At 42.8% G+C, this 72,089-nt stretch overlaps 1 protein-coding gene across 5 annotated transcripts; it reads left to right on the top strand.

Annotated features, from left to right (window-relative positions):
- The first annotated feature begins 19,778 nt into the window (after positions 1-19,778).
- Positions 19,779-51,357, top strand: GATA2 (GATA binding protein 2). 5 transcript variants are annotated; one of them, XR_015747505.1, is made up of 6 exons: positions 19,779-19,886; positions 34,986-35,475; positions 36,674-37,307; positions 40,408-40,553; positions 46,425-46,550; positions 47,645-51,348. XR_015747505.1 is itself a non-coding variant. In XM_026678004.2 (4 exons), exons 2-4 carry the CDS (start codon positions 40,509-40,511, stop codon positions 47,942-47,944), a joined length of 471 nt encoding a protein of 156 aa, XP_026533789.2. In that variant the 5' UTR covers positions 37,113-37,307; positions 40,375-40,508; the 3' UTR covers positions 47,945-51,357. The 5 variants fall into 5 exon arrangements, 3 of the variants coding, with proteins under 3 accessions (XP_087810830.1, XP_026533789.2, XP_087810831.1); XR_015747504.1 differs by lacking the exon at positions 19,779-19,886 and adding an exon at positions 34,248-34,535 and having other exon boundaries at positions 47,645-51,352; XM_026678004.2 differs by lacking the exons at positions 19,779-19,886; positions 34,986-35,475 and having other exon boundaries at positions 37,113-37,307; positions 40,375-40,553; positions 47,645-51,357.
- The last annotated feature ends 20,732 nt before the right edge of the window (positions 51,358-72,089 follow it).

Below are 72,089 nucleotides of genomic sequence, written 5' to 3'. Positions count from 1 at the left end.
AGATGGCACACTAGGACACACCATATACCAGAAGAAAACCCACACCAACCGCTACCTCAACGCCCAATCCCACCACCACCCAGCACAGATAAACTCCGTGGCTAAAACACTAATTACCAGAACCAAACGCCTGGCAGACAAGACACACATTAAGACTGAACTATGCACCCTGACTAAAGTACTGACAGCCAACGGCTTCCACAAAAGCAAAATCACCAGCTTGATCCACAAAAACACACTGAAACATAATAGAGACCCAGAAGATGAACAGACCTATGGAACAGCTGTCCTGCCCTACATAAGAGGTACTACAGACAAAATTAGTAAGGTACTACACAGACATCACATCAGGACTGCCTTCAAAACAGACAGAAAAATAGCAGCCATCCTTAGCAACCCCAAAGATAAAATTGACCTGGAAAACCAAGGCATATACGAAGTCCCCTGTGCATCATGCCCGGCCACATACATTGGACAGACCAATAGAAGAATAAGCACCCGCCTGGATGAACACAAAAATGCAGTCAAAAATCTGGAACACACTTCCTCACTAGTCCAACACATGGAAGCCACAGGTCATAGCATCAACTTCAATGGCACCAAAACCCTGGCCACTATAGAAAACCCTAATCACAGAATCATCAGAGAAGCCATAGAGATTGAAAAAGACCAGAAAGCATGAACAGAAGAGATGATTCCACCAGGCTGTCAATCATTTGGAAGCCTGCACTCACAAACAAAAAATCTCCACACCACAAGCCAGGCAAACACCTGGACACAAACAGATCCCCTGATACCTCCAGCTCAAACACACCCCAACCAGGCACCCAGATGAAACCCAGCTTCCTAACTAATGATAGCCGTCCATTTACCCGAAGCCAAGCTGCACTAAAGGCCTCCATTAAAGCAACACAATGCTGCCAGCCAATCAAGATACAAAAAGAGCCAAAAACAGACAGAAGATATTAGAGACACCAATCAAGCAGAACACAGCAAACTCCGAGACCAATAAACACAGACCAAGACCCCAACCAATCAGGATGAAGAAAAACCATTCTGGCACAGCAATAGGCTGCCCCAAATTCAAATCTGAAACTACTGTAAAAGTCTGACTCACAGACGGACACAATACAGAAGCCTGATGATGGCAGATGAGATTCTGCTGAAACGTTGCTACAACTTTAAAAGAACTACAATGACGTGGGAAAATACCCGAACCAAGCCGAACACCATACATGTAAGTACCGCTGAAAACTTAAGAAAACAAATATATATATATATATATATATATATATATATATATATATATATATATATATATATATATATATATATATATATATATATATATAGTTTTTGCTATGTTTTTAGAATTTTTCTTTTTACATTTTCAAGGGAAGTACCAAGCAGAGTCTGAATGATGAGATCTACATGATATAAAATAGATATTAGAAATTTGAATGTTATAATTTTAGAATGCACAAATTAATGAGATTTCATATGATAATAACAATAAGATTTAAAGCTGTTGCACTTCGATTGGCAATCATAGGGGGAATTTTGCTTCTTAAGAATGTTGGAAGAGAACATATGAAATTGTAAACAAGACAGACGAAAGTATAAGTACAATGAATAAAAAGATATAGAAATCTAGGTAAAAGAAATACAATTGAATAAGAAGAAAATGAGATAACCATAAAAAAATTAAGAGAAGTAAAGGGAGAAATAGTGAGAAGTTGGAAAAAGAGTAATAAGATATGAAGTTGAATACATAAGATGAATATGCATATGAAATTGTGTCTGTATGGAAATGTGATAACCCGGAACCATGCTGTACTCAAATAAGATGTTTTATTTGTTTTGTTAAAATTCAATAAAACTTTATTTTTTAAAAAAGGAGAATCTCTTCAACTGCAGATCAATGGACCACATCTCGGCTGAAACTGAATTAATTCAATTGGCAAGCAGAGACAATGGCATAAAGTCACAAAGGCCTGGCCCAGTTCAAGAACTGTGCAAATTCTTATGTTAACTACTTTATCTGTTCTGGGGAAAGGAGGAAGGGGATGGCACCAGTCATTATAATACTGAGTTTTGCTTGGAATCTGCTCTAAATCTCATGTAGCAGTTTATAGTGTTAAAATAACAAACTTTTTAATGGGGGAGACTCACCCTATCTGGATTCTGGCAAAAGTCCTGAAGACATTCTGGGAGTTATGGTAGAAATATGCTAAAAGTTTTATTTAATTTATTGCCTTGCCAGTATTAGTGGGGATGTGATTAATGTTTCAATATCTAACCTGCAGTGTGAAAAACAATCCACACTAAGTCCTTTATTATCAAAGATACAACTCAACAGGAGCCATGTAAAAATATTATTCAGATGAATACAAAGAAAATCGCAGCAACCCAGAATACCAAAAGAAACATCTTGTCTATGGAAAATCTTCAATTACACAATCATCTTCATTTACAACAGGGGTGTCAAACTCGCGTCGTCACATTGTCTTCATGTGATGTACCGTAACTCCCCCCCCTCCAATTACTAAATCAAGGGTGGGTATGGCCAGTGCATGAAGCATCTGGCCCACAGACAGCTAGTTTGACACCCCTGATCTACAGCATACATGCAAGGACTATAACAGCCACTATGTAGGACAGGCAGGTAAGAAATTTGCAGAGCACCTTATGTGAACTTCAGCTAGCAGTCAGAAGACACAACAAAAACTCCTTAATTTCACAACACATGGACAAACTCAACCACAGTTTTAAATGAGAAACTAACAACATCCCAGACCACCAGTTAAATCCAAAAAATGCTAGGGAATTCCTGCAAGCCTGACATTCAGATAAATCAGCCATCAAGAGAGAAAAAACACATTTACATTTACACATCATTTAAAATAGACATTTAAAAAGTTAAGAAAGAAACAAAAAGACCAGCACATCTTTTCCTTATTTCTCTCCAACAACCAATGCCCAGATAAACAGGGATTAACACCAGACGAACAATCAAGCAAGCAGAAAACAATATTCTAATCAAGAAACTACCACAGAGCAAATCACACCCCACTAATACTGACAAGGCAAGCTACTAAAGATATAAAGAGGGAGCAAACCCCACACTCACTAGCACTGATGATGTTATCTAGTTGGGTAATAAAACATCTGCAAGCAAGCAAGCAAGCTGAGAAAGCACTATGGGCTTCACAGTTCAACTCTGTGCTACAAACATTATCTTCTATTGGTATCTGCAGCTGTAGATGCACCTGTGTCTCTATCTCTATTTCTCTATCATCTATGTACCTATTGTAGTACTTTAACAAATACCATTTTAATCCCAGCTCATCCCAGACTACTGAAGCGTGGCCAGAATGATACATCAGCCTTATAGAAAGAAAAAGAGATGACAAGGGGACATAGACAGACATCGGTTGGCATAAGTTCATGGATATGTAAGTTATTTAGAAATAATAATCAAATATAATTTTTAAAAACAATTATAGGAGGAAAATAGTGATTGTTCAATCTGCAATCTACATGCTGTTGATAAACAACTGGAATCTCTACCACACCTTGTTATATTTATTGGTGTTTCAGTGGGACTTTCATTAGGCAGTCCTTAACGTAGAAAGATACTTCCAAATAGAAGTCTGCATGAAAGTGGCAGTCATGGCCTCCTATGCACAGTTTCTGACTCATGAAAATAAGTGTTATTGTTGAACTTCTCATAGAAATATAAAATAAGTTTTTAGGGTTTGGGTTTAGAGATCCAAAACTGGAGGCCTCAGAGTCATCTGGAGCTCAAAATGTAAAATGTTCTTCACTCAACACGTGTATTCCAACACAATGGAATTTATTTCTAATAACATAAAAAGTCCAAGAAAAAAATAAAATAAAATTTCATTGAGCTTTCAGTTGTAGATAAGTGTGATTTCTGCCCATGGAAAGGCAACAGTATGGGAACAATTCAATTTCTAATGAAAGACTGTTCCAAGGTGTGATTTGTTATTGCTGGTTTATTATTACCAATATTTTTATTATATCATTTTGTTGCATATATAATTTCAACTTGTTTTAACCTGCCCAGAGACTTTTGAGTTGGGTGGACTATAAAAATTGTAAATGAAATGTAGCAAGGACCACCAGCTTGGATAGTTTAAAAATGAATTCATTTTATTTACTTATTTTGCAGTACTAATAAACCCACCACTCTTCCAAAAGTCTCTGGGCAGACACAGTCTCTGGGTTGTGTCCAGAAGCAGACCCACTATGAGACAAGAATAAAATGTAATAGTAAATCAATCAATCAAAATAATGTCAGAACCTGAAAATAATTACACAAAAAAAAGCAAGATAACCCTCAGATTAAAAACCTCAGTAACTCCTCAGAAGCAACTGCAAACAAAAGTGCTCTGAAATAACATCCTTTAACTCATTTTCAGAATTGCAAAAATGTGATTGCATATTTTGGAGGGGGCATGGAAACTGTTCCAAACTGGCAGGAGAGAAAGTTTGGTCCAGTGGTTAAGGTACCAGGCTAGAAAGCAGAAGAGAGTTCAAGTCCTGTACTAGCCATGAAAGCCAGCTGTGTGACTTTGGACCAGTCCCTCTCTGTTCAACCCACCACACAGGGTTGCTGTGGTGGGGACAATAGGAGGAGAAAGAAATATTGGATATGTTTTCACCTTGAATTCTTTGTAAAAATAATAATAAAGGTGGGATACAAATAAATAAATAATCATGAACCAAGTGCCCAGATTGCAAATCATAGGACCACAGGGATGCTGTGACAGCCAGCGTTCACCTCACAGGATTGTCGTTGTGGGGAAAATGGGAGGAGAAAGGTGTATTGGATATGTTTGTCACCTTGAGTTATTTGGAAAAACAATAAAAGTAGGATATGAAAATGCAAACAAATAAAATTCCACAAGCTATGATTTGTTCTAGAAAGGGCTTGCCTTCTTACTGATATGATTAGTGTATTTATGATGACTATGATCATGATTCATCACTTACTGTATATCTTTTATGTACACTGGGAGCTTATGCACCAAAGACAAATTCCTTGTGTATCCAATCACACTTGGCCAATAAAGAATTCTATTCTATTCTGTTCTTTGTGGACCTCATGAATTTGCCCCTTTGGCAACTGGACCAGGTGGACAGATTCAATTTTAGGGAGGCATTGTCTGATGAATCCTTTTGCTGCACCATTTTGGCCTCTAAACATAATAATCAGCACTTAACCAGCACTCTAAATGTAATAATCAGTGGAGCCTGGAAGCCTACTGGTAATTAATGCAAAGATGAAATGTGATGCTACACTGGCAGGGCTCTCTTGCCAATAACTTTGGAACCAGATTCTGTATCAGTTTCAGCTTCTGGATTGTATCCAGAGGCAGACCCACATACAGCATGTTGCAGTAATCTAGTCAAGTGGTAGTCAGGCCATAAGTATCAGCCTTTCAATGTAGATCAGAACAGGAGTCTAAATCCAAATGATACATGAGAACAAAGGAGGGTCAAGTCTGAGACACTTTCTCAAATTACATTTCTGCCTTGGACTCAGATTTTCTTTATTGGACCACTGTCTTAGTTGTGGACCTGTTTCTCAAGGTTATTCCTTCTTCCCATTACAATAAGTTATTGAAGTCAGGATTTCTTGATCCAGGTGAAGCTGAAACCGGTATACTAGCCGAATTCAATAAATGCATGGGAAATCTTTTTTTTTTTTTTTTTTTTTAGTAATGATGGACATATGTTTATCTGTTGGGAAACATGAGCAGGTATAGAGGGGACAGCCTTGGAGGACAGGAAGAAGAGCTACTACCAAAGCAGTGGTCAGATAAGAGGGTTTGAGCCCCTACCAAGAAAGCAATTTGTAAAGTAAAAAGTAGGAAAGTAATTTCCTACTTCACCCAAAGATAAAATAAGGGAGGAGGAAGCACATTCAGACTTGCAAAATTCTGTTACTGTAGCTGTATAAAAAAATAGTCTTGGCCCATTGGGCATTGGTTTCTTAATCTGGGCTCATAGCAGGAGTGTGTCACATGCTGGACTAGCCATACTTTTGGTCTGAACCTGCACAACTCTTTTGATATTGCTAAGGTGGTTACTTTAGATGTAAGCAGAAAGCATACTTTTGAACTGAAGGACCTCTTCCTGCAACAGTCTGGAGACTTACCTGATCCACACAGAGTCTTTACTCAACATCCCTTTATTGATGGCTTTCCCCCCCCTTTTTGTTGGCATTTTCCCTAACAGTTCTCATGAAGCCAAGACAGAGTTGTTTCACCATGCAGCTGCCTTGTAAAGAGATTGGAAGAAAAAAGGAGACAAGAAAAACAAACACCTCAAACAATGGAAGGACCTTTTTTAAAGTCAATAGTTACTGCTTGTTAGCTTTGAATAACCATTTAAATCATTAGCTCCTGGTGGCTGTAAGCAAAGCCCATTCTCCTCAGCTGTGCAGTGGGTGACGAATGGGGTCAGCTCAGCACCAGCCTAGTATTCCAACAGGACAAAAAGCCAGTCAGCATTGGCTGGGATGGGTGGAAATGGCAAGGGAGCCTTTGAACACCGGAAAACACCTGATGATGGATTGGCCTGGCAAGGTTGATGCCTGATAATTCACTAGTGGAAAGGAAGGCTAAAGAAATGCCTCATTTCAAAATGAAGCATCCTTTCCTCTTTCTCTTCTGCCACACCGTAGTCTTTAAAATGCTATCAGACTCTTTGTTTTTTGCTGCAACAGACGACAAGCTCCTTCCCTCCACCTGGAATTGTGAGCTCATTTTTAAAGCAGGGCTGTCATGCTTGCAGCCCATAGGCCAGATGCATCATATACTGGCCACACCAGTTTAGTAAAGGGGAAAAAGTTGTGATATGTCACATGACGCCACTGTGATGATGTATCCATACCTCAGTTGTCCTCAATCCTGCACCTTCACAATGTGATGCTGCATTTCCCATTATCCCATTAAGCTAGGGCAGCCATTTTGAAGGGGAATTTTGAGCTTGGAGAATGCTGTTGTACAGGCAGCATCTTCTAATCAACAGCAGTCCCAAATGTTTAGTTTAGGCTCTCAGTTTAGCCATGCTACTCATTTGCTATTTTATTTCCACTTTGAGTCTTATTTCAGTCAATGGCTGCAAAGATATACTGTCAGTCAAAGTTTGCTATTGATATACTATGCCATCAAGGCCCGTGTTCCAAAGTCCCCCCCCTCCTATTAAAGGAAATTGAGGTCCTGTGATAAAAATCAATTATCTACAAAGTTAATGTCCGAAAAAAGGAGAATGTTCTCTAAACCCTTTCAAGGAAATGCCATACACTCTGGTGCATTTATGAGGCTTGTAGTAAGCAACCACCCTATGCATGCACTTCCCTGGGTGGACAAACCAAATAAGCGCATTGCTTGCCTTTTTGTTCCCAGTTTCTTCCAGGAGTGATCTTGAAGGAGGAAACTACTATGATCCTCAGGATTATTGAGAAATAAAAATTCACACCCACTGAAATAGACTCAAATACTAACATGATAAGTTCTGTCATGGGATGTCCTCTTTAACACTTTGGACTGCTGTCCCTGTCTCTCCTTCTGTGAATTCTACAAAGAAGACAGTTCTTTATAGAACTGGGCCACGTTCATATGTAGCTTGTCCCAGTGAGATTGTAAAATATAAGATCTACCTGACCCTCCAGCAAGGAGAAAGAACTCATGAGATCTGCCGAATGTATTGGTGCTGGATTATTTAGGCCTTCTTGGTTCAAATCCACTGTGTGGAAATGCTCTTGACAGTTAATTGACAGCTGGCATGTTTTTAAAAGCATTTTCCATTATAAAATGCAGCATCCCATCAATGTCTTCTCTCTAGTGGCCATTTCAGATGCCTCAGCTAAAAACACAAAATAACTGTGGAATCATATGTTTCCTGAATTCATCACCCAGTGCCTCTCGTGTTTTTCTTTGATTTATAATTTCTTCGTGCTGCAGCGAAACTATTCCAGAATGTCCTTTTGCAATTGATTAGAAATTAACACAGCTCCATTCCAGCTTAGCCAGCCTGATCCTTGCATGCTCTCACACCAGAAGCTACTCAGCCAAAAGAAAATATATGTGTTTATAGCTTCAGCAGGAATGATTACAGCAAGCTTCCTGTTCTACCACAATTAAACAAACTGTGGCTTACAACAATATGTAAACTCCAGCCAATCCTTTCTACTGACTTCTGTAGCTCACACACATTTCCAAGACTGGCTCTATCCTATCTTGTTCCTATGTGGCCTTCGTACAAATCTACACTTAAACCTCTTACAATGAATGAAATGTTTTGAAAGTAGAACATTATAGCACTTCTCAAATTTTGGATGTGAAGAGACCAATACTCTATCAAAAACCTGCCTAAGCAATACAAGGATGTGGAGACTATTTTTTTTTTTTTTTACTTCTGACATTAATAGTCAATCAAAGAAAGAGAGAAAAAACTGCAGTAGAAGACATGGGTGTGGATATGCAGGTAGATAGCCATTTTTATTCCTACTCCTATTTATTCTGCCATCGTTGTCACTCCCCATAATTTCAGCCTTGACTTGATTGGGTGAGTCCTCACCACAGTCATCCTTAGGACAACCCTGAGTTATTTTGGAGTATGATTCATATTTTAATACAGAAAATTCTGAAAACTGAGATAAAAATGAAACCAGAACTTTTCCTTTTGGGTCTCATGGAAAAAGAATTGGAGGAAAAAAATGGAACTTTGTTACTATATATGTTAACAGCAGCAGGACTATTGTATTCACAAAAATGGAAGGATACTCTGATTCCTATCATGGAAGAATGGTTGCAGAAGTTGATGGTGTTGGCGGAAATGGCAAAACTGACTACTTTGATTAAAGAAAAGAACATAAGCAGTTTTGTTTCCACATGGAAACTGCTTCTGAACTTCGTGCTTGATGTGGAAAAGACTGTAACTCTGGATTTTACAGATTAGACTGACAGATCTTTATAGAAATGATGTGTTCATACTATTATGGAAAAGCAAAAAGCTGTGATTTGATGTTAATGCCTTATTTTACTGTAACAGAGAGAATCGTAAGTCAGTGCTTCTTTTTTCTTCCCCCCCTATCTTTCCTCACTTCACTTCACCTTTCCCCTCCCTCCTCACTGTTCTTCTATTTAATTTTGTATGTTATAATACTCTATAATTTAATTTTTAAAATGTAAAAAAAAAAGGGGGATAACCCTGAGTGCCAGCATTTCTCCTTCAAATGTGCCTTGAAGCAATTCCTCTTCTACTGCAGCCCAGCCCAGATGAAGACAGTTGAGCTGCCCAACAAAGATGATTGTGTGGGAATCACACACAGCATGGCACAAACATCATGTCTGGATGTGCCCTGCGGGTACTGCCCTTTGGGGCTGCTGTGGGCATAGTTTAATCTGGGGAAAACTACTAATCTGAAACCCTCCAAACTATATTATCACGTGAAACGTTTAATGTATCTGGAAAGGAAAATTATTAGATGTAAGGGAGACAATCATATTAACAGGTTAACATTATTTTGATTACATCTCAAATGATTTTTGTCACTTTTGACTTGGTATCACCGTCTTCTTTGGCTGAACTCTATTGCTCAGATTGTGGCTCAAAGCATGCCAGTGAAAGGCCCTGTTTGTCTCACCCATCACATGCCCACAACACACACTTTAGCAAGTGACAATAAACCACACTTCAGGGGAATGAATTGTAAGCTGCCCAGAGTTATTGGCTGAGATGGGAATCTATAGAAATCAAATAAATAAACAAACAAACAAATGAATAAATAAATGTCTTTCTTCACATTCTTAGTCATCCCCAAATTGTAAAAGAAGGCATTTTCTGGAGGCAACCGCACACACGACTCAGAATATACTCTACAATTGCTACAACAGATTACTCTGTTTTAAATTGAACACTTGTTTCTTTTAATTCTGGCTTTCCTTACATTGGGGTCTTTGCAGATACTTACAGTAATTAATATAGTATAGTACAGGAAAGCAAACCACATCAAAATATTAATTATTTGGATCACGATAGCTCTGGTGATTGAAGTCTGCAGAACTGATAACACATTCAGAGATGCTTCCTTGTTCTACATCAGAGCTTTTTAGTAGTCCTAGCATAAATTCCGGCAATGTGTTCAGCTGAAGTATTCACAACATTTATTAGTTGATCCTTTTGGAAACAGGAGTGCCAGGAACTGACCCCAGGATTGAACCCAAATGATGATGCGCACCTTGCATGTATAGCTATACACTGCTACCTGCTGAGCCTCGGCTGTGGTACTGAAGAGATTGAATGTGCTTCTGGCCAATAGGAAGCCACAGAAGTTGTCCCCTTATGGTAGGACGGCTGCTGATTCTTCTCTACTGCCATTACATGGCCCAGAACATAGTTAAGAAGATCCTTTCCAGTGGCTTCAGAGTCAATGCTGGAGCAGTTCTTTGTGGCATCTAAAAGGCTTTATCACATTGTCCACTATAGAAGTTATATCAGACTGTATGTTCCTGTGATTTATGGAGGAGCCTATGAGTTGAGGCCTTGCTTTTCTTGAGTAGAAACCTACACCAGATTGAATACATGCTCTCAGCATTCAGTCTACCCTTCAGTATCTTTCCAAAAGTGTGGCCCTGTGGTCCAAGAAAAGAGAAATCTGAAGCTGTAGAAATGGCAAGGAAACAGATCTGGGTGGCTCATTTTGCAGAGGAAGGCTGTATTGATTTAGGAGACAGAGGACACTCTGTGGTTCCGAAAGTTTTGGACAGAGATTTGGAAGTTGTCTCTCAGGGATGTTGTAGGAACACCCAGCATGGATATGCTAGACTGATCACTGGTCTGGACAAGATGAGCCTCAAAATCTGGAGATAAATTTAAAATAAGAGGGCTCTCACAAGCTCCTGGGAAGGAAGATAGGATATGCAGGATTTAATAAATGATGTATAATTTAAAAATGTATATCTCATCTTTAATACTTGATAAATAACTCAATGAAACAAACATACCTAATATCCTTCTTATTTTCCCGACAACAACAAACTTGGGCTGAGTGAGAACCCAAAGTCACCCATCTGGCTTTTCCTGCCTAAGGTAGGACCAGAACTTCCTGTCCCCTTTGTTTCTAGCCTGGTGCCTTAATTGCTAGACCAGACCAGCTCTCTTGTTTCCATAAGAAATAGTGATAGTCACCAATCTTGACAAATTTAAAAATGGTGGACTGATGAATGGTCCTTAGTGGCTTCTTCTATAGTTAGTTATGTGCCTCTCTGTGATTAGGATGGTTCTGATACAAGCTCTTGGGGATAACAAACAGAAGGGTGCTCTTGCGCCCGTCTCCAGATTGGGACCTCCCATGGCCATCTGGCCAATCATTTAGTACTGGAATGATGGTCCAGATGGGCCTTGAGACTGATCCCCCAAATGAAGGTTGATTTATTTACTTAGAGAGACAATAGCAGAACCTTCCCAGGGTTCTTGAATAGGTCTAGTAGAATGTACTTTCTAAAGAATCAAATCAGGACCAGATTATTATCCAACCCTCCTCGCCCAACTTGGGATCTTTGGAATCACAGGAAAGGAGGTATCACACAGTCACCTGGGCATAACTTGGACAAGGAGATGACATGTCTTGGTAATAGAAACACTTTGTTCCTTTATATAAACATTTATATTCTGCACTTCTAGTTCTTAGGAGCCATTCAGGATGGTTATCAATGGTTGTAACCTATAACATTTGATTTGCATGTTTTGCATTGTTTACCGTCCTGAAACCTGAATGTAACAAAAACCTCTAAGTATATTCAAAATGTTGGTTTTCCTGCTATCATTTCAGGTGGCATTTCCCACCCGATCTTGACTGATTTTGAGAAAATCTAGGCAATGTGGGACATAATTAGTTCTTGGATGGGAGACCACTATGAAGTCCCATCAGAGTAGTCTACAACGAGGAGTTGAAGAAACATCCTCAAAGAGAGCAGTGTTACACTGCTTCTGTTTTGCTGCCAAAAAAACAAAAGGAAGATCAAAATGGACCTTTCCATAAATCAAGACCAACTTGTGAAAATCTTAACTTTTACTCCATAATAAATTTTTTAAAAAGGCAACCCTTTATATGTGTGTGTGTGTGTGTGTGTGTGTGTGTGTGTATACATATATGTTATGTATATATATATACATATATGTATATATATGTGTGTGTGTGTGTGTATATATATTCTTAAGTTTTCGCGGGTACTTACATGTATGGTATTCAGCTTTGTTCGGGTATTTTCCCACGTCATTGTAGTTGTGCTTTTAAAGTTGTAGCAACGTTTCGGCAGAATCTCATCTGCCATCATCAGGCTTCTGTATTGTGTTCGTCTGTGAGTCAGACTTTTACAGTGAGTCAGACTTTTTACGTCTGTGAGTCAGACCTGTAAAAGTCTGACTCACAGACGAACACAATACAGAAGCCTGATGATGGCAGATGAGATTCTTCCGAAACGTTGCTACAACTTTAAAAGCACAACTACAATGACGGGAAAATATCGAACAAAGCTGAATAACACATACATGTAGTACAAAACTTAAGAAAACATATGTTTTCTTAAGTTTTCGCGGTACTTACATGTATGTTATTCAGAATCTCATCTGCCATCATCAGGCTTCTGTATTGTTGTCTCTCTCTCTCTCTCTCTCTCTCTCTCTCTCTCTCTCTCTCTCTCCTCTCTCTGCGAGCCTGCCATCTAGCTGGTGTGGCTTGTGCCAGTGCAAGCAGATGTAAGCCGAGTGTGTGTAACAAGATCCATAAATACCTGAGAACCTCAGAAAACATATATATATATATATATATATATATATATATATATATATATATATATATATATATATATATATATATATATATATATATATTATATATATTCCAATGAATTCTTTTCACTATCACGCCAAAGTGGGCCGGTAGGTGGCGCTCCCCACTTGCAAATCAGACCAAAGCCAATTACATGTTCAATATCAGTGCAAATCATTGCTGTTGATAGAGATAAATGAGTAACACACCACCTATGTAACAATAGTTTTATTTAAGATGAACTTTTCATCAGCTGCTAATCATGATTTTTAATGCTTTGCTTTGCATTTTCTTGTGGAGTAAAACCTCAGGAGAACCTACTCTTGTGTAGAAAATGAAAGGGCATTACAAAAAGAAATGAATGTACATGGATTCTAAATATTTCAGGTTGTATGACTTTGTGTTTGACCTTAGCAGAAGATGAACTAATCCTGCAATATAATAGACTTTCATAGAGATATGGAAAATGGCTGCTTTTTTATCTCCGTTGCCATGGGAACCATCAGGGAGAAGGCCTAGCTGAGATGCAATAGGAGGTTATTAAATGTGTGCTTGTGTATATTGGAAAAATACAGCTTTTTGTCATCCTGTGTCACTCATAGGTCTTTAATATGTAATGTTTAGGTTATTAATAAACGAACACAGGTCCATTTTTAGAGGGAACAACTGTGAATGTAGCTGTAAAAAAATGTACAAGTTGAACATTTGCAAAAACTCTTTTATTAGGAGCAAAAGTGGGGGCTTTTTTTAAAAAAACCCTTTTTTGTTCTGGCTTTTCCCCCAGTGGTTACAGTTTCTTCTAACTGGATTAAATAAAGAAACATAGCATGTTCCGTTACAACAAGCAAGATGATGGTGGTATTATGTTCACTGTTTTGCTTTTCAGGGCAGGATCTATATGATGAAACTTACACCCCTTCTTTCCTAGCCCTAAAGTTGTGGAAGGTTTATTCAAGCCGTGTGTGTGTGTGTGTGTGTGTGTGTGTGTGTGTGTGTGTGCTTGTGTTTGTGTTTGTGTTTGTGTGTGTTTGTTTGCTCTGAACTCTGCTCTGAATCCAGAGGGAAACTTCTGGGGGGGCAGATCTTTGTGGAACTAAGGTTCTGGGGTGCTGCTTAGATTCCCTTTTCTCTTTCAGATCTCTTTCCGAGTAGTTGCTTGGAAAGTACCAATCGGAGTTATCAAGCTGGAAAGGCCTGTTCTGGAGCAAGACAGGGCAGATTTCCTTCTCCAAAAATCAGCAGCCCCTCCCACCCATCTTCCCCTTTCCCCTGAGGTCATCGGAGTGCCAAGGCCAACAAGAAACACCAGCACTCCCGATTTCTGAAGTTACCCCTCTTCTGTCCTAGCACAAGAATCTGAGGAGGCATAAAGCAGGGGGTCCCCAAACTTGGCAACTTTAAGACTTGTGGACTTCAACTCCCCGAAGAATTATGGGCTGGGGAATTCTGGGAGTTGAAGTCCACAAGTCTTAAAGTTAAAGCTGCCAAGTTTGGGGACCTCTGGCATAAAGGGTTGTTTGCTAAAGAGGAAGTCACCACACACCACACACACTGAAGGCATCTCTCCCACCAGGACAAGTCAATAGTATCTATTGGGGAGTCCATTGAACTCTGGTGGAGAGAAGGTGGCCAATTAAAGAGCTTTCGTCCAGCATCGCAGGCTTGAAAAGGGGCCGGAGCAGTGGCGTATTAACCACTAAGCAGACTAAGCAAGTGCTTAGGGCACCAGGCCCAAAAGGGGGCACCACAAAAACTTTTATGTAGCCTAAGCTTGGCTTTGTTTGTACAGTATGTACAAAGGAGGGAAAGGGCACTAAGATTTGTCAGTGCTTGGGGCACCAGTGAGCCTTAATCCGCCACTGGGCTGGACAGGTCTTTTCTTCCCAGGACTGGGGAGATGAGTGAAGGAACCGAGGGGGGGAGAGAGAACACAAAGGTATTTCAAGTAGTTGAGATGTGTTGCCTTAAGAAAGGTTTGGAAACCCAAAGGAGGTGAGTGAGCGGAGGATGGAGCCCCCCTCTTCCTAACTCCATTGGTAAAGGGAAGCCAGTCCTCCTTTTAAAAAAAACAAAAAAAACAAACACCATACCTAGTTGGGCAGCAAGGAAAAATAGGACATTGGTGCAATCTTGCTTTTCAACCTTCTCTGAGATGGGGTGATGTGGTTTATGGTGCAGAAGGTGGCCAGATCTTTCCTGAGCTACCCAATGGGGGAATTTTTTTCTTCCCACCGAGCACCTGAGTCCAGAGAAAAGGGCAGCTTTGGATTTGGCCAGGTCCCGAATCAATCAGACTAGAATTGGAAGGGACCTTGGAGGTCTTCTAGTCCAACCCAACTACCTAGCAGGAGATACTACATCATTTCAGACAAGCGACTATCCGGTCTCTTCTTAAAAACCTCCAGTGATGAAGCATCCACAACTTCTGGTGGCAAGCTGTTCCACTGGTTAATTGTCCTCACTGTTTGGAAGTTTCTCCTTAATTTCAGGTTGCTTCTCTCCTTGATTAGTTTCCATCCATTGTTTCTTGTCCTGCCTTCTGGTGCTTTGGGAAATAATTTGACCCTCTCTTCTTTGTGGCAGCCCCTCAAATACTGGAATACTGCTACCATGTACCCCTCTTTTCTCTGGACTAGCCAAGCTCAAATCCTGCAACCCTTCTTCATATGGTTTTTTTTGTCTCCAGGCCTTTAATCGCTTTAGTTGCTCTTCAAAGACTTGGGGCTTCTCTGCTAGATTGATTCTTGATGCTCAAGTTGGCCAGGGTGGGAGGACAGCAGGCGGGCCTTCCTCCAGCGGGAAAATTCCAGTGTCTCCGTGGCCCCCGGATAAAACAGTTGCGAGAATATTGAAAACTTAGTCGAGCCTTTCCCCAAATCTCTGAGAGAACCCCTCTCTTCCTCCCCATGGAACTAAGACAAACTTCCCCGAGGTCAACCTACAGCCCGGCGTTCATTTCCCGAAAACGAAGAAGTTCTTCGAGTTCTCCTCCTCCTCCTCTTCCCCCTCGGGGCTTGGCCCCTGCAAACAGCCCCTTCCCTGCCCAGGCCATCCATTCCCCCCCCCCCCCACCCCCGGGGCCTTCCGAGGGTCTCCCAAAAGCTCTCCCCCCACCCCCAGAGATTTTCGGTGGGGCAGGCCGGCGAGCAAGTCACCCGACATCTGATTCTTCCCTTTCCTCGGATCCCTTCAAGGCTCTCCGCTTTTAGCTAGACGGCCCCTCCCCCCTCGTCAATCCTAACCAGCGCCTAACTTCGTTCGTTCGTGGGGATAGAGAGGGAGAATTTCTCAGGAGGCTCAGCTCGGTTGTTGGAAGGCCGCCTCCCTCCCAAAAGCCCGGATCCCCTGCCATTCGGCTGGAAAGGGCGGCCCGCTATTAATAAAAGCAAGGAAGCCCACCAGAAAGATAACACCATCACCATCATCACGACCCCCTTAAGGCTGTTGTTGTTTATTGTTATTACTGTATGATATTATTATTATTATTATTATTATTATTATTATTATTATTATTATTATTATTATTATTATTATTATTATTATTATTATTATTATTATTATTATTAATTCCTTCTTTCCTCGTGCCCGCCCTCCCGCCTATCTGCCGATCAAACGCGCCGGGATCTGCTCTCTGGTAAATGATGCATTAGATGCGGCGGCTGTATTTGTCGTGCGACTTTTGAAAGGGTCCCGATAATCTGGAGGCGAGAGATAAGAAGCAGCATTTATTCAGCAGCACTTTGGAACCAATTTCCAACCCTGCTCAACCCCATTCTCCTGCAGCCTCCAGGAGCCCAGGAGATAAGGATTGGACTATTCATTATCTTCACCGGGAACAAAGATTAGCTAGCAGAGATGAAAAATTACTCCGGGAGAGTAATAATCGGGGGGGAACCTCGGGAGCTGCTCAGCTCAGATTCGCCAGGCTTCGGGGACCCTTTTTCTATATATTAATACGTGTGTGTGTGTGTGTGTGTGTGTACATACGCACGCTCACGTACAAAACCCATATGTGTATATATCTACCCCCAAATCGTTATTTAAACGGAAACAAAGCAGGGCTGAAAAGACTAGACTGCCTTTAAAATAGCATAAGAAGAAACAGAGAGAGGGGAAGAAAACAAAAATCTGAAGGCATTCCGTGTGTATCATATCTTTTCCCCCAGAACGTGGAATGCGATTGTTCCCCCCATCAGCTAAAAAAACAGCGTTTTCTTTCCTCTCTGGTCCTCTCTGTTTTGTTCTGTTCTGTTCTCTGGATTTCTGACGTCTTTAGCTGAAATCCAGCCAGGGCAAACAAGAAGGGAGAAAATAATAATAATAATAATAATAATAATAATAATAATAATAATAATAATAATAATAATAATAATAATAATAATAATAATAATAATAATAATAATAATAATAATAATAATAATAAAAGATACGGGAGCCCATACCGGAGATTTGGGGAGTGGGGTGATGGGCGGGGCGGGGTGATGGGGGAAGAATGAGAAAAGTGGAGAAGGAAAGCTGGTGGGGGGTTATGAAATCGGGGACCAGGGTCTTTCCTAAGAGGCCCTGCCGTCCTTGGCATCCTTCCGGAAGCACGAATAGCGACGGTAAGGATGATGGTGGTGAAGAGTTGATCATTGGTGCCCCCGAGCGTGTGTGTCTACAGAGAGAAGGAAAAGGAGGAGCGCGTAGACCTCCTGGACTCCCACGCGGTCAGCAAAGGTTTCTCTCGCAGGTCCCGCCGGGTTCAAGCCCCGCCATGGCTGAAGAAAATCCCCCTTTGCCTCCCTGCCCCAGTTTTGCGAATAAGTTCAGGGTTCGTTGATTTATTTATTTTCCGTTGAGAAAATATTCTGGACTCAACCTTAAAGATTCCAGCACCCGAAATCACAAACGGAGGACTTTTAAACAGAACTTGGATAAATCTGGGGTGCCTATCTCATCTGGGAGAAGCGAGGTCGGTAATGGCAGCAGTTTCTTAGGCTCGGGGCTGTTTCGTCCAGATAAGCATTATCTGTAGCCTATCAAGGGGCCCTTTCCCCTCTGGAGTACATCACAAAGGCGGGCAGAAATGCCAGCAAAATAGGAGATTTCTTCCCTCCACCACTCCAGCTATTGCTTTCTGCCTTTTTTTAATTTCTTTTGTTTTCCTTTTTAATTTTATAACCCACCTACTGCATTATTCTTCTCCGTCAAAGCCCCCCCCCCGCTCCCCTCCGCCTTCTCCTCCCCCGCCTTCCTGCTGCATTTTGCCGCTGCTGCAAAGTTTTCTTGCTCTTTATTATGAATAATAAAGTATTTTGGGATAGATATATTTCCCCATATTTCCGGGTTCCCTGGTTTTTATACCGTCCTTGCAATCGTGGGGTAGATACAACAACGCTTAAAATGGGACTTGGACAGTGAACGCCTCGTTCCCGAGGTCGGTGGGACTTTCTTTCCCGCGTACAGAGATTGTAGTTAGGAAAGACTTGGGGATACTTAACCATCTAAAAGGAACTGCGCCGCTCCTTCCCGGGCATCGAGGTTTAAGAGCGCCTTGGCATCTGGAGGAGAATTGACCAACGGTCAGTATGGTCACTCGCTCTCCGTCTACCCTGCTCCACAGGGTTGTTGTTTGGGAAAGAAAGCGGAGATTGCCACGCGGTAAGGTTGGAGGGACGGTGAGACCAACGCAGAAGGGATCAATAAAACGCAATAAATGTTCGATTGGCTGCCTATCTTTGTGCGTGTATGGGGTTTTGTGCGTGTATGGGGTGGGTGGGTGGGTTGGGGGAGAGTTTGGGAGAAAGAGCAGGCGGCAAAGAACAACACCTACAACCCTCCTCTTAACATCTTTATAGCCCCACGAGAAATTAAGAGCACAGGAAGGATTTAGCCGGCTTTAAAAGTGAAGCGGCAGCGTCTTTGATTTCTAAACATTTCCCAACCTATTAGTTCCGGTTGACTCGCCTAATGGACCAAGAATTTATGAATTTCAGGATTTCCCCCGCTGCCTTTTACTTCAACAGTGCCTGGCTGGAGGCCGGGAGGGCTGGCGACTGCCTTTATCGCTACCCCCACCTCTTCTCCGCCCCCCCCCCACGCCGCATCTTTTCCATCTTAAGTCGGAAGAAGGACCACCCTCCTCAGGGTCCCCGTCTTGGGGTTCACGGGAGAAGGTGACCACACGCACGAAGGGATGCGGGGGGGGGGACGACCGCTTTCCCCCCCTCCCTTCCCAAAAGAAGGAGACGGAAGTCATTCCCTCTCCCCTCGTTGAAACCATTGGCAATGAAGGGGAAATGTCTGGCGCGAGGGAGGTGGGGGGGAGGGGAGGGATAAATTGGAGGATGCAGTGGGGGGGGGAAGGGGGGAACTCCCCGGACTCGCCCTTCCCACTCCCCCCCCCCATCCCTCTCTTAGCTGCCGCGGCAGCTTCCACTGAAAACGGGGCGCCTCGGTTTTCGGCTGGCTGGCTAGCTGCCTCCCGATATCCTCCCACCCGCTTCTGGCAAATCTGAGAGTCAAGTCGCGTCGCCAGTGACAGGAAAGGCAACAAAAGGTGCCAGGCGCAGACAATGCGAGGGGCTTGTAGAGATATTGTAATGATGCAAATGAAGGCGAAGGGACGAGCTGCCTTATTATGTACATAAATACACCCCTGGCTCGCCACACCAGCCTGGAACGCGGGAGCCCCCGAGCTCGGCTGCCAGGTGGAAGGGGCTTGCCCACCCACCCCTTCCCGCCCGCCCTGGCAGCCCTCCTCCTCCTCCTCCTCCTCCTCCTCCTCCGTCCTGCCCTCAGTAGCCCGCTGTTCCCTCCCTCCTCGGCGGCTCCCCCTTTCTCCCCTCCCTCCCCCGGGACGGAGGCGAGAGGGCGGCGGCGGTCGACTCCAGATGTGCCAGCCGCGGAACCTTCTCTTGCTGGCCCAGGAAGGCAGAGCCTGCTAGCAGAGAGCCGAGACCCTCCCGAGGGAAGAAACGACCCTAAGGGAATTAAAGGAGCGCGACTTCCCGCGCGGGGAAGAGCGAAGGCAAAGGTAAGGGGGACGAGGCGGAGCGGCGGGGGCTTCTCTGCAGAGGCCACACCTAGAGACGCACCTGGCAGACGGGGCCGGAGTTGATTGTTCCTCCTCCCGCCCGGCCCTTTCGGGGAAAATAGGGGTACCGAAGGGGCGAGGGGACTCGGCCCGACGAAAGGGCTGCTTTTCCTTAAAAGCGCTGCGGTCGGACGATGTCTGGCGGGGGTGGGGTCGGGGGCCGCGGGGGTGCAAAGAGGCCGCTGGGATTCTAGGCGCACAAGGAGCCCTTCTTGGCCTGGGACGCAGGCAGGAGCCGGAGCGCTCTTGGGACAGGGAGAACCCCTGGCCTGCTGGCCTGGCCTAGCTTGGCCTGCTTTGCTCCTATCTTGGCGCTCGCTCTCTTGTTGCTGTGGCCGCTTCGGCGGGAAAAGGTTTTGGCTTGACCGCCCGTCCAGCCTAGAATGAAACCTTGGAGGAATCAGCTGAACTGGGGGGGCGAGAGGGGAAGGGAGAAGGAGAGGGAGAAGACCAGGCTCCACGCGGGAAGATGAGCCTGTGTGTCCGAGCCTTTGAGAGCAGACCTAGGCATGTTGGGGGAGAGGGTGTGTGTGTGTGCATGTCTATAGAATCCGAGAGGGATCCCAGGCGCATTTCTTTTTAAATAAATAGGAGACAGCCCGTTGGGAATTAAAATACAGTAGAGGAGAGAGCTTGCGTTGCTGGCTGAGGGGATAAAAAGGTCTCCGAGCGGGCAAAAAGGAAGCAGGCCGGTTACTACCCCGGCAGGTTGGTGTCCTCCGTGCCTGCGATTAAAGGCGCAAAGATAAAAGACTTTCCAGAATGGGACGACAACGCCTTGCAATCAGAGGTGTGGCGGGCCAGAACCTTCCTCTGGGCCTAGAGAGATGCGCCTTCTCTCTCTCTCTCTCTCTCTTTCTCTCTCTCTCTCTTGCCGCCATGTCCTTTTCACCTTCGGCCCTGACGAAAGAAAACTTTTATCACTTCCATTTTGAGGACAATCTTTCCATGGGGGATTCTGACCAGAACTAATAAGCCAGAAGCCCCCGCCTTGCCCTTGGCTGGGACCAGAAAAGGAAACCGCTGAATAAGGAAGCGCCCGATTCTTTCAGAAGTGCCCTCCTGGATTCCAGTTGCGGGGGAGGGGGGGACAAATGTTTATGTACGCACACATCCACACTCCCAGGAGGCTTCCTATTGAGATTGGGTCACAGCCAAGAGAGGACTGAAGAGGCCGGGCAAAGAAAAATTTAAAAGACTGCCGCAATACTCTTCCATTTCTACTCTTTCTCCTCACCCGCAAGCCACCCCCTCAGTCCCCGTCCCTGGGCCAACACACAGGCACACTTTCTTATTGTTCTGAGATTTGTGCATTTTAAAAAAAAAAAGATGCGAGGAGATTTTGAGGGTTTTCCTTCTCCCCTGGAAACCCCCGCAGCTCTGAAGAGCTCCGGCTGGTATCCATTCTGCACCTGCCAGCTAAGAGAGGCCGCTTGGTCCCAGTCCCGTGCAGGAAATTTGCACAGCTTTGCATGTTTTAAAACTCTCAAACTCTAGGCTACAGTCCCTTCTTCTACGACCTTCTTCTCCTCCTCCTCCTCCCCCCTAGCTTTTCAAATATTTGTGTTTTTTTTTCTTTCCCCTCTTCTGTTGGGGGAGAATGAGGGAAAATCCACTCCCCAAAAAATTATTCAGGCACGATTTCAATCAAAAAGTAGAAGAGTTTAATAAGAGATTATTCTGAAGGATAAAAATGTAAAAGCCCCGGCAATCAACGAAGGTCTAATATCGAGGGAGGCTTAAATGTAATCTTTGTTACAGTGACCACAACTATCTACAAAAGCATTGCAAGGTTCCTTTTTAGAACGAGTTTTAACATTATTTTCATGACTAAAAAAGTGTCATTAAAAGATAGTAATAAGATACCACTTTAAAAAAAAAACTAACAATAACATGAGGCTTAGAATAAAAGCATTTCAAACAGGCAGAAATAAACACATTTTTTTTAAAAAAGGGAAGCTCTCCAAATAGAATAGAACTGATCTTCTCTTTGTTTTATTTCAACTTTATCAATATGGCAACATCCCATGTTTTCATTGAATCTGGATACAGATACAGAAGGCATAACATTCTTTGTGCAAGAAATACCATACTACCGCGTTATGCTTCTCTCGTTGGAGTTTTTATACACACATTGGCACAATAGACAACGCTGAATAATCACAAGCAGAGAACCCCCGTGCCTTAAACATTTCGTATATTCGAAGAGTAGTTGCCTGAACAAATATTGTATATTTAAATTGCAAAATGTCAGAATTTCTTTGGTGGAGGAAAATATTATGGAAATTCCTTCAGACCGACCGGATTCTTTTCTCCTGTGTCCACCTCGGTTCTTCTGAGAAAACGAGTGGAAACGAAGAGTAGTAGGAGTATTAACGATTCGGACTTTAAATCTCTCCTGCTGCTCTTCGAGAGAGAATGGGTTTCGGTTCCGAAACTCAGAGGCATGTGGGCTCGAGTTTAGCAAAGGCGGCATTCTCCCCCCCCCCCGTGAGAGTTAAAAGCTGGAGCGCGCGCGCGGCTGACAAGCCAAATGTATCTTTTGATTCAGAAACCGCTGCAAAGCCAGTCGGAGGCACGTCAGAACTCGGCTGGAAGGAGACGGGGGGCGAGGGGGCGAGGGGGCGGGCGACTTTAGGGGCTGACAAATTGCGCGTCCTCGCAAATGTATTTGCAAGCTGTCAGGTGCATCTTTGGCCAGGCTACTCGGAAGAGAGCGAACGAGAAAGGCGAACCCCGTAGGACTTCGCGCTCAACGATAGACAACCGGGGCTCCAAAGGATCTCTCCCTTGGTAGGAAGAAGGACCGAGTGAGAAGGCGGCAGAGGCAAGGAGCTTTCATATTTTCCTTTCTCTCACCTTATTTAAGCCGGGAACGTTTCAATCTAGGAAGAACTCCAAAATCCCGCTAGCTTGCTGAGGATGATGATAGAATTTTATATCTCTGTTAGCAACCATTTAAAGGCTTGATTGCCTGGGGATAAGAAAAGAAGAGGAGGATGGCGACCTCAACCACAACAATCTAGTCTTCCCAGCTCTTCACAGCCCATTCTTCGGCTGTCAAGGGAGAGGCAGGGAGGGTTGTCTTGGGGCTAAGGAGGAAGTTTGGGAAGGCTGAAGGCCTGGTTCTGGAAGGAAAGCCAAAAGCCCAGGGGAGGCTTTCCATTTCCTCTCTGACTGGAAAGGACAGCAGCCCCACCGTTTTCCCCCCATTCCGCTCTGGAAGGGACAAGCGACACTCCTGGGGTGAGCGAGGTAAGGGGATCCCTCCCTTTGGGCACGTCCTACGTACCGCCTCCCCCACCCCTAGCCGGGTCTCAGTCTCATTCAAGGGATGAAGCAACGGAGAATCAGCAGCTGCAGAATAAAGTAAAATTTCCGGCGCCCACTAAGACTCTAGTGCAAAGGAGTTCTTAGCTTAAGGCCTCTCGGCACCGAGCATTTACTAGGAAGCAACTCAGCTGGTTACACACGGGGACGTCTACCTCGGAGTAAAGCACGCCTAGGATCTCCCGCCAGTTCCAGGCGCAGTGGCCCCTAGATCAACTTCCGAGTAACACCCCCCGAGGTTTTCGTTGCATGAAAGGAAGGAAAGGGGTGGGGTGGGGGAGAGAGAAGGGAATGTATTTCGGGGAACGAGAGCAGCGTGGAAGGGACTCTGAATCCAGCCCCCTCGCCCCACCGTTTCTCTTGTGTCGCTGCCCCACTCCGGGAGCACCGCGATCCTCTCTAGGTAGGAGAAGGGCGACTCATTGCATCATTGCCATTAGGCGCGGCGCAAAGCTCTGGCTGCTGCAGCTGCATATGAGTTGTGGGCCGGCTGCTTGCTGGGCTGCTAACCCGGAAGACAAGAGCGGGGAGGAAGAAGTAGAGTGCGTGTGTGTGTGTGTGTGTGTCTGTCTCTCTCTCTCTCTGTGTGTGTGTGTGTCCGTGCGCGCGCGCGTTTCTGACGCTAGTTGTACGTGATTCTGTACCTGCCTCTGCCAGTTTGTTGGAACAGTGCGAGGGGTCGCCGCCGCCGCCGCTTGAGCCGGCCCCCTCCCCTCCGCTCTCCAGACCAGGCAGCCAGTCTCTCTCGGCTGCCACTCCTCCCGGCCGCTCCCCCTCCCAGCCCCTTTCCCTTTGCCCGTGGCTGGCATTGGAGCAGCTGCCTGTTGTCGCGGCCGCCGCAGGGATCGGGTGCCCGGAGGGAGACCACCCTCGGTTGCGGTGAGTATCCAGGCTGCTTTTTGCTCTGCCCCAAAGAGAAGTCGCTCTGCCACCGGCCTTTTCTCGGGGTGGGTGGGGGTGGTCTGGTGTAAATCCGGTCGGGTCCCTTCATGGGGTGGTGGTGTTATTCTTCCTTCCCTCCCCGTTACTTCCTGACCCGTCGCTCTGCTGACTTTCTCCGGGCTAGAGTCGAGTTTGCAAAGGCTATTTTGCAGGAAAGTAGGGAAGGCGCGCGGTTGTGCGTCAAAGAAAGAACTTCGCGCTTGGCCTTTGAAGTTCGCAACGGAGACCCGCCCTAGATCAGCGGGACCGAGCCAAAGCGGCAGCTCCGAAGGTGCCCCTTTTACTGCGGGGGAGCCCCGCGGCAGCCCAAGCGAAGCCCTTGCTTTTCGGCCACCAGAAGGGTGACCGAGTTGGGTTGATACTTGCAGGGTGCAAGAAAGAGACCCCTTCGGTTTTCCTTTTGCAGAGAAAAGCGAGGGAGCGTTTTAAAGAGGAGATCGAGCAGGGCAGGCTGGAGCTGGCGAGAGAATGAACTTAATCTCAGGCGTGTGGCTGGCGGAAAGTTTGACACCCAAACCAGGAGAGAGAGAGAGAGTGAAGCGAGTGTCAGTGACAGGAGCTGCAGGTGACAGGACATCTAAGAAGGAGGGCGCGTTTTAGAGAATGAATAGCGCAGACAAACTCTCTCTTAATCGGACTTCCCAATGACACGCCTGGCTTGTGGTTCTACGGTAGCCTCTTTCCGGTCCATTGTTTTTTAAAAGTCTCTTAAAATGGGATAAATGGGGGAGGGGGAGAAATTTTGCAGGAAAGTGTGTGCGTGCGTGTGAGTGAGTGAAAGAGACAGAGTGAATATAAACAAACACTCTTTGCTATGTCCGTTCAGGCACAGGTGTCTTTGTAGCTGAAAAAACACACACACAACTGAATCTTTGCGAATGTGTTTTGTCGGCACAAAGATGGAGGTGGATAATCTCAAAAATATACTCGATGTCCTAGAAAATGCAACAATCAAAACAAAAGTTTCCTTTCAGTGCAAGAAAAAGGAATGGGGAGCAATTTGCAGCAAATTAGGAGGGTAATCATATATTAAAAGGAAACGTGTTTTTTCCCCAAAGCATAAACTTGATTGCAGATCCACATACAAATACCCGCGAAAACCTCAGAAAACAAACACACACACACACACACACACACACACACCACATCCCCCTGCATTTTAGGAAAACCGCCTGCACCTTCACGCAGCCTGTTCTCATTCTTCCCGCGGCTCCTCTTTCCGTTTTGACCCGAGCGCGGGAGGGTTTGGCTGGGGAATAGCGCAGGCAATCGGGAAATTGGAGCGCCGGCTGGCTGCTTCCGTGCCGCGCACTCCTCTGCCCGCTGAAGCAGGTTCTCTCCAGAGAGGCGTTTTATGAAATGGACGGAATGGTTGTTTAACCAGCCGTGGGAAGCGGCCTGCAGGCTCAGTCTCAGAGAATGAGCTCAGCGGTTGCGCCTGAGCTCTGGGTGCGGGTTTCAGCGGCTAGGGAACGAATTGAGAGGCCGCGTTTCACGGACCAGGAGGCATCCTGCTCGGCGGCTTCCTTGTTCGGTGTTGGCTGCACCGAGGCATTGAAAAGAGAGGTCGTTCCCCAACCCCCCAACCCCACCCCCGGGACCTCCATAGAGTTCAGAAACCAGAGCCAAGAAGAGCCAGAGCTCGGAGGGAGCCCAACGTCTTCCTATCCAGTTTTTCAAGGGAGACGGGCGGACGGGCGGGCGGGCGAAGCGACGGGATCCGGGCTCGCCAAATGTGCTGGACTTAGAAGCGGGGCTGGGGATCGCATCCGGAGCCAGGAAGACCACGAGGAGCGAGGGCCGCGTCCTTCCTCGAGGCTCGGAGAGAACCGCGGCGCTGCTGCTCCGAGGATTAGCCCTTTGCCGGTGGGCAGGAGAGAGAGAGAGAGAGAGACAGACAGAGACAGAGAGAGAGAGAGAGAGACAGACAGACAGACAGACAGAGAGAGAGAGAGCTAGCTAGCTCAAGGAAGATTCTCCCAGAAACCAGGGAAGGAGGGTGGGTGGCGCCTCCATTGCTGGTGTTTTGTGTTTTTTAAAGGAAAGGGCAGCTGTGATACTCGTAACAATATCGATGGTGGTGATGATAATGATATTTATTGTAACAACAGCAACAGTAACCCGAATAACGTTGCAAATTCTGAATGGTGAAAGCTTGGAAGGGAGAGTTGAGGGTGGGGTGGGGTTTATTTTTATTTATTTATTTATTTTGCCTTTTAATCTGCTACAGGTCTGCAGCAGGATGCCCTTTCCTTTCCCGGCGGGTTTGCCAGGGAGAGAGCTGGCACTAATTTAGCGCTGAACAAGAACTGGCTGTGGGGTAACTTAACCCGCAGCTTCAGGGGAGTTTCCTGGGCAGTCTTAGGGTCTCCCTCCCTTCCCCCCCTTCCATAAATCAGCCAGCATAATTAATCTTTACAATTTGTCTTTTAAAACAAACAAGGGCGAATTATCAGCTCGTTAACTGAGATTTTATCACTTGTCTAAAACAAACCTTCCCCTTCCCGCGGAAAGATCAGGCCTGTTGCCTGTGGGGAAGTGTAATATTTTTTTTTTTTTAAAAAATGATTTGAATTGATAATAGATTGCTACGAATTGTATTAATGTCAGGATTAACCGAATGGTGCCGTTAGCCAGAGGGATGCAGCGGTGACATTTCCTTTTATCCCATCAGATTTCGGTGATAATCTCGATATGGTTGCTGGAATGTTGGTGGTCTCTAATGCAAAACGCCTGGCTCACTTGGTAATTAAAATCTTGCACGATCGGCCCCTGAATCTCGCGCCGTTGTTTTACCTGGAAGCGGGCAGGAGGAGAAAGATGCCCAGATCAAAATGTGTAAACTTTTTGCTCGAGCCTTATTTTCAGGGAGCTCTTTAAAACGACGCCTTTTCTTTCGGACGCTTTTATTTGAAAGAACGTTCTATTTATACGTTTTATTGGAAAGAAGAGGGGAGATCATTCAAAGGGCAGTTTCTCTCCCCTCCGCGTCTGGCAAGAGTTGTAATCGACGGGTTTTCTTTAGCCGTTGCTCTCCTGCTGAATCGTCCGCAACCTTTGACTCGGGCTGGGCCTCGTTTGGTGCCCCGATTCGAAGGCAACCGGTCTCAGGTAGTGATGGGATCCTTTGCAACCTCCTTTCCGGAATCCATTTAGTAGATCCGAGCCTGCCGTTTCCGAATGTCACTTTCCTGGTGGCTGCTGCTGCTGCTGCATTGTTTCGATCCCCAAGCGCGCCCCCGCGCCGCCCACCCACCCACCCCCGCCCGCCCGCCCGCCCGCCCGCCCGCACAGGAGCGCGCGCCCCGCCAATTACCACCTCCACATGCGTGGGTCTTTGTGCGCGCTAGCTCGAGCCCGGGCCCTGTTAAGTTCGGATGAGAAGCAGAAGCTTTGTGGGAAACCAGAAAGGTCGGTTTGGAAGGGGTCTGGGGGGGAAGCAGCAGCCTCGGGGCCCGGGAGCGGCTTGCTGGCCGCGCACCCTGGGGCTGGCGGTGATGTAGTGCGGTGTCCAGCGGCACCTTTGTCCCCCAGGCGTCCAATGACCCTGAAGGACAACCAGAGGCGCCTTCCAGACTCCAGAGCTCCCATCGGCCGGGGCAGGTTCTGCTGGCAAGAATGCCGCTTGGCTTCTCGGTTTCCAGCCGTGGGAAAAGAGGAGTGGCCTAGGTCTGGCCGCCTGGCTGCCTTTGCGCCCCCCCCCCGGTTCGGCCTCCGTGCTTCTGCCGCAAGGAAGATTGAGGGTCGGCGCCCTTGCCACACCGGCTACCCTCCCTCCCTCCCCCTCCAGTCGCTCCCCGCCCGGACTTGGCCGGCTCCTCTCTGCTTTTGAAAGGAGCTCTTTCCTGGGAAATGGCCCGCCGAAGGGGCTGCTGGGGGCAGCGGAGGAGGCTGGAAAGGCATTCCAAAGAGGCAGCGTCCCAGTTCCAGCCGGGCCCCTTCCTCCCCCGCACTGACCCTTCTCCCCCGCGCCGACCCGGAGGTGGGATGCCCGCTAGGAAGCTGGAAGGCAGGCGAAGGGGGGGGGGTGGGGGCAGAGGGTCGGAGTGCGCCTTCCCGCCTGCCTTGTTTGAGAACCTGGAATTGTTTTGTCTGGGAGGGGGGAAGGTGACCGAGAGGCAATGGGCGGGTGGGAGAAGGGTGGCCGAGGGTTCAAATCCCCGGCTGCTTTGGGGAGAAGGAAGGCAGCAAAGGGCGGCGTCGTAGCCTTTGGGGGGCTTATTATTAACAAGTTCATTTCCGGGCGAATTTGGCAGCGGCGGGTGACGTCAGAGTCCAGGCGTCTCCCTGACTGGGGCCGCCCGGTTAGGAGAACTACACTCCTATTGCCCGGTTCCTGGCTGTCAATCCTCCATTTCCCCTCCCTTCAGAAAGGTGGGCTCTCTCTCTCTCTCTCTCTCTCTCCCCCCCCCCAATTATGCAGGCTCGGAAGGCAGAAGAGAGGTAACTGACCCGCCCTTCCTTGCTTCGGGTGGAAATATCCACGAAGGAGGCTAACCCTGACTGTCAAGTTGTTGGCCTCCTATTTTTACTGTCCCCAAATCTTTGGCCATAAAGTGAAGCTTTAGGAAAATTTAGCTTCTCCCCCTCCCCCATCTATCGTGGGAATGCGGGATTCCATACATTCAACAGGTATGAGGGGATTTTAACCTAGCCAAATCGTATTCCCGTCAATGGGGGCCATGTGGCCCGATCTTTGCCTCCCTAAATCCTCTTCCTCGGGAAAGCCTTTTCTTACTTTCCATCCAAAAAGGAATCGCCACCTCAACTACTCTTAAGGAAGGGGCGCTGCCGCCGATTCGGACACACGCACCATGTGCGTAAGCTACACCGTTTTAGATGAGTGTGTGTGCACCCACCATATCGCCATATAAGGAGAGATTCCATTGCATTCTTGTCCAAGATCACCTAGAAGTGCATTGGGAAGATTATGCCCAGAGAGAGAGAGAGAGAGAGAAAGAAGAGGGTGTGTGTATGGGGAGAAGGGAGAGGGGGGGAGAAAAGGAACATTCAGCCACCATTTCCATTTTGTCCAGTGGGCAAAGCTGCAAGCTTTCCAGATGCACAGGACTCTTTGGGAAGAGGAGGACAAAAAGGGAAGAAAAAGAGTCTCGCCTAAACGGAAAAGTTTACACCTTGTCTCCCTTACTGCTCCAATTCAGTACTAGCCTTTGAAACAATTGAAAGATTTCTTCTCTTCTCTTTTCTTGGCCTGCCCTGTTTCACCCTCCTGCTCATTTTTATCCTATTTAGATAATTCATACTGACACTCGTTTCATTTACACCAATGTGTTTATACAAAATGGATTGTATCTCCTTTAGCGACCCCAAATAAAAGGCGCCATAGCTGCTTTCTGTCGGGGAATGTTAAGAGAAATGCAAGGAAGCCCGGAGTGGGGTTGGGGAAGGGATTCCAGTAATAGACAAGAGGCCAATATCAGGGTCATGGTAGATCTCATCCCCTTGTGTTTACTGCTAATACTGAATATCAATTCTGCTACTGGGGAGAAGTGTGTAGCTTCTTCCCTGTTCTATTTGGGTGGCTATATGTTAATTTATGCTTATGCCCCATTTAAACCAATCAAGGATCTATTTTAAAAAGTACACCGCCCAACCCAGATATTTGGTCCCAAAGTGGTAAAACTTGAACTTTTCTTAGGGTACAAGTGGCTAAAAAAGCAAAAGTATTAATCTGGTCCATAATTTAGAAAGCTGATTGATTCTATGTTTACCTGGTGTTTAACTCTTAAAGAAGAGGCTTGGAAAGAGTCACTTGACACAAGGACTTTGGGTTTGGAAAAACTTTGTGTTAGTTCTTCACAATTGTTACCAAAAGGTGATGGTGGTTTATTTTTCAAAAATTGGATAATGCTCAGGGTGACAAAGAAAAAAGAAAAAAATTACTGTATGGGGCATTTCTGGCAGATTTGGAATTAATTCAGACCACCAGTTGTTTAATCTCCTTCTGGGAGAAAAGTTGCAATTCTGTGCAGATCCTGCTTTGCCTGAGATAATCTGGTTTTCTGGAGCATAAATATATCTAACATTGCTTTATGTAATCCCTCATTTACAACAATGAAGATACCTGGTCTGCCACAATTAATCTTCTAGACTTTAAAAGATGCCACAAACTCCATTGTTGTAAAATATACAATCTCACTTTCCTAAACGAGGGAAAGACGGACAGATAGGCAAGAAGACTTGTTTCTAGGGTCGTTGAAAAGTTTTATTGTAGAAAGAAAGAAACGATCTTGAGCCGAGAAACAGTATTCTCAGAAAGATAATTTACAAAGAACATGGTGCATGTTCTCTGTGTGGCTATGCGCCTATGCCTGTGTTATGCACCTGGGTACCTTCTTCTGGGGCCTCAGAGAATGAAAGTACTCTGGTTTTACACCGGATGGCATCACACCGGATTACTCTTCCGTTTCTAACTGGATCTTCCCTCCCACGCTGTCCTACCTAGAGGTGGGAGAACCTGGGTCTCTGGCTGTGGGCGAGTTCCGATTGATCTGATCGCCTTAAGGATTCCGAGGAACAGGCAGGAGGCGAGATGAAGTCGGAAAGGCCTACAAACGCCTCTTCAAATCTCCGCCTAGCCCAGGGCCTGCCTGCTTTCCGGAGCAGGCCAAATTAAAAAGAAAGGAATCCTCTAGACTAGAGGAAAAGCGCGCGGGGCCGGATGTTGATGGTGGCGGTGGAAGAGAGCTGGGAATTTTGTATTTTTATTTTATTTTTTATTGGGCTTTCAGAAGAAGCTCTGGGCAACTTCGCTGAGATCGGCTTCAAAACAAGCGCATCTTCACTTGCTCTGCAAACCAGCTCTCTCTCTCTCTCTCTTTCTCTTTTTTTGCCACCCTTCGCGCCAGTTTAGCTTCGGATGTAGCAGCGACCCCACCTCACTTTCAAAGGAATAAAGAAGAGAGAGAGAGAGAGAGAGAGGCTAGCGAAGAGCGGGAAAGGGGCGGGTGGGTGAGGAGAGTTGATTTTGCTGTCAGAACTTCTGTCAAGCACTTTAACCGAAATGGCTTAAATCCTGCCCTGATTGCGCAAGGGGAGGCAGAGACAAACGACGACGACGGAAAGGAAAAGAGGACACATTAAACGCCCTGCCTAGGGGATTAAGCTCTGTTAAATGTAATCAAAAGCACATAGGATTGGGGCTGCGCGAAAGTGAAAGGAAAAAAAACCTAGGATATAAGCTAATGGGGAAAGGCACGAAGAAGTTACTGGGGGCTTAGTTCCCGTGGATCTCCGAGACCCACCCACCCACCCATGGCCGGGTGGGGGTTAACAAACACGGAGAGATCTCCGTCCACGTCTCGTTCGCTGCCTACCAGGAGTTCCCGCTCCTCACGACCAGCTAAGTTTGGCTATGGGAGGTGTGTGTGTGTGTGTGGGGGGGGGGATTGCCTAGCGAAACCCAAGCTGGTCCCCTCTGGGGGGGGTGAGCCGATGGTAAAGTGTGCTCGGGGAGAGGCCAATAAGGTGCCCCAATAATCTGGCCGCAAGTGGCGGCCGTGAATGGCAGCGAACGGAATCTTCCGAAGCAGCCCTGGAAGGGGAACAGACGGAAGTAGTACGCTGTCATTAAAATGGAATCTAGTGAATAGAACAATGGATATATTAAAAATAACCTCCGTCCGGTAAAGAGTGAGAGTTCCTGCAAGTTCGAAATTTTGCCCAACTCAAAAAAGACTGTCGGGCATCCCCAGGAGGGCTCTGCGGTGAAAGAGAGAAATCCTCCCCCCCCCCCGAACGAGATTAAATCCTCTAGAACATCCCTCCACCTGGCTGCCCGTTGGCATTAAGGGTTTAGGGAGGACGGAGGGGTGGGGTGGGAATTCATGCCCTCCTTCCTAAGGAGAAGGAGCGAAGGGGAATCCGATCTCCACTAAAGCAAGAGCCCGGCCAACCCGGCGCGATCCTGGCAGGCGACCTTTGCTCCTTTTCCGCTGCTTGGGAGAATCGGAGGGAGCCCAACGTTTTCCTCTCCCGTTTTTTCAAGGGAGACGGGCGGGCGGGCGAAGCGACGGGACCCGGGCTCGCCAAATGTGCTGGACTTAGAAGCGGGGCTGGGGATCGCATCCGGAGCCAGGAAGACCACGAGGAACGAGGGCGGCGTCCTTCCTCGAGGCTCGGAGAGAACCGCGGCGCTGCCGCTGCTCCGAGGATTAGCCCTTTGCCGGTGGGCAGGAGAGAGAGAGAGAGGAGAGATTCTCCCCAGAAACCAGGGAAGGAGGGTGGGTGGCGCCTCCATTGCTGGTGTTTTTGTTTTTAAAGGACATTAGCTAACTATGACTTTTTTAAAAAAAAGAAAAACCGTCTTAGTCCTACTAAGTGGCTTAATGTAAAAATGCCGCCAAATAATTGGTGCCCTCAAGTGGTGCCCTCAATTGATTTGAAGGGGGCAGGAATTATTTTGAAACAGGTTTTGCGCCAATCAGTTGTTTTGTGGGTTTCGAAGCGATCCTTCCTCGGTTTTGTCTTACCTTGGAAGGCGCCCGGCGAAAGCTGCCGAGTCCGCCCGCCAGATCTTTCTAGCCACCCAACTAACTGGCGGCTGTTAGGAGCAATTTCTTAAGCGGAGGGGCTGAAAGTTCCTCTAGCTTTAAGCCAAGAGAAAGCAGGTGTCGAGGGTTTTAAAACACCAGGTCGCTAGACGTGTATCTTCAGATAGTTAAAACACATCTAGAATTTAAATAGGAGGGCCCATTCTGTTAAACCGCCTTCAGTCAGTGTAAGAAGTGAAAAATAAAATAACATAGGTGTGATTTTTCTTTTTTCGGACCTGTATATGTCCCGATTTCCTTTGGCCTTATTGGGTGCAAGGAATTCTAGACCAGCTATTAGTTCCAATTGGTTTTGTGTGTTTGTTTACATCAAGCCTGTTTTCTGAAAGATTTATGTTTTCAAAGTAAATCTGGTGTTTCTGTCTGGATCAAAATGTTATTTTTTAAAAAAAATCAGATTTATACTTATTTATACTCAACATTCCTATCTATAATTACTTCCTAGTCAACTACTTGTGTTGTATTTTGTTTTCTACTAAAAACCTATTTGCTATTTCAAATAAGGCGTTTCTTATAATCAATGCTACCGATTGGAAGAAAAAAATACACTTCAGTACAAGCCTGAATGTATTTAGTTCTTTCACAGTGATCGCATTTGCGTCTAGGTAAGAGGCTCGTGAAAGTTGCAATACCAGAAAATGAAATTATACCAATACAGTGAACTGCCTACTGCACCTGGAAGAAAAGAAACCAGGCACGCACAATACGATCCTAAAGTTAAAGATATTCACACCTTAAACACTAACTCCAAGTTTCAGTTGTGGTGTGTTTTCCTAAACTACCTAAACAGAAATGTTTGCCTTAAATCAAGCACATAAATGCAAAAACAAATTTCTCATTTTAAAATGTTGGATCGATAGGGTTTTTTGTTTTTTTTTTGTTTTTTTGCGCAGGGTGTGGGAGAGAGGGTCTCTAGCAAATATTCTGTTTTTCAAACCTGGGGGATATTTCGTAAGCCCCTTATTCTCCATCCTTTGCTCTGCCTCCCGCCTGGTGGACTACCTTTTGCTCAAAGTCTTAACCACCGCCCTCAAACCACTTGGGGTTATTTAGTGCCCGCTGCGGACGTTATAAAACTTCGAGGTGGGCCGGCCACTCAAGTTGGTGAAATCCTCGTGGGTTTTTTCCCCTTTTTCTTTTTTTCTTTTCTTTTATTTTTTAAAAAGAAGCTCCTGTGATAGAGGAGAAAGCTGGAGTGGGGCTATCTCAGAAATTATCGCAGAGAGAAGTCGAAATGGCTGTGGAGGGTGGGTGTGCGCTGGGGGGTGGCGAGCGAGGTGGGGGGGGAAGGGGGGGTGGCGAGCGTCTTTCTCCTTTGGCGGGTTCAGCACTTTTTTAGCTGTTTGGAGCAAAACGAGGGACTGGATTTTCTGGGCCAATCGCAAGGCGAGACTAGACGCCGAGCTGCTGATTGGCTGGACGGAGGTTCTTAGCCTGTGCGTAGCCCCTAGTTCATGTCTACTCAACTGAGTCCAGCTGGCGCCAGAGCTGACACAAGATGCTTTGGGGATGTTACAAAAAAGGCCAGAATAAGTGGAGCTTGCCATCTGAGTAAGAGCCTCCATCCAATCCTCCTCTCTCGCGCTCTCCTTCCACTCTCCCTCCCACACGCCTTTTTTTTTTTTTTTTTGCATTTCCATCCTCCAAACAATCATCCGTCACCCTCCCCGCCGCCCCCGTTTACAACCTAAAGAAACTTTTCAAACATTTGGAGTTCGATTCAGTCTGCTTGGAAGATCTCCTTGTAAGTATGTCGCTGAGCTGAATTGGGGGTAGGGGTTGAGGGTGAGGGTGAAGCGACGCCTGGTTTTTTATTTTTTTTTATTTTTTTATTTTGCAGAAATATAAATGCTTTCCAGTTTCTTAACCCCTTTCTGTGAGTTTTAGGACCTTTTGGGGGAAATGTCAGCCTGGTCTCCTTTGTGGGCAAATGTAGATCAAAGATCTGCCTGGTGCCTCGTATTGTTCTGGTTAAAGAAGGTCGTTCTGGCCGTGTTTATTCGTGGCCAGGGCAGCCTAAGGAGGATGCGAAAGGCCGGGGAGGGGGAGTGGAGTGCGGTGGACGCCATGGGATCGCTTTCGCTCTGCTCTGTGCCTGCCTCCCACTCTTCCGCGTTTCCCTGAGTGCAGCAGTCCCTGCCGCGGTCTCTTCCAAAGGCCCGCCGTTGTACTCATCCTTCCCTCTTTCTTACAGGTGGTGATCCCAAGTGTGTGGCAACCGGAACCTCTCTCCGCAGCTTCCCGCCTTCAAAGAGAGACACCTTTGCTTCTTCTTCTTTTTTTCTTTTCCTCCCCCCCACCCGCCCCCAACCCATCTTCCAAGGCCACCTCGCCGCTTCCGAGAGCTCTGCGATTTTTAAGCCAAACGAAACTAAAGGCAAAACGGTTTGGGGGTTGGAGGGAGGCGGGGGAGGGGGGGGCCTTAAGGGGCGGAGTGGGAAGAAAACCCACCGAAATGGAGGTAGCTACGGACCAGCCACGCTGGATGGCCCATCACGCCGTGCTGAATGGGCAGCACCCGGAGAGTCATCACCCGGGACTGGCTCACAACTATATGGAACCGGCACAGCTCCTACCTCCGGACGAAGTGGACGTCTTTTTTAACCATCTGGACTCCCAGGGCAACCCGTACTACGCCAACTCCGCCCACGCCAGAGCCAGAGTCTCCTACAGCCAGGCACACGGTAATTCGGCCTCCCCGTTGCCCCCTTTCCTCGCTTCCCGTTTTTCTGCTTCGGCCCCTCCGGCTTGATTGGTCTCGGCTGAAAAGCGGCCCGGAAGGTTTCGGCCAAAGCAGCAGTAAAGATAGCCAGGGGGGCTTTGAACCTGGGGGGGGGCAAAAAGCCTTAGCTCGCCACTTTGAGGGCCGCTTTTCATTGACGGCGGGGCTGGGGGTGCGGGGTGGGGGGAGAAGAGAAAAGGGAAGCGACGTCCTTGTGCGTGGAGGAAGAGAAGGTTATTAAATGCATTTCGCAGCCGCAAGACAGGCCCGTTTTCCGGATGCCAAGTCTTCGCGTAATTTGAAACACTTTTTAAACGTTCGTCCTTTAGTGTCCGCATAAGAACTGTGTGTGTGTGTTGGTGGTGGGGGGTTTGCAAAGAACTCCCATTTTTGGAAACTAGGAAAATAATCGCCAGCCGGGACACCCTGCACACGTGTGTCCGTAGGCCGCCTGTCTTGCAAACCTCTTTGGGAAGCAAGCGGGGGGAGAAAACGCCTGCCCTTCGCTTGTCAGCTTGCTCCGGTTGACATTTTTTACTTCCCTCCACGTTCCAACTAGTTTTGGGCGTCCGATTGTGGGAGCAGCGGGGCGATATAAGACGCCTGCCCGGCTCTGCTTTCCGTCACTTACCCTTGATCAAAGTCTCTCTCTGTGTGTGTGGGAGTCCCAGATGAACTGGGAGGGGGAGAGATAGTGGCAAAGTATATATATTTGCGTATTTTTCTGCTAACCACCCACCCACCCCGATTTCTCGGAGGAGGCCCTCCTCCTAGATGGCTTTTTAAAAAACCCGCATCTTTAAAACGTGCTGCCTGTTTTGCGGTGAGAGGCCGCAAAGAATTTGGGGGCCCGCGTTTCGGCCGGCTCCCCTCCGCGGGTTCAAGGGAAGGCGGGAAGGCAGCTGAGCCGCTGCCTCCTCCAATTGTGACCCGTGGTGGGGATTTGGGAGCAGGCGTTGGCGGGTCTGGGACGAACAGGTCAAGGAGGGAGGCAGGCTGGCGGGGGCGTGGGGGGTCGCTCTGCTTGTCCACCAAGCCTTACTCCAGCAGGAGGAAAAGCTTGGAGGGTGGGGGTGGGGGAGAGGCGAGAGTGGGAGACCAGCTTTTTTTCACCCCAGGCTTTTGGCCTGGCTGACTGGCGCCTTTTCGTCCTTTCCCAGCCCGTCTGACCGGCGGCCAAATGTGCCGGCCTCACTTGCTCCACAGCCCCGGCCTGCCTTGGCTGGACAGCGGCAAAGCGGCGCTCTCGGCGGCTCACCATCACAACCCGTGGACGGTGAACCCTTTCACCAAGGGGCCCTTGCACCCTTCGGCGGCCGGCGCGCCGCCCGGCGCCATCTCGGTTTACCCGGGAGGCAGCAGCTCCGCGTCGAGCGCCGCCTCGGCCTCCTCGCTCACGCCGGCCTCGCACTCGGGCTCCCATCTTTTCGGCTTCCCGCCGACGCCGCCCAAGGAAGTCTCGCCGGACCCCAACGCGGGCAGCAGCGCCGCCTCGCCGGCCTCCGCTTCGGCCGGCGGCGGCGGCGGCGGCAGGCAAGATGACAAGGAGCCCCTCAAGTACCAGGTGGCCCTGGCCGACGGCATGAAGATGGAGAGCGCCAGCCCGCTGCGCAGCAGCCTGGCCGCTTCCATGGGCGCGCAGCCGTCCACGCACCACCCGATCCCCACCTACCCTTCCTACGTGCCCGCCGCCCACGACTACGGCGGCAGCCTCTTCCACCCGGGCAGTTTCCTCGGGGGCCCCGCTTCTTAGCTTCACCCCAAAGCAGAGGAGCAAAGCCAGGTCCTGCTCAGGTAAGACCGCTTTCCCCCCTCCTCCTCTTCTTCCCAAGCCTTTCCGAAAAGCCTTTAAATCGCGGGTGGGGGGATCGGGTGTAAAAGCTTTTCTGGTGGGAATTATGTCACGAGCGCCCCGTCTCAGAGAAGCGATGGGGGAAATCGTTTTGTTTTTTTGTTTTGTGTTTGCATCTTGAGCTTTTGCTGCTTGTCTTTGCTGTCTCTCAGATAAGTTTTATAATATAATATAATATAAATATAATATAATATAAATTTATAATATAAATGCTGTAAGTTTATGAAATGCCCCTGTTCACAAATAACAGCCATCGATCTTTTAGTAACAGTTGTAGTCATGGAAGGATGGGCCTGAGGAGGGTTTATTCTTCCCTGTGAACAACTGCAGGATTCTGGGATGTATTCTGTTGAGATAATGCACACCCAAAAATAAGCACTGGAAAATATTTCAGTAGGTAAAAATCTGGACAAGGATTTAATAAAAGCAACAATTTTGATTTGAACATTTTAGACAGGATAATATGGACCATGTTTCTTTCCAAATAAAAAATACCCTCCCTGTCCCCAAATATATTTGACTAATATTTTTTAAATACTCACGCACACATAAGCGCAATCTTAACAGGACTGAAACGAATGTTTAACTACTATTCTCAATTCAGTCCTAGTTTAATAATTCCAAATAAATGAATCACCACTTTGATCTTGTAACTGTAATAATCCAGGGAGATAACTATCATGATTGCTAGTATCAGTGAGCTTCTGGAGCTGGGTCATTTCTTCAAAAACTCTCCTTAATGTGTGGTTTAAATATGTTAAAGGATAAGCATGAAAGGGTGTTTTTTTTTTAAATGGCTAGTTTTAAAATTTCCTGATCAGATTTGAATGGATTTCCATACATTTTAGTGAGAACATGTAACAACATTAAGTTATCAGCAGTTTTTCCTGAGAATGTGGAGCACAAGAGCATTTCCAGTTTGTTATCTTTCATAATTTTAGTTTTTGCTAATTAGTTGGCAACCCAGGTCTCTTTTTTTGTTCCAGTCACTGATCTCCATAGAATTCACTCATTGCTGAGCCCAAAAGCTGCCATAATCCATGAAAAAAAAAAAAAAGACACACAAAGTTTGTAGATCTGAATTATGCCGATAAGAGTTTATATTGGTAAACCTCTTAATGCAACCCCATGAAAATCTGGGGCAACTGAATTCATTGGAAAATCCTGATATGCCTTATACTCTTTTGGGTGGGATTTCCATTACTGAAAATTTTAGTTAATTTGTTAACTGCTTAATAAAGATGAACTTTATGGTAAATTTCTGTTAACTTTCAATAAAGTTCATCTTCATTAAACAAAGGACTTTATAAAGACTCAGCTGTTAACTGAAATTTACAAGGTCATTTTCTTAGAACGTCTACAGAACTTTGCTGTCTCGATACATAAAAAGAACAAAGTTCAAACATAGTTTATATAGAAGTGCAGGCTTCCAAAGTACCTTTTAAATTATAGTTTAAATGAATCCAATAAAACTGGAGGAACATCATATGTCTTAGTTAACTCCAGTTCATCTGTTTGTTAAACTGCAACTTATTTGCCTGTTGTTACCTTTACAGATTTCAAGCCAAACATGCTTACTTATATCTCTTTTTAAAAGAGACATTCAGTGTAATAAATAATACTCACATGAAATCAAACTTAGAATATTTTATATAAATTTAATATTGTAATGGCTTTATTAGTAAAAAAAATTTTTTATTGTGATATCAAAGAAAAACAAAACAAGATAGATTTGCACCTCTTTTCAATGTTTTAGGAACATTGCAAGAAAAGTACAGTACGTTTTGGTTGCTTCTCTGTTTGGATCATCTTCTTTCATTAAATTCTGGAATTTAATATATATATACACAGCTTCTTTTATATACTGCTCTCCATTGCAATAGGAATTGCTGGGAAATTTGGTTTCAACCTTCCTCCCACAACTTCTGTCCTCCTTTGCCATGCTCTACACTGTTTATGAGGTGAAGAAGTTTCCCTACATTTTGTAATGGAGATCCTGTCTTGTAGATGAAACTGGGGAGAGTTCGTGACCATTTAATGTTTTTGTAGGAAAAGCAAGACTCACGACAAGGCGACTCCTGCGGCTTCCTGCTTAAGGAGGGACAAAAGCTAGGAACTCCTGGCTTCACAGAGGTCCCTCATTTTTCACTCCAGCCAAGGCTGTTTAAAAACCACCCACTCCATAGATTAAAGGAGACACAGACACAGCTGAACTTAGCATGGCCAGCTCAAGTTACTGCCAAAGTGTATTTCCTCTGCATTAAATACTGTATGATTTGCATAAGCTCTGCTCAAAGAATTTCCTTGCCCTCAAACAAATGAACTTTTAGTTAATATTCTTGCCCCCACCCCCTCTCCTCTTAAAAAAGACTCCTGTTGAACAAGCAGCCATGTTTAAGCATTTTGAGGCAGATCAATCTTAAGCCCCATAACAAAGAGAATGCATAATAAATTAGATTTTGGATACGAGGGTATATGGAATGCCTAGAAACAAAAGTTAATTCTGCTTCAATCTAAAGAGTGCAACATTTATAAGAAAGAAAGAAAGAAAGAAAGAAAGAAAGAAAGAAAGAAAGAAAGAAAGAAAGAAAGAATTGAGCAAGCCAGAGGAAGAGAATTTTTCTCTAACTCCAAAACATTAATGAACAAAGATTGTGTATTCTTGTTTCAGTTCCAATATTACCTCTAGATGTTGGAGAGAAGAAAGAGAGAGAGAGGAAAGAACAGCTTATGACTCTACATTTTGGAACAGAGTCTGTTTTCTCATGTGGCAGCTGTAATAAAAATACCACTGTCTAGGTTAGACAGAGTTATTGTTACATGAGAAAGTAAATGCTTGAAAACTGCATGTTCCTACCTTTTATTGTATGTACTGTCAATGTTGTGTCACTGACCTGTCTTTTTTCCTTCCCTTTGAAATAAATTTGAATGATAATAATGTGCTGTTTTGATATCTGGAATCTACCTAAATGGACAATGCAAAAAGCTTTTGTGAATTTGTTTTTAAAGAAAGAAATCCGGTTTCTTCGTGTTTCCATTTAGAAGGCAGAGAGTGTGTCAACTGTGGAGCTACTGCTACCCCTCTCTGGAGAAGAGACGGTACCGGGCATTACCTGTGTAACGCCTGCGGGCTGTACCACAAAATGAACGGTCAAAATCGACCTCTCATTAAACCTAAGCGGAGACTGGTAGGTGCCTGTTTCTCTATCAGGTTCGGGGCAAAATGGTTTCATGGGACCATCCCTGCATATGAAGGAAGAGGGTACAACCTGAACCCATCTGTGGGATTCAGAACTTGCCTGGAAGCTAGATACTGTCTGCACATGAAGGCTGTGTCACTGAGAGGCCACAGAGTAGCCTAGGGAACAAATGGCTAGGGTCCCACCCATAGAAATTTACATGTCAGGATGCAAAACAGTAACCATTTCATAGGGGGATATGTACATGCGCATTTGTATGCTCATAGTCTATTCTTGACCCACAGCTTTAGAAGTTCTGTGATTTATTGCCCGTCCAACAATCTTATGAAGTAGGCCCATGGCATAGACATTCACTGCTTCACATGCTTACGTTCTGCCTGTCTGTATTTTTGCAACACATTTATGCCTGTTTCGGAGTACTTGCCCAATTAAATCAGCCTATTTCTTCCTGTGCATTATTCTGCCTCTTTTAGCCAGAAAAGACAGCTTTAATTCATTTGACCTCTTGGACAGGTCAGATGGACGCTCAAACTGAAAGAATCACTCTTGCCTGCCTGCCCTCCCAGCTGAAAAGTACAAAAAGTGACCCAAAACAGAAAGCATTAAAAATAATAATAATAATAATAATAGATGAGTCAAAACCGTTTCTGTCTGTTCAGTCATTATTTGGATGGTTTTGTAGTCAGAGATTCCATGGTAAACCTAACATTAGTCTTCTTTAGAGACAATCCTCTGATTGCCCTTTTCAAGGGCTGATTATTTTTCCATGGAGTCACCTATACTTTGTATTTTCATTTCAGGGTTGTTGATTTTTTAATTTTTGAAAAAAATTTCTGAGCTCCTGGTAGTAGTTTCCTATCCGGATATCTGTATTCTGAAGATAAGGAAACTTTGTGTATCTGTTTCCTGGCTCTAAAAGCTTTAAAGAGTTTCTATAGGCAGGCCATGCTATTCAGGCAGTCTGTTTTGAAATTGCAAATAGGCTCTGCTGTACAAATATTTGTTTAAAAAAAGGAGAACACACACACACACACACACACACACACACACACACGGAACAATGTGATTTAGGGGGACCAAAAAATGCCCTTTCTCTTTGGCAGGGGGCATTTTTCCAGAATGATTATAAGGCTGAAGGAATAATGCTAATGATCTAATGCTGAGACAGGATGCAGAGGATTTTGAGGGTCAGAACTTCAAGCGAGCGATTGTTTTAATGACTTACTTTTCTTTCTAAGTGATTGACACAACTAGAAAAATGTTAAGACAACAGGGAAATGTTATTGTCTCCGACAGGGCAAACTCCATCCCAGACTAAACGGGACAGGGTGCAGAGTTAAGGGGCCAGTGTCTAGCAGGACACTGGAATAAGAAATAAGGAATAGGGAATATGAAAACATAGCGCTCTCTCTTCCCCCCCACCCCCACAAGTATAGATTTTAGTAGGTGAGTTTCTAGAGATATGTGTGTGTATTAAATGTTGGATCAGAGAGAAGGCAATTTTAAAATTTGGAACAAATCAATATAGTCATCATTCCCTTGTCCAGTGAAAAATAAGATGCATTTTAAAACTCGATTTTATCTTGTCTCATCTTGAAACAAGAAAAAAATTGGAAGTGAGAATAGAAAGGGGACCATTCGTCTATCTTGTCCCAAGCTTATAGCCTGATTAAAAAAAAAACACAATTATCCTATTCTAGCAGGAGCCTCATTGCATCAATTGATGCACTGGTTTGGCATCTCTTAGTTCAGTGTTCCCAACCTTGGCCACTTGAAAATGGGTGGACTTCAACTCCCAGAATTCCCCAGTCAGCCATGTTGAAGTCCACACAGCTTCAAGTGGCCATGGCTGGGAAACGCAGTTTTAGACTTCGAGGTTCCTGGCAGCAGTAACCTTTTATGGGGTTTCAACAAGAAAAGGAAGTATACTTGACTAGTTTAGGTATCCCCTTTTCTTAAACTGTATTGCATTTCCAGTGAATTAGCTCAGTAAGGGTTCTCTGACTTACAGTCTTGCAGGTTGGCAATAGCTGTAGATCAGTAATAGAGCACATCTTTTCATGCAGACAGTTGGAGGTTCAATTCTAGGTAAATGAAAAAAAAAATTAGATGCATGGGAGAGCTTTTTCTTGGGGCCACACTGGTATTTGGAGTAGACTAAACTATATGGACAAAAGAGATGCAACTTGTTTTAAGGGAGCTTTTTACAAATGGCATCAGAAAACACTCTTAGTTAGGAAAATAATATAACTGCCGCTTCTCCGGTGTATGCTTGGTCCCATTTAAAAAATTTAAATAATATTCTTTCTTCTCCCATGTTGTTGTTTAAACAGCAATTAATTCCAGTTAGGTTTATGTAGGAGAATTGTCTGAAGGATTGTGGCTGTTATTCTCTCAGTTATCCTTAAAAGTATTTTAAATTCTGCTACTTGACATAGATGCCACATTCAGCTATTCTGAATTTTTAAAGGGTCAGTTATATTCCACATCCTTTTAATGTGTGTACTAGTTACAGTTGTACACAGCCTGGGTTAGTGTGAGTCCCATTGAAATCAGTGGGATGTCAGTAATAGTATTTGTTGAAATAAAGGAATATCTTTATACTTCTCTTATTATTCTTGAATTTGTAATAGAAAGTTGTGCAAGATTCATGAAAAATTGAATGCACATGGTAGATAATTCAGTATATATTATAATGGGGAAAGTATTAATATTTGGCATACATAGTAAAATCAGGCTCTCTTAATTGCCTCGTGCTTTCGGATTTGTTAGACTACAATTTCCATAGTTCTTAGACATGATCACCATTTTAGACTATACATAGTATTAATTGTCTTGTAGTGGAGATTGGATAGAGTATTAACAAAGCCTGTTTTATGGGACTCCAGATTTAGATTAAAGAAAGCACTTTTACCACATTTATTTGTGGACAGTTCAGCTTGCTATGTCCCAGGCTCTCTCCCGTGTTCTTCATTCTGAGATTTTTTAAAAATATTAAGATTTAAATTTGCATAGTTCTCATGCTTTAACATCAATAGCAGAAGGACAGGTTTCATCTTTATTTTCAAGAATGCATCTCAGTCTCAAATAAAAAAGACGAGTTGTTGCATAATTGGTGCTCTATTTGGGAGTAACCCTAGCTTCTCACAAAAAGGGAGCTAGTTAAACAGAGGAAGAATTTTGAGAAATGGAACTTTTAGGTAGGGTTGGTTGCATTCTGGTGATTTGGTAGCTTATATCTGACTGTTTCCCCTTTTGAAGTAAATCAGTGAAGTTTTCTGAACCAAATCACCAAAATTCTCCTCTCCTCTCACCTTTTTCTCAAGGTTAGAATGAACCCACCAGCCTTTATACTTGGGAGTCTGATCTAAATCATGAGAAATATTGGTCTGATTTACATTCTCAATAAATCAGGATTATATAGTGGCTAGCAGTATTAATGCATGGCTGCTTCCAAAATCAGCACAGAAATTAATTTGATTTTAAAAGGCCTCTCTCACAGACTAAATATTTTATGTGGAGAAAAAGCATCTATATTTCCACATACTGCCTGAAAGAGGGAACAAAATTATTTCCTGAAACAGGAACCCTTTCTTACCAAAGATTCTTTTGTAAAAGAGAGAGTGCATTTTCCTCTGCTCTTAAAAACTTCTGAAATGACCCTATTGTTTTCAGGGTTATGGGTCACTCCGCCAAGAACCAATTTAAGGGGGAAAGGCATTTTTTCTGAATGTAAATCTTACTTTCATGTACAAAATCAGTCCCTCCACTCCTCTTTAGGGACAAGCAAAAATTAATGCAATTCCTATTGGAATCCATAGCAATCTTTCCACATATTAGCACAGCAATGTATTATTAGTACAGGTCATTTATTTAAGCTGCTCAAAACTTCAGCCTGAATACAAAGATTTATAGAACAAATGAGCTAATCAATAGATGCTACTGTTTGACTGGCATTTGTTTGCTAAAGTGTAGCAAATTCATTTACTTCTTTTAAGATACGAAGAGAAAGTTATCAGTTATATATTAAAGTGAAAGCTACGGTATAATACAGCTGTACCCGCATCATCTTTACAAATATGGTAATTATGTGGAAGAAAATATACTGAAGGCTTTTTCAGTATAGCATTATAGATCTCTATTATTACAATCGGGTTGCTGAGGCAGAGTGTTAAGTACCGGAACAAGTAGCCTAAATATTCCAAATCCTTAAATTGCAAGTTATTAAAATTAAATAAATTTGTCTTTGAAAGGATTAAAGCATTTCGGTTCTTATTAATCAGAAATGGGGCATTTACATGGAGTTTAATTTACCTTGTTTTTTATGAGTGATGGTGAAAATACACTCGCTAATTAAAAGTCTGATATTTGTAATGTCTTGGCATTTGAATGTTCAAATAGATGTTCAACAGAAGGGCCAAGAATACCAAGCCCTGAGGCACTGCACAAATGAGGAACCATTAGCTTGACCTCTCCCCATCAATGTTGACTACAGAAAAAGAGGAAAACCACTACAGTGCTGTGTCCCCACTCCGAGACCCCACAGTTAGGATTCTTAGGTCCAGTAACAGCCTTTCATAGGAATATATCACCACCTCCTTCGAAGCCAAAGGAATGATATCCTTTGTCACCATCACATGGATCTAACTGCAGGTCACCTCATAGGCAGATTTAACAGCCTGGGGGGTGGGGGGGACCTGGATCTCAAACACAAGCGACTTTGCTTCCAGTTCTGACGACTATCCATTACTTCAGGAGGCAGAGACCATGCCCTAGGCTCTTCAGTCCAACTCTGAGTGTATGTGAGACTTTATCCGCGACTTAGCTTGAATATTCTTCACAGTGATCCTGTAGGTTTTCTTGAGGGTCCCCCTCATATAAAGCAAGATTCTGTTTTGACATTTTTTTGGTCCAAATTTCCTAGTTAAGGGAACTACAGTAGATTCACCCCTGCTTAGCTTTGTGTTCTGCTGCTTTAAGCAGTTTTTGCCTACTCCAGTTCTGAGGCTGGCTGGGAGAAAATGAGTTAAAACAGGGGTGGCAACTATGGCCCTTTTATGAATTATGGACTTCAACTCCCAGAATTCCTGCTTGCTCAGGAATTCTGGGAGTTGAAGTCCATAATTCATAAAAGGGCCATAGTTGCCCACCCCTGAGTTAAAATGATGAAGTGGAATAAGAAAAGGGAAGAGTAGTGTGTGAGTAGTTATCTGTAGAGTTCAGCTACTTGGCCTACATATTCATTCTTTTCCAACTTGCCACTCTTCATGTGTGATATAATAATTTTAAGAAGTTGAATTCTGGGAATTGTAGACCCAATATATTTGGAGGGCATTAGAGGTGGAGAAAGCCAATGAAAAGAATAACCCTCTACAGGCCCGACACATACATAGTATGTAGGTGGCTTACATGTCTCTTGATTTTTAGATGTGTTTTCACTTAAAGAACACCAACTTTCTGTGATTTCTCACATAACCCTGGAGTTCTTCATGCATAGCTGTAATTTACTATTCATTGGCTAGTTGACTTCCCCTGCCCATGTGCAAAGGATGAGAGGACAATTGCTTGGAAGGGGGTGGGATGGGGAAACAGGTTAAATGCATAAAGCTATCCAACACTAGCAAGAAAACAGGGACATTAATAAGCATTTATGATTTTGAGTTGGGTGTGGAATTCACATTATCCATCAAATAGTCCATGTATGTTTGAATGACAAAGTCCCAAAGCAAAACAAAAAAGACTGAGAACTTTAAGAGAGGGTGGGTGAATATTTAATATTTAATTTAAAACTAATGCAACAGGCAACACCGGAATAACATTTTCTCCAACATATTTCTATTTATTTTCATCTTTAATTAGTCAGCTGCTAGGAGAGCAGGAACCTGTTGTGCTAACTGCCAAACCACCACCACCACTTTATGGCGACGTAATGCCAATGGGGATCCAGTTTGTAATGCCTGTGGACTGTATTACAAATTGCACAATGTGAGTATTTTCTTGCCTTGTGTCTTCTTTTGCTTGCTTAGCTGAGATTGATGCCTTAACTGCCTGGTGTCCAGTATCCTTTGCATTCATTGCAAAGGGACACATTGAAAAAAAAACACCACAATCCTCTTTAACGTTCCCAGGGGAAGTCATAATCATTCTTTGTTGGCATAGTGATGCTGGGTTCAATAACCTTACAATGTGTTAGCTTGGCTTCTAAAGCCCAGATAATCTAGACAAAAGAGAGTTATAACTCATAATTATTGCTAAAGCATATTCATTTCTTTTTTACTGTACCCAAGAAACACAGAAGATATTTAACACACTTGTATCATGAATGATTTTTATGTAAGCTTGTGCTTCAAAACAAAACAACAATTAAATGAATCTTAAAAATCCAGGCTAGGTTCAAGGAGAAAATATTGGATGTATTTGAGCATATATAGGGCAAGGTGACGGAGTTTTAAAACTCCAGGTATGAAGTCAATGTGGAAATGTGTGCAGAATATTATGTATATATACAGACAGATAGAGGTAAAGATACATATGTAAATATGAAAGACAGTTTGGTATAATAGTTACAGACACTGGATTAAAAACAGAGAGACTATGAGTTGTAATCCAGCATTAGGCATCAAAGCCACATGAAGTTTTAGGTCAGTCACACTTCCAGCCCTATGAAGGCAGAAGAGGCAATCCAATTCTAAAAATATTGCCAAGAAACTCTGCACGAACCCTGTCTATATAGTTGCCAGGAGTCAAGATTGACTTGAAAGTGTATGTACCCCCATACACACAAATTATCTAAGGATATAGAGTTGATTTATTGTTAAAGAGCCAGAATAAGGAACTTTGGAAGAGTGAAAGCAACCAGATCATACTTGAGTTTGATGTGTTTTTATCCAATAAAGTTAATTTATAAACACAAGTTGCTGGGAGAACAAAGTGAAAACTATACAATGATGGATTAGGGGGAGGAGAGCACAAAACGAATGCTGCTCAGAGAAGATTGAGAGGGTTGTTCAAATATTTTTCTTTTTGCACAAAAAAATATCACTTTGCTTGCAGGAACCTGATTTTCTCATTTCTTGCAGGTGAACAGACCGCTGACCATGAAGAAGGAAGGGATTCAGACCAGAAATAGGAAAATGTCCAACAAATCCAAGAAGAGCAAGAAAGGCTCTGAATGTTTTGAGGAACTGTCTAAATGCATGCAGGAGAAGTCCTCGCCTTTCAGTGCTGCTGCCCTGGCTAGTCACATGGCACCAATGGGCCACTTGCCACCTTTCAGCCACTCTGGACATATCCTCCCAACTCCTACCCCCATTCACCCATCTTCCAGCATCTCATTTGGGCATCCACATCCATCCAGCATGGTCACAGCTATGGGATAGAGTTTAATGACTCTCACGGACTTCCAGAACTGGGCTTGGCCTAAGAGGACAGGAAGGAAAGACTTTGCCCAGGAAAGAGACTATAAGGAAGGAAGGAAGGAAAGTAAAAGGGGATTTTGTTCCAGTAGAATTCAACTCCTAGTGCTAAATGGAAACTTTGCAATGATGGGTCTTCGGCAGAAATGCTAAATGGTGCCTGTTATGCACTTTGCTCCCTCAGGTAAAAGGAGAAAGAGGAACTCATCTGTTTGATACGATACCTGCTTGTCCCAGTGGAAAGGAAAGGTGGCCAAAGTAGTGAAAGAAACTAGAGCCAGCTTTCCTTTCCCTTTGTTCATTACTGTGAATATTGTAAAGCGATTAACCATCTCCTGAAGCAGAGGAAGTTCAGTAGTAGCCACACTTGCTGGATTTCTACCATGGATTGTGTTTTGTGGGGAGGAAAAATGGACAACTTTATTAAAAAAATCTACTTTTTAAGGAACCAGTCACATAAAAACAATAATTATTTATTTTGCTCTTGTGCTCCAGAAAGAGCTTCAAAACTCTTGCATGAATTTATGGATCTTTTATTTTTATTTTGTTTAAAGAAACATGCAACCTAGTAGAAAACAGTTTTTCTAATTATTATTAATTTTTTATTGCTTAATGGCCACATTTTTGTTTCTCTTCATTGCTGTTACTTTTTTTAAAAAAGAAAACTACTAGGAAGAGGATGTGTGTGAGAGAGGGAAGCTGTTGGCTTTATCATTGATTACAAATAGCCTCAGGCATGGATTATTCAGACGTAATTTCTGCAGTCTCTTTCTCATTGTGAATATCTTGACATGAAAGTGTGGCATTCTACAAGGGAGCAGATACACTGGACAAATGGCTGAAAGGTTTTCCACAGGGAACAATCTTGCTGTGGCTGGAGAGTAAAATAAAGGGAATCTGAATGTCTTTCTCACCATATTTTTTTAAAAGAAGATATGTGTGGACAGCTAGTGGGCTGATAAGGGGCATTCCCACCTCAAACCATTTAGCCTGTCCTAAGGGCCTCTTCTTTGCTCTCTCGATTGCAAGTCAGCATAGACATCAGGTAGCTTCTCATAACTTATTTCATTGCCTTAGCCCAGACTTCCCCAGCTTGGTGTCCTCTCCCCAGTTACAGTCCTACAGTTACTGTCTCCTCAATCAGTACGACTCATGACCATTCCTTTGGAGAGCAGGGACATCCCAAGACATCTCACTGCCAAAAGCTGTGAGGAGATTATCCTCCACCCTATTTAATGCAGAGGAGCTGAATGAATCAGGAGGTGGTCCTTAATAATGTGGGCTCCCCAACTGTCCAGCTCCTTTCATGGCTCAGTCTGCTGGGTTGAAAATCTTCAATAATATCTTGCATTAAGACTCACAGTTTCTCTTCTGAGGCATTTCTCCCATTCAGGTTTATGATGATTACCTGTATTATGCAAAGACAGATTGACAAGGTAGTGAACTGCCTTACAACAGACCCGCCAACCCATGGTGGCCATTGCAGCAGCTATATTCTGCAGCAGCTGTCTTCTGCTACTTTTCCTTTTTCTTCTGTAAGATTGTTTAACGAGAGGTGTCAAGTACCGAACCTATGAAACTTTTGACGAACAAAACATCTATGCTGCTAGGTAACCATGGCCCATTTAGGATAATGTTTCTTAACCTTTAAACATATCTTTAAGGTTTGTAGACCAACCCCCAGAATTCCCAAGCCAACTTGTTGGGGAATTTGGGGGAGTTGAAGACTATATATCTTAAAGTGCCAAAGTTGAGAAACATTGCTCTAGAGGACTATATTCTTAGATTCAAGATGTAATTTCAGTTCATGGCAGGAGAAGGAAAACTCTTTTAAGATGAACATCCTGAAAGATGCCCTCGTGATGGTTCAGTTTAATCTGTTTTCTTAAGAAGTTTGCCCAAGACACATAGAGTTCATCTCATACTATCTTATTATAACACTTTGGCCAAGCAAAGATGGAATTTGCCACCTGTAGACACAGATGTTGTGACAAATGCTCTGCTTGACTAAAAAGCAAATAAGTAAATGAAGATCTGAAGACAGGAAGGGAAAAAAGAGATATTTTCAACTCTTTCTGATAGATCAGATGTAGCAACATCAAAGAAAGTGATCTGCTCATGGAGAAAATGGGGTATATGATTTCCTATAGCATATATATAAATATATGTAGATAGATAGATTTGTTTTTAAAGAAAATCACAAGTGTCCAGAAACAAAGTTGTCTCCCATTCTGAAACCATACTGTACGTAAACAGCTGAAGAATAAAACTCTTGCCAGTGTGAAATGTATTCTATTGATTGTTATGATCTGATGACTTTCATGATCACAAGGTCCAATATAACATATGATGTACATATGTAGCTATATTTCTGATGGAAAAAAATGACCCCAATTAACAAAGGGGATTGATAATGTAAATCGCATAAAGCTAACTCTGTGGCAGGTTTTTAAATGTATTTTTCCCCACTTTTTTTTCAAGTCAAGCCCAACTTGTATCTTTAACTGCAAAAGTCTGCTTTAAAAAAAATCCAGGTGTACATTGTTTTTTGCTTCCTCCTAAGTCTGTAATTCAGTTTTTGGTACAAAGGACCAAGCATTCCGAGCAAATGCCTTTTCTCATTGTTTTGGTTTCTATAGGCATAATGTAGTTGCACTTTGTGAAGAAATAGAAATGGCAGAATGCCCCCCACCACCACAGAAAACCCCCACAAGAAACTCCCCAGAACAAAAACTGAAAGGAAATCCACATGGGATAAATATTAATTTCTGTTAGCCAAGACAGAAATTATTTACTCCTTTTTCTTGATTTGGGTGCATGTGTGTGTGTGTGTGTGTATGTGAGGAAAGGGGATTTTTAATGTATATGGTACAGTTATCCACCTTTTGCAGTAACCAGTTCAAATTCTGTGAGGGTCAGAAGTGGGTGGGAGTGGCTGGGTGAGAGAATGAGGGAGATAATAATGCTAGGAAACAAATCCACCCAGTGCCACTGCTGCCCTGTCAAAGGCAAGGCCTACTCATGCCCTCCTTTTAGGAAGACTGAGGCTGCACACCCCAAATGCTTGCTGGACCGAGTCCAAGGTTGACAAAGTGCAATAGATTGTCAGTCACTGCAGCATAAAAGTACCACAGTCAGGATTTAAATTATTTTGTACTTAATATCAGCATAAAGATTTGGCAGTATTTTCTGGTTTTGTAAAAAAAAAAAAATTGGCTTAAGTTTTGGATTAGTGAACTAAGTTATTGTTAATTATGTACAACATGTTTATATATTGTCTGTAAAAAATGTATGCATCCCTCATATTCCTTCAAGGTGAATACTGCTAAGAATAATAATAACAATAATAAAAAAGATTACCCCCTTTTTGTGAAAGCAATTCTTGTTCTACTTCATGGATCCTGGATGCTCCTGTTCCTATGCGGGATGACCTTACATTTGTGAGGCAGTACCGGTAGCATTGGTGTAATGGTGATGGGTGGAGGAGAAAGTTAGAATATGGAAGGCTACAGATGGAGTAGAAATGGACAAGGTTCTAGAACAAGGTTAAAATGTATAAAACAGTTTATGTCTGGAAAATGTCCCTGTGCAATGAAGATACACTAAACTTCTTTAATATAGCTCCTAAGTTGATACTCAAGAATCCAAGCTAGGGATTGTCTTGCTAACTGGCTCAGGCTGCTTTATCATGAAGAAGGTGGATCAGAAGATCCACGGTACTAAATTGAAGTGACCTAGATAAGATGCCCTCTGGAAGTCTCATGCATTCTTCTGGGCTTACCATCTTCTAGTTCCTTGGTTCTGGTAATCTTTCATCATCTCTGTTCTGAGTGGCAGTGATTCTAGAACATTTTGTTTAAAGTGTTTTCAAAGTATTTCAGAAAAAAATACAATTGTAACTGCCTATTGTTTTATAAGAAATGGAGGAGGATGGCACAGAGAGAATGTACTCTGTGAGTACTAGAACTTTATTATATGTTTTTAATGCATTAATTAAATTTATAAGGCTGCTCAACTCAAACAATGTGACTCTGGTCAGCATACAGCACAAAAGAAATGATAAAACAAAAACAAGAATACTGCACAAGTAAAATGTGGCATTTTGGTTCCTCCAATGCTCAACCTAGTGTGATTAATTAAAAATGTTTGGAAACTTATGGAATGACTAGTACAGGTGCCTATTAACTTGAAATAATTCTGGAGTTTAAATTTTATTTTTTATTTATTTTAAAAAAACAAGCTTTATTGAATATACAACTAAAATAACGAACAAAACATACATGACATAGGAAAAAAATGGGGGGAAAAACCACATAAAAAATCAACAAATAAAAGCAAGCAATTCCATTATCAACAGTTTGTGGTTCCTTATTTGTTATCATTAGCTAGTTACTATGTTCATAATAAAAACATGAGCCTAAAGTTTCAAAAAATAAGATTCCAAGTCCCTTAATAAAAGAATATTGTATAGAGACCAAGTAAAGAAATAATTAAGCATTTCTCCTTGAATAAGAAAACCACATACGTTAAAGAGTATGATTCTTCAAATCCAGTGAGCCACAGACAAACAAAGCAGGCTGATTTGGAGGCCAGGGAATTTTATAAATGCTCTGAGAACCACCAGCCCAGGACTTGCTAGTAGCTGGTTTTTTTATTAAGCCATTCAGTACAATTTCAGTATTTTAAGACTTGTTTCTCTTTATAATCTGAGTTTTACTTGCATGGTTTCTGTCAGATATAAATTCCAGGTAGACAACCATTTTAATCTAATACATATTCTGATTAGTGTAGTTTTACTTTTGCATTTTAGAACAATTCCTATTTTTCTGAAAACATACTTAGCTAACATTCAAATACTCTTTGGATTGGGTAGTAATATAATTTAGAATTTGGCAGTTCTACCAAGAACATGAGCTTTCATAATGCAACATATTTCATCCTATTTGTGTCTATTGGATGAAATCCAAAGAAGCGGGATGAGCTGGAACTTAATCACAGTCTTAAGCATTTAAGGCTTTTTTGTCCTAATGGGGATTTCAGTTGTTTCAGATTTCTTTGGACTGAATCTTAAATATTGATGGTGCCAATAAGGAGGGTCCAATCTTACCTCTTGCCTCCATGGTGACAGTGTGTGTAAATAATTCCAGTTTTCCCAAAAGCTATTATAGAGTAGCAAGAAACCAGATAATTATGCAGACTAAGGTATATAAAGAACACACTTAGCTATTTTGTAAAAAGTATTTTCAAAGGTAGGAAACTCTAGAAGCATGTTTCTTCTCTTAGGGACTGATTTTAGTTGGGTTATTCCTCTGGAAACTTCCTACTTTTAGGCTAGCAATGCCTATTTTTCTCATAGGAATAGCAAAAGTTCCTTTGCAGCCACTCTTTACAGTACAATTATTTTTGTATTTTCAGCAATATAACATGATAAATTCAATGATATTTGCCTTTAGGAAAGTGTACATCATAGCCTTCCCAAGTTTGGAAGTGAGGATTGACATGCATACCCAACTCCATTTTGGATTATTGTTTGCTCAGATGAAATTTAAGGCAGGATTTATTCTCTAAAGCAGAGATCTGTTTTCCTTTGGCAGTGCTATCTTCTGAAACATAGAGGCAGTAACTAAATACCTGCACAACATAACTTTCCTTCATAAACTTCACCACAACTGGCATCTTCATCTAGGAATCCAAATAACTTTGAATGCTAGGTCAGAGGGGATAATTTCAAGCCAAGCTTGATTTCATTATTATTGTATTTACAGAAAGAAAAACAACTCCAGCTTCTCATATTAAAGCGGGGTGGGCCTTTTGCTCGGGGTTGACTTATTTGACAACACGGGTCGCCCCCCCACAAGTGGGCCCCCCCCCCTCCCTCCCCCCCGAGGCCCCGAGCGGAGGCCCGCCGGCCCCCAGCCGGCGGCGGAGGAAGGGGCCGCGGGCGGCTTGCCGCAGCGGCCCGGGCCAGGCCAGGGCCCTGGTTTGCCTCCTCCAACGCCCCAGCCCCCCCCACCCACCGGCGGCCCGGCGACGCCTGCCGCCGGCCCCCGCGCCCCGCCCCCCCACCGCCCGGGGCCCCAGCCGCCCGGGGCCGGCCGGGCAGGCCGCACAGGCCGCCCCCGCCGAGGAGGGGGAGGCCCCAGCGGCGGGCGGCGGGCGGGCGCCAAAGAAACCGGCAGCGGGCCCCAAGCCAATCGCACCCCGCGAGGGCGGGCGGAGGCTGCAGGCTTCAGGCTCGCACAGCGAGCGGGGCGCCCCCGAGGGGGAGGGCCTGGCGGGGGGCGGGGGGCGAGGGGCCCCCCGCCCCCCCCCGCCCCCCCCAGGGCCAGGCCCGAGGAAAGGAGCCCAAGCGGAAGCTCGGGCTGGGGCAGGCGGCCGCCCGAGCAGGACCGAGCCGGAAACAGGGCCCAAGGCAGGGCGGCCACCGCAGCGGCGCAGGGGCCCAAGCAGCCCAACAGCCTGCCCGCCCCCGGCAGACCCCCCGGCCGGGCGCCCCCGCAACTTGCCTGCAAAGAAGCCAGCCCGAAAGGGACGGTGGGGACCACCGGAGGGCCCCGGGTTACCCACCAGCCGCAGCCTTTCTTCCCCCCAGAGCGCCGCACGTTTCGCTTTGCACACAGGGCCCCCCCAGTGTTTTTCAGGGGCAGAGGAACACACCACCCCCCTGTTAACTAAATTGACCAGTTCCATCTGAAATTAATCCTAGTTACTTTGTTTTTCCTAAGAAATGTGTGGATAATGTACTGTACATATGTAGACATATGTCTGTTTTTATCACTTTCGTTCTCACATATATACTTTTTCTTCCTTTCAAAAGAAGGACAAACAAAGATAAATCAGGGGAATAAAAATAGAGGCATGGTTGGAGAAGGATGGGAAAAGAAAGAAATTTCTATGTGTATTGGCCAAGTGTCTGCAGAGAGAGAAAGACAAAATTAAATTTCTGCCTCATTAAAAGTAAAAAATGCTTGGAGTTCTAGTACAATAGATGTTCTTCCAGCATTAATTTTTTGACATGTTATTTTTAGGGAGACTGAATCTCCCTCTCAGTATTGTCAACTTCTGTTCTGCAAATGCAAGACAACTCTTCCAGTTCAAAGACAACCATTGAAGAAATTCTTCCATCTTCTTCTTTTTGTGTGAAATGGCAATTGCTATCAATAGGTCAACCCTGACTGCTCTTTAGAAGGCCAGATCCTGAAGATGAAACTCAAAAACTTTGTCCACCTAATGAGAAGGAAGGACTCACTGGAGAAGAGCCTAATGCTGGGAACGGGTGAGGGCAAAAGAAGAATGGGACGACAGAGAATGAGTTGGTTGAATGGAATCACTGAAACAGTCGGCATAAGCTTAAATGGACTCTGGGGGATGGTAGAAGACAGGAAAGCCTGGAGGAATGTTGTCCATGGGGTTGCGATGGGTTGGACATGACTTCACAACTAACAACAACAACAATCAATATATCATTAGACTTTTTCCTAATTGGCACCATAGCTAGATAAATTAAATCAGCTTGGTACTAAAGACTTACCATCTTTGAAAAATCAAGCCATCTTTCTACAATCTGATTTTAGCGTTTGAACATATTTCTTATTGATGGTGATTTAGGATTATGTGTCATGAAGTTGTTGTTGACTCTTAGCAACCACACAGATATTCTCCATGACATCTGTCCCTAACCTAGTCCTTCAGTTCTTCCAACTGTGCTCTCATAGGTACTCTAACAAAGTCCATCCACCTTGCTGCTGGTTGCCCTCTTCTTCTCTTTTTGTCAACTTATCTAGCATTAAAGTCTTCTCTGGAAAACTAGTTCATGGTATAATGTATCCAAAGTAGGATAATTTGAGCCTGGTCATTTGCCACTCAAGTGAAAACTCTAGATTGGTTTATTTGATGGTGCATTTGTTTGTTTTCTTGGTTTTCTAGGGTAGCAAGACAATCTGTCAACAAGAATCTGTGTTGCTTGCTTATTGATTTGAGGTGGGTAATTTTATTTATTTATATTCATACACTGCTTTTCTGCATTCAGAAGTGATAAGGATTAAAAATACAATACTACAATAAAATTAAACATCAAACACTTTGCAAACAGCTGATAAAACTAAGCAGTCTGGAGATAAGGTTTATAAACTGAGAGAAAATATAAAGGCTGAAAAGAAAGAGAAACAGGTTTTTGCTCATTATCGCAAACCTACAGTAAAAGGTAGATCATCACTTGAGACAAACTTGACTCCTGATGACTTTGTTTTCCTAGCGATGCTATCCAAGTGGTTTTCCACTGACATTTTCTAAATGTTTTATTTATTTTCTAGTTTAGAACAAATGCAGTCTCTGCTCTGCTTGTGCAATATTGCATCTGTTTTGTTCTTATCAGAGTCACTTCATAGCCAACTGTGACAATTAAAATATTGAAAAAAATGACTCCACCAGTTTAAATCAGAAGGGTGGGAGAAGGCCTCACACCACCAGTCTTAGGCAAAAAGGAAAAGGTCCGAACAAGGGTATGTGAATGTATCCTGCAAAGAGGAAGGGATGGAACTGATTATGCCTTGGGAGGAGAAAATTGAGATTTTACATGATAGTAATTTTCAAGTATTTTACACAATACGTCCTTAAGTCACATGGAAGCAAGACTATGATAAGTTTTCTATCATTTGATAGTTGTGAGCTGCCCAGAAGTGTTGAAAGTTTAATGCATTGTTATTTATTTATTTATTTATTTGATTTGCCAATTGTTTACAAGATAGTAAGTATAAGTGTATACATAGTTGTGGATACATGAAATGGGTACATATAAGAAAAATAAAAGAATAAGAGAAACAATAGGACAGGGACGGTAGGCACATTGGTGCGCTTTATGCACGCCCTACAGACCTCTTAGGAAAGGGGTGAGGTCAATAGTAGACAGTCTAAGGTTAAAGTTTTTGGGGTTTGGGGAAGAGACTACAGAGTCGGGTAGAGTATTCCAGACATTGACCACTCTATTGCTGAAGTCGTATTTCCTGCAATCAAGTTTGGTGCGGTTTACTTTGAGTTTGTATCTATTGTGTGCTCTTGTGTTGTTATGGTTGAAGCTGAAGTATTCATTGACGGGTAGGACATTGCAATGTATGATTTTATATACCATGCTTAAGTCAGACCGAAGACGGCGTAATTCAAGGTTTTCTAGTTCAAGAATTTCAAGTCTGGTGGTATAAGGTATTCTATAACAGTAGAAGAGTGGAGAACTCTTCTTGTGAAATATTTCTGGACTTTCTCAATTGTGCTAATATCAGATACGTAATGAGGGTTCCAGACTGATGAACTGTATTCGAGTATTGGTCTAGCAAATGTTTTGTATGCTCTGGTTAGTAGTGTGATATTACCAGAGAAAAAGCTACGTAGGATTAGGTTAACAACTCTTAATGCCTTTTTGGCTATGTAGTTGCAGTGGGCTCTAGCACTTAGATCATTAGAGGTGAGTATTCCAAGGTCCTTTACAGAGCTTGAGTCATCAACAAGTTCTTGACTATTCAGCTTGTATTTTATTTTCTGATTTTTTTGCCAATATGTAAGACAGAGCATTTATTTGTTGAGATTTGAAGTTGCCATTTGTTTGACCATTCAGATACATAGTCAAGATCTTTTTGTAGGGTAGCAGTATTGTCTGTGGTATTGAACAGCTTTACATCATCAGTGAAGAGGACGCAATTGCTCTTAATATGATCTATAATGCACTAGTGATAATTTTAAGTTACATGAAGGCAGGGTCTGGTTGAATGTTTTTAAAACATTAAGTGGCACGTACATAAAATTAAGAGTAGTTCAACAGTGGAACTAATTACCAAGGGATGTTTTTAAACCAGGTTGGATGATCATCTGTAAGAGACAGTTTACTACAAGTGGCCCTTGACTTACAGCCATTCATTTAGTGATCGTTCGAAGTTATACGGCATTGAAAAAATTGACTTTATGACCAGTTTTCACACTTACGACCATTGCAGCATCTCCATGTTCATGTGATCAAATTTCAGGTGCTTGGCAACTGGTTCATATTCATGATGGTTGCAGAGTCCCGGGGTCATATGATCACCATTTGAAATCTCCTCAGCTGGGGAAAGCCAGATTCACTTATGATTGCATGATTCAATTAACAACTTCAGTGATTTGCTTAACAACTGTGGCAAAAAGGTCATAAAATGGGGCACAACTCATTTAACAACTGTCTTGCTTAGCAGTGGAAATGTTGGCCTCCATTGTGGCTGTAAGTTTAGAATTACCTGAATGGAATTTTGCAGTGAATTCTTCCAAATCTATGGATTCTATGATTCAGAATTACTGGTGTGGTTTTTGAGGCTCAGAATCTTTAGGCTGCTACAGGTCTACCTTCTTTTCAACTCTATAAAATAGATTATGCCTGTTCAGTGTCTTGATCTTATTTGCCATTGGATCCCACTGTTGGGATTTATATTTTAAGCTACTTCATGGTCATGACTCAAAGATCTAAAAGATTAGATTAGAGGCAGCATTTGATGTCAAAACCCAGGAAAAAAGATTCAGAATTTTTAAAAGGCTCACCTTTTTTGATTTTGTTTTGTTTTGACTGCTGTGTTTGATTATTTTAACACAACAAAGATGCCTGATAAAATAATAGCTTAATACTTCTCATTTTTATGGAAAATGTCATTGTTTATCTGCCAGGGTCTGAAATAATGGTTTTTCTTTGGTGGTAAATTCAGTAATGCATGCAAAGTTCTTAAATTAATTGGGTGGCCTATAAATAGTTATATCAAGATTTTGCTTTTTTATTTCCTTGCCAAACATATATCACTTCTATCTTGAAAACTAGAAAAAAAATGATAAAGAGCCTGCATAGTGTTAAGCATATAAATCAAGAGCAAATATCTGGATCTTCTTCCCTCTTTCCATTTCTTATATTAATTTTCCATTGGTGAAAGATATCAGATTTTGTTAGTCTCCATGAATTATTATTATTTTTTAAATGTAGGCTGGGCAAGAGTCAGGCTCACTTCCTGTGAACAATGACCCTGACCTGGAGAGTGAGAAAGGAATGCAGATATTCCTTTCTTGCACTTTCCTTTCAGAGTATTAGGAAGGAGCCAGGGACCAATTAGTGCTGACCTCAAGGGGAAACTTTGGGGAGAGAGCAAAATAAGACTGTAAGGATACTTTCAGTGAAGCAGTTAAGAGGGTGAAGCCACCAACTCGTAATTTGTGCCCGGGTATATACAATATACATATTGTTTGTTTGTTTCTTTAATTAATAATTAATTAATTTCTATAATTCTATTATTATTATAATTAATTAATTTCTATATTTCTATCATCATCATCATCATCATCATCATTCTGAATCAGTCCAGACCTTTATGAGACCTGATAAAGGTCTCTTTATTGAAAATTAGGGACTGTAATCTACCATACTGGTCCAATGCAGGTTAGTCGCTGATTTTTATTTTTTTTACTTTCCACTTTAGGGCTGGGAGAGTGACTGGCCCAAGGTTGTCCAGTAGCTTCTAGGCCTAAGGGAGAACTGGAACCTGTGTGTTTCTAACCATCTTAACCAGTTCCTGTGAACAATGACCCTGACCTGGAGAGTGAGAATCACACAAGCTGTCATCCATCCATCCATCCATCCATCCATCTATCATCTATAACCATCCATCCATCCATCTATCATCTATATCCATGTCTGTTTCTGTTTCTGTCTCTCTCATCTCTTATCTATCCAATCATTTCTCTCTCTTTCTTCATCTATCTGTCACTATGATATAAATGAGTTGTGTTACTTCAAGATAATTCCTAGAGACCCATTTCACTCCTTTGACTGTAGATCTTTTCTCAGGTGAACTAATGCTGATTCTCCCTGTGTCCTCACAATCTGCAGGTTTGAGAAGGTGAGCTGAGTAAATCTTGATTCAGCTCCTCCTTCAAAGAAAATGCTCTAAAACCTTTTAGCAGTTATTTCCAGGGCAAATAGTTTCTCACTGGCAAGAAATCTGACCTTTTTTCATCTCCTGGCTCCTCAGATCTCTCTCTCTCTCTCTCTCTCTCCTCACTATTCTGCATGTTTATTTGGACTGGTGGCTTTTCTGCCTTCTTGGTTTGCCATGGATCTCTTTTCCCCCTCTCCATGAAAGATAAGGCATTGAAGAAAGGGAGGGTGGCTGGGTGGAGTGCTGATTCTCCTATTCCCCCATTGCCTACCGAGATGGCATTTCTCCCCCCCCCCACACACTTCCAGAGAGAGGACATGTGAAAGAGTGCATGTACTTAGAGCTGGTGGTGGTGGTGCAGTGGTTAGAATGCAGTATTGCTGGCTAATTCTGTTGACTGGCAGCAGTTTGACCCTAACCAGCTCAAGGTTGACTCAGCCTTCTATCCTTCCGAGGTTGGTAAAATGAGGAGCCAGATTGTTGGGGGCAACAGGCTGACTCTTAGAGAGGACTATAAAGCACCGTGAAGCAGTATATAAGTCTAAGTGCTAGTGCAACTTGCATGATAAGGGAAATTGGGCAAAGCCAGTGTCTTACATGACGGACAATTCAGAGAGCTATCATATCTCTCAAGACAGATGCACAGGCTTGGTTAACCTAAAGGCTGTCTTCAGATTAGCCCTTTGGGATCATAAAGAGCTGTGGAACTCATTGTGGAGCCAACACAGGAAAGAGGCTGAAGTGTAGGACTGGGTGAGAACATTCCAGGTCCAAGTCCTACCTCCCAGTGGATCATTTTGGCTAATCAGTATCACTTGATCTAACCTATTCTACAAGGAGAGAACTAAGGGCATTGCATTGGAGTCCTGGAGACCTGCTATATATGTAATAAACAGATACAGAAGTAAATGACCATTGAAAGGGGTGCCATTGCATTTTCTTGAGAAGGAAGTTGTTCTTCATCTAATTGTGATGAGTGTTGATTCTCACAAAGATCCTTCTCCACAGAAGTGCACTCAGTTCTCCTCTTCGTTTCAGAAGATATGGAACTGGTTATACTAAAAGTCACTTGTTTGTGAGATGGGTGGCTATAAAAATTTGAAGAATAAATAAAATCCAGTGGGTGTGTATTTATGCACACACACACCAGCACTACATAGCACCTATGGGGCCAGGATACTTGTGGGTCTGGTCTCTGGTGATTTTTGCTCATCCCAACAGATCTGATAGGCTTGGGCAAGACTGTTCCAGGCCCCTTTTGTGAAGCCAGGTCCTCTCCTGGGACTTAGGTGTGAGTCATTTGGTCCCAATGCTCACTTTATGGAATGTTCTTCTTTTGAGATTCAGATGCTCTGGACTTTGGGAAAGTTTGGAGAACCTGAGCTTTTGTCTTGAGCATTAGATTCTAGAGGAGCTTGCTTTGAGGTTTTGTCGAGGGATTTTTTACCTGGAGTCTTCTATGGTCTTTTCTATATTGTCTTGAGATATATATTTCCATCTTTAGTTAGCTGCCCTGAGTTAAAATCCTCAAGTGATTAATTCAATAATTAAATATTCCAAGATGTTTTTAGAATTCTTTAAAAAAAATCTGCCTTTATTATTTTCATAAATAACTCAGGATGGAGAACATACTTAATACCGGTATGTCTCCCTCCTCCTGTTTTTCCCATAACAATTACCCTGTGAGGTGAATTGGACTGAGGGAGTGACTGGCTCAAAGTCACCAAGCCAACTTTCATGTCTAGTCTGGTTCTTAAATCACTAGACCAAACTGGTCTCAAACCAAACTTGTTCATTTATTTCTACCAAATGTTTCCAGAGTGTTTTAGAAAAAAGTAGCAATTACAGGGTCACTTTCTAAGACTAAAAATAAAAGCACCTTTAACTAATATATAGGATAAGCAGAAATATAGGATAAGCAAAAAGAAAGGATAAGGAGTAGTGATGCTGTTGTTTTTTTTAAAAAAGGTAGCTGTGTAGCAAGTACCTGTTTGTTACAAACAATTACCCTCCAGCCATTATAAACTGTAGGGCTGTTTAATTCTTTGAAAATTGCTAGACAGAATATGCCCAAGGGTAACTATATCATGTCAATGTGGTTTGAAATCAGGAATGACTCATCAAGTGGCATTATACCTTTGTTTCAATCTAAGCCGAAATAGTGTGGGAAAAATTTAAAGTAAAACACTCTATTATTCCATATAGCTGAGGCCTCTCAACCCTTTGTGAGAATTATCACAATTTGGGTGCATTTAAACTGGGAACAAAATTTGGGATATATGGATTTTGGCCTAGTGGTTAAGGCACCAGGGGATTGTAAGTTCTAGTCCTACCTTATTCATGAAAGCCAGCAGGATGACTTTGGCCCAATCCCTCTCTCTCAGCCCAACTCAACTCACAGGGTTGTTGTTGTAGGGAAAATAGGAGGCGGAAGATGTGTTGGATATGTTTACCATTTTCAGTTTATTTGTAAGAAATGTATGAATATATTACCTCAGCAACAATTATGTTGTTTTTTAATACTTATAAACATGATTTCTTTTAAAAAAATTTAACTTCAAATTCCAATTTTAAGAAATCTGCTTTAAGAATGACATACAAATATACCCGATTTGAAAGTTAAACATCAAACCTCACATGGACCACATTTATTTAGGTTTGCATCTGGTTAATGATATTTTTTCTATTACATTTATAGCCTGTTTTCCCTGTATATAAGATAAATTACAGGCAACTCTTAGAAGTAATGCAGTAAAAATTCTAAGCCTGTTTTCACCTCATCTATACTATATCTGTATTCTTGTTGAATGTCTAGTAATTGTTTACCCAGCTTGGTTACCTGCATAACAACTTTCTGAGGTGGTAGATCCATCATTTTAGAGATAGGGATGTTGAAGTTCAGAAATAATGGCTTGCTAAAGGTTAGTATTAATATCTCAAGGCAGATTATTCAGTGCTTCATACCTTACATTGTTTCATCCAGTTTAAAAATAAAGGTTTAGAAATGAATAGCTGTAATGGAAGAAGTGATCTCTCTTCATTCTTCTGCTAGCTTCCTTGTGATGTAAGCCAAGAAGCTGAGAATTTTAACATCCTACGGTTGTTCCAAATCTATGTTTGGGTCTTTTCTTGCCGTCTCAAACTTATCTCAAGATCCACAGAGTAATCCAAGTTCTGAAAGCCTCAAAAATAGGCCAAGCCATTCAGTTGTTCTTGAATGATGTCTGTGTGAACTGATCATTATAACACTCTCAGCAGCCATGTTTATTATTGCCAAGTCAATGGTAATAGAGGTCATATAATATTTCTACGTGCCGCTAAAAATTCTGGGAACAAGGATGGCTGCATTTGAGTTCAAGACTCAACAATAATTGAGTGAAAGAATGGACAGTCTTTTCCCTCTTCTTTCTTGGGGCAAATTGATTAGGGTTAAGATGCCAGTGAAAGGCAAGTCTGGAGCCAAAATACTTTTATTTCTTTTTGGAATGGAATGGAATGGAATGGAATGGAATGGAATAGAATAGAATAGAATAGAATAGAATAGAATAGAATAGAATAGAATAGAATAGAATAGGTTTTATTGGGCAAAGTGTGATTAGACACACAAGGAATTTGTCTCCATTGCAGAAACTCTCAGTTATTACTTCCGTCTCTCTTTTTCAGTGAACAATGAAGAGAGAATTACTTGCAGGAAAAAATCAAAAGGTGGGAGAGGAACAAAATCTCCTATGCAAACTGTAGAATACTGTAGAATACCTTATGCCACCAGACTTGAAATTCTAGAACTAGAAAACCTTGAATTACGCCGTCTTCGGTCTGACTTAAGCATGGTATACAAAATCATACATTGCAATGTCCTACCTGTCAATGAATACTTCAGCTTCAACCATAACAACACAAGAGCACACAATAGATACAAACTCAAAGTAAACCGCACCAAACTTGATTGCAGGAAATACGACTTCAGCAATAGAGTGGTCAATGTCTGGAATACTCTACCCGACTCTGTAGTTTCTTCCCCAAACCCCAACAACTTTAACCTTAGACTGTCTACTATTGACCTCACCCCTTTCCTAAGAGGTCTGTAGGGGCGTGCATAAAGCGCACCAACGTGCCTACCGTCCCTGTCCTATTGTTTCTCCTATTCTTTTATTTTTCTTATATGTAACCATTTCATGTATTCACAACTATGTATACATTTATACTTATTATCTTGTAAACAATTGGCAAATCAAATAAATAAATAAATAAATAAATAAATAAATAAAACAATCCCCCCCCCACAGGCGGTTTATCTTCTGCTTGAATTGCATCCATCCCAGAACTAAATTTGGGGAAGTGGGGAATGGGAAGGAATTCAGATCAGCTGGGAAGACAGAAATGCAGGCAGAAGAAAGATTGAGTATTGATGCCAAACATGTCTGGATAGGCAGTTAATTCAGGTGACAGTCTAGAATCCTGTGCTTTGAGTTCCAAGTCAGAACAATTGCTCTTTAGAAACAGATATACTTCCAGGCAAGACTGCTCAGCCTAAAGGTCCTTTATGAAAAGTGAAATATAAGTAAAGTGTTTTCATTATGTAGCTTTATCCTGCACACTGTGCTGTCTGCCTGTTTTCTTAGAGGAAAATAAGTTTAAATATGAGCAAGACATAATAGATTCAGTACTGTTGGATTTATAGCTTTCATCATTTTAACTTATCATAAAATATTTTAATAAATCCTACATTGTTGTGATTGTATGATTCTTTGGCAGAATTTGAACACTGGAAAGTGCAATGATGCATTTGTTTGATTTTGGGACCCATAAGAGAAAAACCAGACCTGGTTACACCTTTGTTTTCTGTCAACCACTCTCCTTTCTGGGTTGTTGGCTACTAGCAGGGTAAGCTTACAGGTTACACTCAAAACTATGTTTCCACAGTGCGAAGAAAACCTTTGTTCCTTTTTTCCAATTCTGGACTAAATTCTTCAAACTAAGAACAGTGGAAGGAGAAGAAGGGATATCAAACAAGGCAAAGGAAAAAGGGCTGGGATTTGTGCAGTTGCGCCTGCTATCTTGACTTACCTCCTCTGACTGCAGATGCTTCTGCAGAGGGCCAAGCCCTCTTCTCAGGTACACAGAACCTCTATTTTTGTTCTTTCACAATGCAAATCCTCTCCAGCTATTGATGTCTTATGACTTTTACATTTGTCAAGGTTTTTTTTTTTTTACTTATTTAGACTCTTTTAACTGCAAGAACTGCGTGACAGGCAGCTGTGTAGAAAATATGGCATGTTGCCTCTTTGTGCTGGAGGATATTGATATTGCACTGATGCGCAATATTATTCACATGTAAAAGTATTGGGCCGAAATAAATGGTTATCTTTCAATGTAGAACGATATAACCTTCCTCCCATTCTATTCTTTTTTATTCATTTTCATTTTTTCTGTGATCAAATTGAGGCCTGCCATCCAAAAAAGCTGTTTGTGACTACCTTAAAACCCGAGTTTCCTGAAATGATTTGGGCAATCACTTTATTTTTTGTACAGTTCTATTACACTGTTTTGACACATCTCCCAAACATCTGTCTGTCCCCCCCCCTTTTTCTTTTTTTCTTTCTTTTGTTCACACTTAATCTAGCTGAAGTACATAGCAAATCAAAGCCATCCACAGGCAGGGATTGTCTAAATATGGAAAATAGGAAGTGAGTAACCTCTAACAGGAAATAGTTCATCTGATGGAGGCCAAGACCTAAGTTCCAATGCTTTTAAGAACCACTTGGAATAAAGCCAGTAAAATGAGGCGGGAAGAAGTACTTTAATACAAAGGATTCTGGGTTTCACAACAGGGAATTGCTTGTGGAAAGGTTTATTAATTAATTGCTGATTCCCTTAACTGTAAAATATAAAGGAAGAGGGGATGAGATTGTTTTTTGAAAACGAAATATATTTTCTTATTAAGAATTAAATAGACAAGAAAACAATAGAATAGGTAGACCTAACAATTTTTGCACTGTTTAAATGAAATAAGAACTGAAACAATGGTCACAGCTTATTTCAAATGATTATAGAGGGCAATGGTGAGTCACCCCACAACTCAATCTGAACTTTCGATGGGAAGTCATTAGGACAACTTTTCATGCCAACTTTAAGTTATATGGAATTCAACTCCCAGAATTCCCCAGCCAGCAAGTCCTTGTATTTTAAAGTTGCCAAGATTGAGAAACGCTGTATTAGGGTGCAACAGAACTCCATCTATATCTTAAAAGATCAGTATGGGGAAAAAATATAACATTTAATTTAGGGCAAGGGACACTTTGCTAATGTTAACACTTCCTAGCCTGGGACAAAATCCTTGTGGAATTCTTGGTGCTCTGTGAGCATAGAATTGCTTGTATTGAAGCTGGGCTCGTATGCCAGTATTTTTTTAATTTCTCTGTCTTTAAAAGGGGGCATACAAGAACTCTCCTACTACTTGATTGGTGTACTTTTCTGCTTGGAACACACCTGAATATATTTTGGTCTGTACTGCTTATACTCCTACTATAGAGGCTCTTCGGAGAATAAATGAAAACATCATTTTGGAATCACAGGTAAAAAATAGAGTGGAGTTAAAACTAAACCCTTCAAGTCTGCAGTGGATATTTTGCTGTATTCTTTATTGGTAGAATCGATAATGCTGAAGTTGCAGAAAGGAAGTTGATATTTTGTTCTGTTATGCAGAAGAAGTGAATTACTACTGAAGTTCTGACTACTTTCCTGCCAAGGTATTTTACCTTGTAAAATAATGTGGACGAATAAATTGAACTTTTGGGATACCTCAGAATGAAATTATTTTAGCTAAAGGTATGGCTATCAGATGTAGAAATCCGGACAACCATTAGATGGCAGCACAGTTTTCTGATTCCCTTTGCTGCTTTCTAGGATTGTTTGGATTTTTGCAGCCCAGCTATGGTGACCTTACATTATCTCGAATGTTGGAACTAATAACCTTCGCAAGAATTGGGAATGGGAAGAACATTTCATTGTGTTCAGTGCTTACATTTTAACTAATTTTACCGTGCCTCTTTTCTGACTTAGAAGACCGGATTTAAAAAGCAAATGCTATTGCTGCTTTTCTTCAATGATTTTTTCAAACTACTTGCTTTATTTTTTGAATTGTTAAACCAGATTTACAAGGTTAGGAGTTCCTTATCAGATCGCCTTTCTCTAGTTGGAAGAATTCACGGCCTGTCTTTTAAATCCCCCACTTCCAATTTGTCTTTAATCGGGCTAGGGTTACCCACCCCGATGAAGCAAAGAGATGAGGCTCTGTCTCAATAAGGCAGCCTGACCACTGCAAACACATGTAGATGGTAAGCTTTCTGAGACTGGAGACTTTGGAATAGCGCAGTTGCTTTGATTCATGGTTGAGAGAATAATAAAGCTAGTTATCACCCAGCAGATCTGGGGTGTTAAAACAAGAAGCCTGTGATTGCCAGGAGCTGCAGCTGGCCTTGCAACCATCAGCCTGCCAAGTTGGGAAGGCCCACCTGTTAGCTATGCCTGATTAATGGCTTTGATGCCCTTTTCTGTGCAATAAGTACCTGGAGCTTTCCTCCTTTGCCCCTTATTAGTTTCCTGTGTCACTAAGCTTGTTTTTTTTTAACACCTGAATCTTGTGTAAATCAAACATAGCATAGTTTGATCATATATGTTTGCTTAATTTGGTGCCACTTGTCAGAAAGACAATGAGACCAAGTTAAGGCTTATATTTGTTCCATCTCTGTCTTTTTAGCTGTGAGATTGGACACAGATTGATTCTGCACTGAACTGAAGCAAGTAAAATACTGATGGGTATCATGTTCCTTTAACTGACAACTGCTTTGAAGCAGCATCTCCTAGTGTTATGCCTGCTCATCATCATTCTCTGGGAAAGGGAAAAAAAAAATGGGTCATGCCACCACTTTGACATGTAAATATTCCCAAAGAATGCCAGGAAAAGTAATGCAACTAGCATTTCCTGCTCCGGACACCCTTCAAATGTGTGAAATCCACCTTCTGGAATTCTTTACTCATGTGATCACTGTGGAGAATCCCGAGAATTGAAATCCACCCAACTAGAAAACACCCAGGCTGAGATGGTGTCCAGAGCAGAGCTATCTTATGCATCAAGGAATAACTTGAAAGCTCTTCTGAAGATAGAATCTGCAAAGCAGAGAATTAAAAGCCAGCCTGATTCCCTGAGGCAGGGAGTCCTGCAGATGGGTTTTAGAAGAGAAAAGCTCCAGTATGGTAATTTATTTTTCTTTTATCATTTATAATGCAATTCCATTCAAAAATTAAAAATCTGCCTCCCAGATGTCTTTAACTCCATGTTGGTCAAGATAGTTGGTGATGGGAGTTTGAAGCCCACCAACTTGAAAGAAGAGTAGTTGCAACAGTTAACCTAAAGCAGCTCCGTTGAAGTAGTAGCTAAGCATGAAATCGTGGTGTTAATTTTTTTAAAAGTATTTAAGTAGCCATTGTAAGATCCTTTGACTATAAAGTCCTTGACAACCACTAGTTACTTTTCTCTAGAGATACACAGCATCATCTTTGATACCGTAATATCCATTTATTTATACACGTGTCCGCTTTCATCCACCTGCTACCAAAGGCTCACTCTGCTTAGGAGATTTCAGTTCCAAAGGCAGGCATGGAGGACAGATTATCCCATTTTCCCCTTAAAATATGAAAGTGGGCTGAGTCCCCAGAATTGAGTGAAATAATTAAGTTGAAGAGGACAAAATATCACAATTTTTGTTCTTTTTTTTCCTCAATCCAAAAGGTAACTTTCTTCCTATCACAGTCCACCAATTTAAAAGGCTGAATGAGAAGAAACATCAGCAAAGCTGAGCTGTTTTTCTGTTACCTGAGGAATCAGTGTTAAAAGTGAAGATGCCCTTAACTTTACAGATCAGTAACCCAGGAAACTCCCTGATAAAAAAACATTAAGTTATATTCCATAATTTTGGAAATGTACATGTGCAGCACACTTATTTTTAGTCTTTCCAACTACATATAATGCGGAAGAAGAAGAAAATTTTATTGTGGTCAAAGACCAGGACATATAAAGCCAAATAATGTAAAACACATTAGTTGTGCTGTCCCAGCCAGTCTATGGGAATTGGATAGTTACTTGGGAATTATGAACTGTCCCCTTAAGGGAATGCATCATGGTAAATGTAGTTAAAGGTTTACTGGGAAATGTAGTTCATGTCACGTGGCCACATCTGTAATCCTGATTGGACACTAAATTGACCCTCGAAGGGTGGGGGAGGTTTTCCTCATTCTTTGTCTGAACTCTCTAACTCATGGCAGCTTCTTTCTATCACTACGAGATGGGTTAGGAGATAACCATCTTTTACTACAAGGCAGATATACAAAGGATTGGTCATTAAAGAAGAACTTCATCACAAACATGAGTTATGAGGATACCTGATGAACCAATAAATGTAATTTGTTATGGACATCTTGTTGAGTTATCTATTTACATCTGTACAGCTTCAAATCCACCTCTGTGCAGAAGGCAGAAAATTAGTTGTTTATGAATAATTGCAAATGACAAAAGTAATTGGATGGATCAATTAATTCACTATTTTGTATATGACAAGAAAAAAATTAACCACATTTAGAGTAACAAGGTCAAGTGTATTTGAAAGTATTTGACATCAATAGGCAATTGACATCAATAGGAAATTAAGCTGAAAATAAAACAAAATGCCAAAGGGATAATAAAGATTTCTGGACATTAAATTTTTTTTTCATAAGCAGGAAGCTTTTGGAAGGAGTAAGGCGGCCGGGCCGGGCCCCGGCCGGCCCCGCCCCCCCCCCCCCCCCCCCCAAGGCCGGCGGGGGCCCCCCCCGGGCCCGGCCCCCCCCGGCCCCCCCCCGCGGGGCGCCCGCCGGGGGGGGGGCCCGGGGGGGGGCCGGCCCCCCCGCCCCCCCCCCCCCCCCCCCCCCCCCCCCCCCCCCACCCCCCCCCCCCCCACCAGGACCCCCCGGGGGCCCCCCCCGGACCCCGCCCGGCGGGGGGGGGGGGGGGGCCCCCGCACCCCCACCCCACCCCAAACACACCCACCACCAAAAAAAACCAAACCCCCAAACCCCCCCCCCCCGAAAAAACCCCCCCCCCCCCCCAAACAACCCAAAAAAAAAAAGAGGGAGAGAATAAGAATAAGGAATATGAGCAAGCAAAAACAGATGGTAAAGATGGTGTGAAAGAAGCCTTCCTTTTTTAGAAATGGCGCTTGTTAACTATCAACAAACAGTACAACAGATGGAGGCAGCAGAAGATGAAGATGAAGACGAAGAAGAAGCCATCTTTAATGAATTTCAACATTTAACTAAGAAAGAAGGAAGGAAGAACGGAAGGAAAATGAAGGACTTAAGACTTAAAAATACTTAAGAAAGAGAAAAATAAGGTGCAAAATCAATATAATGATAGTGAACAAAAGAAAAAAAGGAACACAACAGAGAAGGGAAACCAGCAAGGCAAAGGCAGAGACTAGGAGAAGGGGGTAGGGAGGTCTGGTGGGGGAAGAAAGAAAGAAAGGTGGAGAAAAGCCACAAAGTTTTGAAATTAGATGGGAAAAGAGGAATTTTTTTAGGGACAAAGGGTAAAGTACAATTTCTTTAAAAAAGTTTCTGCAAGGTACATAAGATGGTATTGTAGCATTTGTATTAGAAATAGAAAATTAGAACGGTTTAAGAGTTGATAAGAGATTAAAATGTTGAAATGTTTAGAAATGATTGATTTTAAAATTTAACAAAATATTAAAGGGAATGTTTAGAATACTGAGTTTTAATTAAAGAGTTTAATATGTTTATGGTATTGATGTTATTATAAAATTATTATAGTAGCATTTTGGAAAAGGCAATGGGAATATTATAAGATTTAATATTTAGATCTACTATTTAACTATGTATTTAATCATTTTGGATTTATTATTATTATTATTTTTATTAAAAACAAAAACATTAAGAAGATAGAATGTACCAAGCAGAATCAGATTGGGTATTAGGTGTTATTTTAAATGTTAATCTAATTAATTTAGGGGAAGATAAAAAGGCATCATACTCTGATTAGTGATTTCAGGAGAAATTCTTTTTTTATTATAAGGAATGAGACAGGGGGATAATAAAGAATGGACAAAAGATACAAATATAATGACTCAAATTAAGATGGATTAAATAAGATAGAATTAAGAAGATTGAAATGTGTGGAGAAGCTAATATAGAAGATATAGAATGGTAAATAAAATAAGTAATGATATGTAAGATGAGCATGAATATAATTGAAGTTCATGTAGAGAGAGGTACCTGGGGCCAAGTTACTTTCCTAAAAGATTTTTATATGTTTGTGTGTTGTGTGTTTATGTTTTTGGGAGAATTAATAGAACCTTGCAGAAATATAGAATGACAATAATGGTAACCAAGTCAGAAAGAAATAGATGAAATAATAATAGTGAAATTGAATAAGATTGAATAAGAGTAAAGAGAAGTAAAGAGAAATTGGATAAGAGGTATTTGTATGCTCATATGGAAATGGTTTAAAATAGAATTATACTGTATAAAATAAGGTTTTATTTGACTTGTAAAATGTATAATGGAAAAAGGTATGTAATGGTCAACGATGATTTGTTTGTCTTTAAAATTAATAAAATTTGTTTAAAAAAAAAAAAAAAGAATAAGGGCAGGATCTGGAAGAGGGAGGAAACTGCCTGGAATTAAAAAGAATCTACAGTAAAACTTTAACAAGACTTCTAAAAGATACATTTTAACTGAAACTTTGCAACTAAATAGTAACCCCAGGAAGAGAAAGTGAAAAAAAGAGCAAAAAAGAAACACCTTGTGTGTATTTGGATTATTGGGTGATTTTTGGATTTTTGGTTATTATATTTGAATGACTAAAATCAATCGGGTGGTTGTTTAAAAATGTGTACAATGGCACCACTTCTGGATGAATTGAAAATGGAACTTAAAAAGTACAAAGAAGATGAACAAGAAGGGAAGGGTTCTTTTGGCTACGTTTTTCAATTCTTAGAAATGGAGATTTGGAACTATGAGAAACAACAAGAAACGACTGCAAAACAAGAAGACTGACACAAAGAAGAAGCCATCTTTAATGAACAAGTAATTTTATGTGGGGAAGAAAAAGGAAAGGGGGG

The sequence above is a fragment of the Notechis scutatus genome, chromosome 2 (assembly GCF_049901735.1).
Source record: "Notechis scutatus isolate UNSWTSFEM ecotype Mainland chromosome 2, rNotScu1.2, whole genome shotgun sequence".
NCBI classification, from domain to species: domain Eukaryota; kingdom Metazoa; phylum Chordata; class Lepidosauria; order Squamata; family Elapidae; genus Notechis; species Notechis scutatus.
This window is presented reverse-complemented; position numbering and strand designations above follow the sequence as displayed.

What these genes read in the sequence shown, in the direction of transcription:
- GATA2 (XM_087954704.1), top strand. Translation starts at nt 35,247, where the DNA reads ATGGAGGTAGCTACGGACCAGCCACGCTGGATGGCCCATCACGCCGTG. An exon ending in CTCCTACAGCCAGGCACACG is followed by an intron (nt 35,476 to 36,673) that starts GTAATTCGGCCT and finishes GTCCTTTCCCAG; the next exon opens with CCCGTCTGACCGGCGGCCAA.